The sequence below is a fragment of the Porites lutea genome, chromosome 1 (genome assembly GCF_958299795.1).
Source record: "Porites lutea chromosome 1, jaPorLute2.1, whole genome shotgun sequence".
NCBI classification, from domain to species: Eukaryota; Metazoa; Cnidaria; class Anthozoa; order Scleractinia; family Poritidae; genus Porites; species Porites lutea.
The window spans coordinates 31056771-31118897 of NC_133201.1; the positions used below are offsets into that span (position 1 = coordinate 31056771).

The 62127-nt window shown below is 38.9% G+C and overlaps 3 protein-coding genes across 3 annotated transcripts; all 3 read left to right on the plus strand.

Moving 5' to 3' along the window:
* Positions 1-3095: 3095 nt before the first annotated feature.
* LOC140927879 (beta-1,3-galactosyltransferase 6-like) lies at positions 3096-5131 on the plus strand. Its single transcript, XM_073377580.1, has 2 exons — positions 3096-3586; positions 4630-5131. The coding sequence occupies exons 1-2, from the start codon at positions 3096-3098 to the stop codon at positions 5129-5131; spliced, it is 993 nt and encodes a 330-aa protein (XP_073233681.1).
* A 3760-nt stretch (positions 5132-8891) lies between these two features.
* On the plus strand, positions 8892-20638 carry LOC140927889 (sushi, von Willebrand factor type A, EGF and pentraxin domain-containing protein 1-like). Its single transcript, XM_073377590.1, has 8 exons — positions 8892-9585; positions 10755-10910; positions 11512-11667; positions 13596-13787; positions 15231-15416; positions 17531-17734; positions 18699-18956; positions 20559-20638. The coding sequence occupies exons 1-8, from the start codon at positions 8892-8894 to the stop codon at positions 20636-20638; spliced, it is 1926 nt and encodes a 641-aa protein (XP_073233691.1).
* Positions 20639-33299: 12661 nt separating this feature from the next.
* LOC140948231 (sushi, von Willebrand factor type A, EGF and pentraxin domain-containing protein 1-like) lies at positions 33300-60735 on the plus strand. Its single transcript, XM_073397457.1, has 11 exons — positions 33300-34043; positions 34965-35120; positions 35752-35907; positions 38054-38245; positions 39906-40091; positions 42118-42321; positions 50803-51060; positions 52502-52747; positions 53781-53984; positions 55575-55763; positions 60604-60735. The coding sequence occupies exons 1-11, from the start codon at positions 33350-33352 to the stop codon at positions 60606-60608; spliced, it is 2490 nt and encodes an 829-aa protein (XP_073253558.1). The 5' UTR covers positions 33300-33349; the 3' UTR covers positions 60609-60735.
* Positions 60736-62127: the final 1392 nt, after the last annotated feature.

Sequence of the window (62127 nt, forward strand, 5' to 3'; positions counted from 1 at the left end):
TCCTCATTGTTGAATTCCCTCCTCCTCATTTTTTTAATGTTTTCTTTCAATTTTTTATTCCCTCCTCCACAATTTTATTATTTTCCTTCCTCATTCTTGAATTCCCTCCTCCTCCTCATTTTATTATTATATATATTTTACTATATATTTCCATACATAGGTGTATGATCAAATGTGCATACACAACAATGAGACTTACTTGTATTCTGGGTAGAACTTATTTCGTAGAGCGCTCAATTCATTTAATTGAAGAGCATTGACTGACCTTGACTATTAATAATCACAGGAGATCAGGCTTCAGGAGTAATCATTGATCGTTTATTGCGACAGTGCTGTTTCGTATGGTCCGAAATTGTAGGACCACACTCATTAGGCAACTTCAACGATTGACCGTTAAAATTAAAAGCTGGCAGTAAAATATAGCGATGCGTTAAGAGATAGTATCTAGGTAGCAGATGGTTTGTGCCTTAGTTACGTTACTCTAGAGTTCTGAAGTACATATCTGTTTCTGTGAGACTTATATAGAACAAAAGTTAATACTACCTTTTGTACGTTCTGATACTATTTAGAGTCATTTGCTACACCATTAACTTAGCATGGCTGAAAAAGAGCAGGAGATAAAAAAAAAGGAATTAAAAGGATAGAAAATAATAGAACCTCTGATAACTTACACTAACGACGGTAGGCTTCTATAAAATAGTAAACCCTAAGGAGTTTTCTAATTACCTTATCGAAATTCTCGTCTTTCTTGTGATAGTCCAGTAAGTCGTTCCATATCTTTGGAGCAGCTGCAGTAAATGATCTGATCTGTCTCCATGAAGAATACGTTTGAACTTAGCAGAAGGGTCTTGCAAAAAAATGTTATTTCCCGCAAGAACCATGATTTCTTGTTTGTTGTCTGTGGCAAGCAATAATCAGTATTTGAGCAAAAAAAAACAATTAGTGAACATCAACTGCAATGGACCGCAAAAGAATATGCTGTAGAACGGAGGATCTATAGAAGACCTGATCGGTAAACAAAGCCAAAACAAACCTCATTTTAAAGGTTTTTGGTCACTCTTTTATACATACAGAAGTGTATATTTAACAACCTTTCATATCAAGAGAAGATAATGGGGCACTGATGAACGAGTCTGTAGAATCCCTTATATCCTGCTGCACGGCGTCTTCGAATGCGTTTTGGTGACGTAACTCGAAACGCATGTGTAACGCATGTGCTTAGGCGCGCCGCGCGAAACAATGAGGTCTAGGGACTTAGCAAAGTAAAGCAAAAAAAGTTAAGAATTTCACATTAAGATTCTATCTCCTTTATGATGGTGAACTAATGAGGGTAAACTAATTCTTTGACTATTTCTTTCTATCTTTGAACGAACTTGTGAAAATTGTGTATCAGAGGGGTCTTTATTTTGGGGCCTTAAGTCATCATTTCTTGGCAAAAATGTTGCGGATCGGACAAACTAAAACCATGAAATTTTAGAGAATGAATTGAAGATTTCTGCACTTTTAAAAATCAATCCAGGGTTGTTGCATTTAAGCTCTACAAGTTAAGGTACTTAAATGAAAATTTCTCGCCAATTAACCTCTAGCCCTCTTACAAGTTTCGCACATCCGTTGATCAATGAACTAGTGATTTCATTCTACAAAATCAGCACAACTATGCATCTTTGTTGCCAACATTGTGCTCATAAAAAAGCTTAGTGCTAAGGGTCCGTTTGTCGAAAGTCCCGATAATTAACGGGCCTGTAAAGCTGTTGTTTTTCTTACATTCAAGATAGAGGTTTCAATAGTTTTAAACATAAATTAATAAAACTTAGAGTCTCTGAAAATCCTTTAATATACTTTTTTCTGGTTGGTTATGCTAATGAAGCTCGCCTCGACTTGAAATCTCGTATCCAGATCTCTTGCCGACGAAGTCGTCTTCGGCTTCGTCTGACAAGAAGTCCGGGTACGAGATTGGCCGATTTGAAGCAATTCTAGATAAAACTGTCTGTTAACAAAACAATATGAACGGGTTTGTCACCTAGAACCTGCGCTTCTATTCTGTAGATTTTGATGTGATTTGAAAAGTTTCCGAGGCTTTCGGAAACGGACCACAGGAATGGTATCTTCTCCTATTTTAAAAGACCTCTATTGCGGGGTTATTTCCTCGGCATTTTTCTTCAAAAACTCTAGGGAGGAGAGACTTGCCAACTCGGAAATGAAGCCGCTTCAAGCAAAAGATGCCCCCTTTAATTCGATCCGTTCATAGTGTATTTCACACAGTCCCACTTTGAATTTTGTTAAAGTTACTTAGATTTGCAATTTGTGATTCTTGCATGTAAATGTTAAAGTAAGGTAGGTTTTGTGTTTTGAATAACCTCTTGGTAATAAGACACCTTCACGTTGAACGGGTTGTGGCTACAAGAAAAACCGCGCCGTCAACGCTTGAGGAAATTACCATATAAACAATATTATAACCAGTTTTGGTTACCGTCTCATTTTAACTGAAATTTGATTTATATGATTAAAGCAAAATTTCAGCACAATGCAGTCAAATGTAGCTGGCCAACTCAGCAAATTATTTTTCAAATTCAGAATCCACTTACAGAAAACAATTTACTCATAGAGGAAGAAATCAACTGGATCGCCCACAAACACTTTCTAAACAACTGTAAATGTTTTTTTACAGGTAGGTAAGATCTGCTTGACCGTGCGAGTCGACAGTGAACATTGTGAATACATTCCCCGCTTGAAAATATGCGCGAAACGCTTGGGATCAGTATCGGAACAAACGGGCCGATAAGAACTTTGAACGGCGCTGACGAAAATCTGATGGAATTAGTCGACAGGCGACACCATGATTTGACGAGGGGATTTTTGATTCGACGATGCGTTGGAAAAATGCGCTTTTCCTAGCTGTTGTCTGTTCACAGTTCTTTCTTGTTACAGTTCTTATTTATTTAATCAGATCGTGCAACAGAACGCCGATGCTTGCTTCAGAATATGAACAGACAAGGAAGGTAAACAGTGACATGAAAGCGTCCAATCTGAGCAGAAGATCTTCATATCGGCACCCCGCGATTTTTTCAGCGTCAAAGCTCAAGTTATTTGTCACGATGAACCCTACTGATGAAGACAAGGAAAAATTTGATCATCTGAAAATCAAAGGAATGGAAAATAATACTCGTTATAACGAAAATATTACTTCTCTTGTGATCAACAATCTCAATCACAATCGAACAAAAAAGCGCCTGAAACTTATCGTCGCAATTTTAAGCGCTCCAATTCGATTTGATCGTCGCGAAGGGATACGCCGAACTTGGATGACCGAGTGCACTTCGGGGGAAGTCGTTTGTCGTTTCTTTACCGACAGTTTGTCGGACATGGAGCCGAAGGTTCAAACTGCGCTCACCAATGAAAACGCAAGATACGGTGATATAGAATTTATGCCGATTCCCAAGGGATACAACTTTGGTCTTCGGTTACTATGGTTAATGGAATGGTCTGTGGAGAGATATGAGTTTGACTTTTTTCTACGAATGGACGACGACTATTTTGTCTGCTTGAAGAGACTGTTATTTGAAATTCCATTTCGCCCTCAAAAAAGGTAAGGTTAAGTGACGCCTCAAAGTTATCGGCTTTACATATTCATTGCAAACGTAATATCCCCGGCAATGAAAAGAGTGAATTTTGAAGAAAAATATATGAAGTTCTTAGGTTCTTGGAAAGATGATTTCACTTGCATGGAAGATTAACTTCCATGATGACAAGTTACTATCTCAGCCGAAGTATTGAAGTTGCTTACAGTCGGTGATTAGTTAATTATATCAATATGAAGCTTTCACTTCATAATTACTTTTAATGTCCCTGGGAACTACAAAAAATATATGCAGGGTATGTTTTTATTCCCCTTCCTCGATCCGGGCTGGAGTTCGTGATCCCTCACAAGCCTGTATGAGAAGCTTATGAAAGTAACAATGGTGGTTACTGAAAACAAGGACTATTGGAATAAGGTAAAACGAACAACATTGTTCAAACAGGTTTATCGGGTAGCGCTAAAAGACGACTTTACTTTAAGGTGATGTTACCCGAGACGATTGGCACCCATGATTTTTAGGACAACACGGCGTTGCAACATTGTTGCGACATTGTTTTGAATAGTTACGACATTGTTCCAACATTGAAACGCTGTGTTGCGCTAAAAATCGTCGTTGCGAATCGTAACGTGTAACATCACCTTTAGATTTAAGAGTTTTCAATTTCTGAAGATGTCAAACTTATAATCCGTCGAAGCGTCCGCAAGTTTCATATTTTATTGTTTCTTAATTTGCCGAAACCTATCAAAAGCATATAATAACAAGTAAAAGCATTTCATTATGAAATCTAAAAGGAGGTGAAAAATTAAATTCATAGTATTCTTGATCTTGAATCTTGAACCGTCTTAAATGACCTTGACAGCGCCAATGAAGATAAATCATGGTGAATGGCAGGTACCCGTCAGAATTATAATTTAACCGCGCGAGATATGATCTCTTGAGCTTTTGATCCAAAATTAATATTGTTTTCTAAATAAAAGCTGGGGTTATTTAATGCGAAGCGTCTACCTGCCATCACTGTAAGAAGATAAAGTTAAATCTGATTTATTTCCAGACTCTACTGGGGTTACGTTCACTGCGAGGTTGAGGGACTGGTGCGAATTGACGAGGGCTTCATCATCTTATCAGGGGATCTGGTACGAGAGTTTATGAGTAAAAAGGCCAGCTTACTGTGCCATCCATTTGGTGATCAGACTATCGCAATTTGGATGAACGATGTTAAAAATGTTATTCATTTCCACGATCCGAGGATATATCACGACGTCACCGCTCATATACCTGAGTTCAAGTCTCTACAAGAGGTCTGTGGTACATATATCAGTCTTCACGGATCATATTTGCACGAGATGCTTGTGTACTGGAAAATAGCCACGCGGAACAATTATTCAACGTACTGGGTTCCCTCGATTCAACCAATCAGCAACTTGTGTCCACTGAGCACGCAATTTGATTGGAGGGCCATGGGAGGACCCCCATACGGATGGGAACCCAAACCGTGTGTGCTGAAACCGTTATGGAACATAGGGAATATGCACAGAGGAAGGAACATGATGTAAACCAAAAGATAGGAATTTTTAATTAAGCCCTCTGCAACGGAACAGATTCCTTTTAAACTGAAGTGTTCGGTGCATGTCATATTGAGATTTGGGGCGTTTTTTTTTAATTAAAAAAAAGAAACCGAGAGCATGGAGTTCAAAATCGTCGCTGTTAACTTTTTTTCAAAATCATCTAAATTTCGTTGCTCTGTCTGTCAAAAGTTTCGTGGATATTAACAGAAAGATAAAGCCTTGGGAAAAAAAAAAACAAAAAAAACAGAGAGTTGAAGCAAATACTACTTTGCTGCGTTGGTGGGGGTGACGAGAAATACACAGGTCCCCCCATGGATGCTAGCTGTAATGGGGGCTCTCTGTCACTCCATAAGATAAAGTTACTTATAATCCCTTTCCCACCGAAAGAAGGTACGGAACATGGTCAGAATGAAACTTACTACTGATCTGCGTCCACTGGGAGGAAATTCGGCAAGGGATACCCAAAACACAGTAAGGCATCATGAGAAGGGGATGCACCTATCACCTGGGATTTGGGTACGGGATATACCTACCACACCCGTAAACTTAACGGGTTCTGTGACTGCCTTTTAGATGAATTTATTAAACACTCCCGTCTATCTTCGCTGAGAGTTGTCGGTTGAGCTTAGAGTTAAATTCTGTCATCGTGAACCGAAAAGATCAGAAGGCTGATACTTTGAGATTTACCCATTAATCTAGTAAGGTTTTTTTGTCGTGAAGAACTACCGTCCTAGTCAAGGACAATTTACCTTATTACCTCAATTCGGATAAAAAAAGGTTACTCTGGGTCGGAAAACTAAATCATGGCACAGAAAGCGTTCTCTACTAACTTTGCTGAAAAGGGTGCATATTGTTACTAGATTACGAGTCAGTGCGTGTAATTCATACGCGTACTTTTCAGCATGGACTAGTTCACTGTATTTTAATTGTAAATAATACTTCGGTATTTTAATTACAAATACCGTAGAAATTTTACAATAACTTATGCATAAAAGACTTCTTACTGCAATGTAATAAGACTCTCCGAACAAAACCAATTACTCGTGGAGTTCATTGTCACGTTTTCGTCCATTGTTCGGAATTTAGCGAAGGTAAGCAAAACTTTTGAGGAATAAAGCAGGCAAGGAAAATAATAGGCCACTTGTACTAAGAGGTCACGTGACCAATGTTTCCTTTAAACAATGGGTTGGAATGTTGATGATGCCAAAAATTAACGGAGGGCATAAAAATTATCTTAGACCCGAAATTTGAGAGGAAACACATTTAAAGGAGATATTTCATGGAACTTTGATTTTTCGACAAAGTAGTATAATTTGTATTGGCCGCCATGTTGGAGGGCATACCCGTGCCCTCCAACATGGCGGACAAAACTACTTTTTACTTGTATCTCGGTAAACGTTTGATAGTTACGCTCGGATGTGCTGAAGACGTTACCACATCATCTTTTCAACAATTTCCTTGAAGTTTAAGTGCAAAATTTCTGTTTAGAAAGAAGTAATTCATAGTTTTAAAAATCATATTTTGGTCACGTGTCCAGCTATGAACTGACTCATTTTAAGAAAATGGTGCGGGTTTGAAAAACCAAATCACTATTATTTTGTTTAAGATATGACCCACCAATGTTTTTTTTGAAGGCAAAATTAACTTTCGTTTTCATAAAAATAATGTCACATGACCTCTTAGTGCAAATGGGCTATTAAGGATGGAAACCTTTTTCAGTCGGTGCTTCGATTCAAAGTATATCTTGCATTTTTAAATTCTTGCATTTTTAAATGTTTGACTTAAAAGTTAAACGTTTGTTGAATCAAAAACTCTGCTGTTTGTAAATTTCACAAAAATATGGCCATCTAACGATACGTTTCAGACGTTCATTTTTTAGAATGACTGGATAGAAGTCCGATGAAGTCTGATGTGTAAAACGCGCAGGATCTGAGGAGAGATCACACGCGTCTTATTTTCGCTCGTCGGCCCCGCACGTCTTGTTTGCGCATTGTTTACGAGACCTTCCGACTATCTGAGAGCCTGACACGGACTACCCAAATCGATTGTCGCTATCTTAAACCACGTAGATAAGGGCCGGCGCGAGATAAGGGCAAACCATACAGATCTAGTTCACAGAAAAAGTCTTGAGGGTCTGGTGTTCTTTTCGGCAAACAAAATTAATATTATAATTAGCTCTCAGGAAATTCGATCATTTGAAAATTATATTTCCCTCTGAATTTTCTAGTAGTCTCTATGTGAAATACCTTGATTTTTGCACGAAAAAAAAGTCAAGACCAGCTATCAAAACAAGTATCATGTTTTTTTGCTCATCTTTCCTGGCGTTCGGCATGATGCGTCACCTGCCAATATTTGACAATCCTATGAATTGTTACTCACAGGAAGATTGAAAAAGGTTATGGAATTAGCGAAGAAAATAGAGGAAGGACGATCAAAATTTGATTTTAATTTGCGTTTATGCCATTCCCTTTTTTTTCTCCGTTTAGCGTCGTCCGACCGACCCAAATTTTTGACATTTTCAAAAAAAAAAAAAAAAGGAACGGTGTACTTAAACCATGTCTTTCACCTGAAATAATTCTTTCAATCTGAAAAATGAGCATAGTAACAGCATAGAGAAAAACAGCAACAAAGACTTTTGTGCATTTTGTTGATCCAAATGTCAATAATAACTTTTAATGTCACAACTCATCTTGGGGTACCAGGGCCTCCAATTCCAAGACTTCTTGTGTTTTTTTTTTTTTAGTTTTTTTTTTCCAATCCGACCGACCGACCCAATATCAGGAAACACATTGGACGCTAAACAACAAAAAAAACAAACACAAAAAAAAAACAAGGCGGGGGGGGGGGGGGGGGGGGGTGGATGGCCTTAGCAAAGCTTAAAAAATAGTATCTTAATTTTGACTCTGTTGACCAGAAAATCAAAACTACACATTTTGTTATTTTTTTGTCGAACCAGGTAAAAAGCCAAAAGATGCCGTTCTTTCAAACTGAGTGGTATTCCATATAGGGTTTGTACAAAAAGGTATGATAATTATATTATCTTACAGTCAAACACAAAAAATACTTCAAAAATTGTCCACTGATTGTTTAATTTCTATGTGACAAATATAAAAATACCTCATGTCCAAAGACAGTTGTGAAAATACGGCTTTTTTAAATAAGATGTGTCGTGAAATGTTGTTCATGTACTTCACCTGTTTCAGGACTGACGGTTAATATATTGCTGTAAGTTAGCAAAAGTGAACAAATGATTTCCGTTGTTATTACCAATTGTCAGTGATCACGTCCTGAGTCCCTTTGAGTAAAAATTGTGGCTTTAGTGTATTATAATCATCAATGGCATTTGCATGCGAATTTAATAGATTTTGTATTGAGTTGCGACTTTTTTTGCCTTATTTATTTGCACACCTGATTAACTGGGAATAGTTATCTTTTCTTCATTTCATCTCGGATACACTGTGTTTAATGGAGCCTATTTTGGTGGGTGAAATTCAGTCGTTTAGAGCAACCAAAATAACAGACGATGGCCTCCCTTTTTAAAACGTGGATTTACTACTTGTAAAAAGTTTTAGTCATACGGCTTTCAATTACCCCATACTTGAACATTATTCTTGTCATTTATTCAGCTGCATTCTAAAAATCCATCAAGTCTCCTAATCACCAGCGAAACAATTCTGAGTTCATTATACTCTTAACAAATCAAAGGTCACTGTCTCTGTCCTAATTCGTGCCCCAAATCACCCTGAAGATGAAAGGTGTTTTTGCAGTTGTGGCATTCATTCTGGTAATGGGCCTCTTTACATTTGCGCAAAGTAACCTAGAACGTGCAAAAAGAGAACTCAAAAGGCTACGAGATGAGCTAGCCGGTGCTAATAAGAAGAGCGACATTTTGTTCCTGTTCGACACCTCCGGTAGGGTGTCGTCCAGTGAGTTTCAAACTCAAAAGGGATTCGTCATGAACATTTTGAACACTATAACTGTTAGCGTTGATTCTACCCGAATAGAAGTCATACCTTTTGCCGACACAGCAAGCCGATTCATAGGCGGAGTTTCCGTTCCCTCCTTGGACAAGCACAAGTGCCAGCTGGTTGAAAAATTCAATTCTATGCCTCAAAGCATCAATGGCTTCGGCAGGAATACGCATGGTGCCTTTAAACTGGCCTTTGATATCTGCCTTGGACAATTAAGCGCATTGAAAAGGGTCCCCCTCTATCGAGTGAAAACGGTGGTTATTCTCCTCACGGTTGGTCCTTGGCAAGGCCAGAGCCCTGTTTCCATTGCCAAGAATCTACAACAGGCCAATATTGAGGTATTTGTGATCGGCGTCGGAAACAGAATTCTGGAGAACAACTTACAAAAGATGGTTAATAATGCAGACAAACAAGCCTTTTACTTCAGAACCTTTCAGGAGTTTGCTGAACTGTCGGTTTATCTTAGAGGAGGTGAGTGAACGGAAGCTTTCATTTTTACTTTTTTTTTTTGCACATTTGGTTGTAGTAATACAACAACACGCTTTATTTGCAGGACCATACAAGTACATCGAGTATTTCTAAAGCTATTTATAATTATGTTGTAAGAATAAGAACCAAAACTTAATCACCGGACAATTTAACTTCTTTGTTAATAATTCGTCGCGAAATAATAGAAAATAAAATAATAAAATCAATAACGAGTGTCAGCGGTTCTTAAAGCATCTCGCAGACAAGATATCTCAGAAAGATACCGAGCCTTATCACGTTGTAATCACTTGGCTCAGGACACAGATCTCGTTTGAACTCTTAAGATCGGTACATGCATGCGTCAGAGGTTCGCGAACGCCGTTTCGTAGCAAGATAGAGCAATCATTAGACTGTAAAATAAATGTCGCTAGTGCGGATATCTGAAATACGTGTCTACATGCTTTTATACTTACGGCTTTTTATGGACACTGGTTTAGCCGTCATTAGTATAATTCGAATTGCAGGATCTTAATATCTCTGCATAATGGAATTCTTAATTTTAGAGAATTTTTGAACTTTTATTATTAATTATATCTATTTCCTCTTCTTTTATGTAAGGTTAAGTTACTTCTATTTTTTAGAATTTGTAAATGAATAGTTTTTTCTATCTTCACTTATAATATATAGGATTGTTTTTGTTCCCTAATGAAGGACGAGGGGTTTCTTTTGTAACGGATGGAATTGTAGATAGTGTTTTGATGAATTAATTAGATTTTTTTGTAAAAACAGGTTGATTGTAAATAGGATTTTAATTGAGGTTTTGTAATAAAGATTCTTTTTTATTATAAAAAATTTTTTTATAATAACGATAATAATAATAATAATAATAATAATAATAATAATAATAATAATAATAATAATAATAATAATAATAATCTGACACCCGAATTAAGTTAGTTCGACGGCGATTTAAAGTTACGAGCCTGATTACTCTGAATTTTACGACAAAAAGTCCTAGGCTATTACCATCGTTCATGCGATAATGATCATAGGACTGGAATATTTATCAAAGTACAAAGTTACGTTATCACCAAACGGCAATATATTACTGTACCACAGTAAGAGAGTGACTAGCTATAATCATTTATTATTTTTTTTTTATTTCTTTTAAGACCCGTTTGGTACAAGATCGCAAACCGTAGACCCTAATAAATGCATCCACTATTGCGACCAAAGAGCAAGCTGTGTTTGTCATTTAACGTACGCGATTTACCAGTGCTTGTGCGCAAAAGGATATGAAGGGTCAGGAACAGCGGGACGTTGTTATGGTAAGTCCAAAAGGAACAGTTTGCTATTAAACCAAGGACTTATTGACATGGAGCCTGGGGACCACAGGCAGGTCAAATAGCCTACTTTGGTTGGGTTATCTCTTATACAGTCACCCAACCTATCATGTAAACGTGATCAAACCAAAATGAAAGGTTATATGGACAGGTGGGCTACCCCATTTCAGCGAGTAACCTAACCCACCTGGGGTCCCACACCCCCACGTAAACAGGCCCTAATACAGGGCTATAGGTCATATTTTTCAACAGAAGAATCCCTTACCTCTCCGCTGAGTGAGTGTTTAAGAAAACAAAAAACAAACAAAACAGCTTAATTAAATTGGAGCAGTTCATCTGGCTCTTTACTTTAACAATAAAATAGATGGAAAACAGGTATGGAAAAGTCGTCTGACTGAGAATAACTGACAAGGATATTTTAGGCCGTTTTTATGTGGAATAATGGGTTTAAAAATTCAACGGTCAACAAAAGAAGAGACAAAGGATGCCCAAACTCTGAAGCTTGCCTCCCACGCAGACGTTCTTAGGGCTTGAGATGTCTCCTATCACTTTTTGTTATTTGCGTTCCTTTTCTGTGAAACTACAGCATGTCCCCATAACACATACAACGATGGCTCTTCAAGTACCTGTAAACCCTGCCCAGCAAACTCAGGCCATAGTCTCAGTGGAAGCAGGAGTATATCTGATTGTAAGTGCTTGAAAGGACATGTAGGCCGTCCAGAGAATGGTAACCCCTGTACAGGTGAGAAAGAACTTTTTTGGCCCTATCTACAAGTTATGTTTCGGATGTTTTTGCAAACAGAGGTTTTTTTATCCGTCTCAATTAGCCTTCCGTCAACACGTAAACGGCGTTTTCGGGCACCAGAAATTAACGCTGGTTTTCATTTACGATCCCCAGAGAGGAGATTTTTGAAAACGCCGGCTTCTCGGTTTTTCTCTAGTAGCTTTGGACGGACGAAAACCGTCATACATCATATACTACTAGCATTACGCATACTCTTAAAGGGATGCTATCGTAAATCCGTAATTTTGGCGTTTTCATGTGGACGGGCGATATATAGCCTACGCGTGGACGCGTTTTTGTTATTGAAGGCAGAGAAAAAAATATCCGTTTTAAAAAATATTCGGATCCCTGTGAAGCGAGCGGCTTAGTTTTCTATTTAAAGTTAACTGAGCAATTTTTGCCTTTACATGCACCAATTTAATTACGTAGTATTTTTTGGATGTTAACGTGATAAGAATAAATGATATGTTTAACGTAAATATTTGATTAAGAACTGTTTATTTTACGATAGTCGTTTACTTATATTGATTCCAATAACACGATCATAAAAAAACCTTATTCTTTGGTGTGATTTTCTGCACATTGTTCGTTCGGACTGGTCCCTATTACTGGGACGATTGTTGTAAGAGTAGCGGCACCTATAACGGAGTTCGCTGGATATGAACTTTAAAACTAGGCTACAGAATTATTATATTGGGGACTAAAGCGGAATACAATCAATACAGTCACGCGTGCTACTGCCTTGATCTGGGTAGTGTTTGTAATGTGTCTCATAGGGACAAAACACTTAACAAAATCCAAAACACGTCCCAGAATCCAAAAACACGTCTCAGAATCCAAAATACGTCCCAGAATCCAAAACACGTCCCAGAATCCAAAAGTCTTGTGAAAAAGTATTTGGATGTGTTTTTGGTTTTTGGGACGTGTTTTGGATTATTAGAAGGGTTTTTGGATTCTCGGATCGAAGTGTTTGGATTCTGGGAGTGTTTTTGGATTCTGGGACGTGTTTTGGATTCTGGGAAGTGTTTTTGGATTCTGGAAAGTGCTTTGGATTCTGGAAAGTGTTTTGGACCCTGGAAAGTGTTTTTCGCTTCTGGATAGTGTTTTGGATTCTGGGACGTGTTTTGGACCCTGGGAAGTGTTTTTGGATTCTAGAAAGTGTTTTTTGATTCTGGGGCGTGTTTTGGACCCTGGGAAGTGTTTTTGGATTCTGGATAGTGTTTTGGGTTCTGGGACGTGTTTTGGACCCTGGGAAGTGTTTTTGGATTCTGGATAGTGTTTTGGATTCTGGGACGTGTTTTGGACCCCGGGAAGTGTTTTTGGATTCTGGAAAGTATTTTTTGATTCTGGGGCGTGTTTTGGACCATGGGAAGTGTTTTTGGATTCTGGATAGTGTTTTGGATTCTGGGACGTGTTTTGGACCCTGGGAAGTGTTTTTGGATTCTGGATAGTGTTTTGGATTCTGGGACGTGTTTTGGACCTTGGGAAGTGTTTTTGGATTCTGGATAGTGTTTTGGATTCTGGGACGTGTTTTGGACCCTGGGAAGTGTTTTTGGATTCTGGATAGTGTTTCGGATTCTGGGACGTGTTTTGGACCCTGGGACGTGTTTTAGATTCTGGAAAGTGTTTTTGGATTCTGGGGCGTGTTTTGTCCCTACGAGCCACCGTATGTTTGTGATTGGTCGAAGAAAATATTTCTCGCGGCATGATCTGTCAGAAGTACTACCTAGATCTTGGTAGTGACAAGACATCAGTATTGAATTCCTGCGCTCGTTCCTCAGAGGTCATGCGCGGGGAAACCATGTGGTGGCGTCGGCTGCATTCTCAGGCTGGGAACGCCCACTGACTTAAGTTAATGGGTTTCTATTTTTTTTTCTTGACTATAGTTAGATCATGCGAAAAGTTGAACCCCCCAAGCAACGGCGCCTTTATTGGTGTCTGCAACTCGAAATACAACTCAGTTTGTCGAGTCAAATGCAATGAAGGCTATGAAGTATCAGGCAGTGCAGAGAGGAAGTGCATCGTGGCCGATGGACCTAACATCATGGTGTGGTCTGGACAACCATTCCAATGCCAAGGTGAGATAAAGACCTCGACCTAAATTTGTACATCACTGCCATTATTAGTGTAAAAGTGTTGGCAGTCGGTTTTTTTTTATCTTTTTATTAGCCTGAAAAGTTCTATTTACTCTGCAAGACTGCCATCCATTTTGAATAAGAGCCTAACCGCCTACAAGAGAGCGTAAAAGGACCAGAGGGTTAGTCTTCCAATCCCTCTCGTAACACCTCTTAAGTTATTTTTAGGCTGTGTCGATTTTCCCGCGGGTAATGTTATCTCGCTCGTTGAGTGAAATATTCTTTGGAAAAAATTCCAAAAATTTAAGCAATGCGAAATGAGGAAAGGATTTTTAGCGGAGCCTCCGCGCGCTCGAGCGTGGAACTCCATACTTCAGCGAAAATGGTAAACTATCCATCCGAGAAAACTTGGTTATCACGTCACCGTACGTCCGTAGGGTAAGTAAAAACGAATTCCTCCCTTCTCCCCTCGAGAGGTTTGTCCCCTATTGTTTCAAAAGGCTTTAGAAATGACTGACAAATCTGAGTCTATTTACTGAGCCAATGTATGGTGGATTTTAGCGGCCGATAATTTGACTTTTAAGGAGGTTATGGGTTACATTCTGTACTCCATTGTCAAAGAAAATGCGTTTTTGAAAGGGAATTTTTGTGTTTAGAAAGGTTCCATGGATGTTTTCTACATTTAGAAAACTCAGTTTAGAAAAAAGAAACAGCATGATCAGCATAGCCGAAAACGCGGAGTGAAGCTTGGTGATGCCGTGAGTGTCAGAAACTACTCCCGGGGATTGACGTGGGTCCCTGGAACTATCATCCAGGAAACCGGCCCTCTGTCTGCGCGAGTTGAACTAGAAGATGGAATGGTAGTTCGGAGACATCTTGACCAATTAATTTCTCGTACTACAGAGCCTCTTTGCCCCAGTCCAACAGCTCAAAGGGTAAGCCATAGCAACGAGGGAAGTGTTGTTCCGGAGGTTGCAGTACCCGATGTAAATAGCCCTGAAGTAACCTGTGGGGAGTTTGAGCCACCTACTACACCCGAAGACCCAAGCTCAGTCCCGTTACCCCGGAGCGACGATATCCAGTAAGGGATCGAAGACCACCACAGCGTTATTACTGATGGACCCCTCCTGCTCCCATGAACATTAAGTTCAAGGCGAGATGCCACATATTGTTTAGGGACTTGAGGGGGAGGAATGTGCGGTCCTGGGAACTTGTTAGGGGTCACGTGACCCCTGTCTTGTTGTTCTGTTAGTCCGAACCATGTGCTTGTTGACTCGTTGTGTTCCGTGAGAGTATTTAAGCTGTTTAGTCGCTCGATACACTACAGCTATGTTATGTTAATTAACCATGGCAGGAGCCCAAGGCCAATACGGATGATGATAATGATGAAGATGATGGTGATCATAATGACATTTAATATTGCAATGTTGACATTTTTGCTTCTAGTTATTAGATGTCCCCCGCTTTTCGTGCTTGACGCCGATCCACCTACTGGTATTTGCTCAAACCCTGAATTATCCTACCATTCCTACTGTTCCTTCAAATGCAGATTTGGATATCGGCAGAAAGGCTCCGAGGTACGTGTTTGTCAACTCAACAAGACATGGTCTGGGACTTCAACAACATGTGAAGGTACACAACGTATTACTCTGCCATAAATCGATAATTGTCAAAAACGCTCTAACTGTACGTTCATTGTAGCTATTAAAGGAGCTGTGGTACGAATCCCATCAAAATTCTAAGAGTTTGAACTGCCTCCAAATTGAGTGAAACATGAAAATAATCTCTTAAACATTAAATAAAAGACGGTATTAAGGGGGCATGACGGTTGTTTTGGGAGAAATCATGTTGATTTGAGAAGAAAATTAGGGCAAAAAAGGTATACACATAAACCAGTTAGTAATACACTCTTTTTTTTAATATTGGTTTTCCGGCCCGGGCTTAATATAGGCTGACTGAAACATTCTTGCATTATTCTTACATTATAGCTTATGACATTTCCTTTTTAGAATGTATTGGGGTATCAATTATTAATAGTTTTCTTAGTACAGGTTTTTTCGTTTTGTCGGCTAGTTTTGCCGTTTAGAAAAAGGAGGAATTCGAAAACAGATAATCAGCCTAATATTCTTAAAGTAATATACTGTACTGTAAATATGCTGCACCCTAACTGTAATTTTGAATGATATTTTGTTTCGGAAGCTATACAATTTACTGGAGAGAGTGTTTCTGAAAAAATTCAAAAAACTGGCCTCAAAGTTCGAGGCAAATTCATTCCAACAAACCGCATTTTCAATCAACTTTTCTGTGCTTGATATGTCATAAAACGCAACGTCGTTTTAATCTTTTCCCTAAACATAACTACCTGAAAATCTCAAACTAACTCAAATATGTGTGTAATTCAAACCATAAAACAATGATTTAAGCTCAATTATCCCCTTCGACCTTTCCAAGAGTCCGCTTAATAGAGGTTTGTAAAAACGGTCACTCTGTACTGTAAAAAAAGTTCCATGTTGTTATGGAAGCTAAGGATGCTGTGTTGTACTTTGTGAAGACTTTCAGGTGAACTTTTGAACAGTTAAATATATTTATCTTTTTTAATAGACTACAGTATGTATTTCAAGGACGTAATCCAATACTACTATTGTCAATGCAGTCCGGTGTCCGCTTAAGGGACTAAGCAATAATTATCAGGAGGGGGGGGCTGAAAAACTAGAGGGGGGGGGGCATTACATAAAATTGCTTCCAAGATAGGGGGGGGCTCAAAGTAAAATCAGTCATTTGACGGAGGAGGGCCTTAAGTTTTATTCGAAATGTAAATAAAATTAAACGCAATAAAAGATTCTCAATACAGGCATCATGATAGACTGTAACAAATATCAATACGAACAGCTGTTAAACGATTATTGAAAATATTCCATCAAAATGAAAAGCAAATTCACAACTGATCAATTTTAACCTGTCTTCTAATTAATTGAGCTGATCCTATGTAAAGCAAAAATCATGAACTTGTTTTTCAGCTTCCCCCATAAAACAATGGGAGTCAAAAAGATCTCGCAGACAAGCTTTGTCGGTTTTTGATGTGAATAAAAGTAATGTTTCTTCATCGACTGAATCGATTTGCTGAATTCCATATACATCTGGCTCATAACAAAGTTCATCAGGCTCTCCTCCCAAGGATCTAAATATAATGCAAGCTCTTTTTCGTCTGTTATTTGAAGCGTTCAATTTCCTGTTCTTTTATTTTGTTTTCTCTGCTCCTTTCTCTTTCTGGCTTCAGAAGTTTTAGATTTTGAGCCAATGTGGTAAGCACCCCGGTACTTAGCAAATGCTTTGTGTAAATCTTGGGTGGGTGGTGGTTGTGGTGGGGGTGGGGAAGCGACGTTATTTTTAACATAACAGAGGGGGGGCTAGAACTATTTTTTTTTTGTTTTGGATGGGGGGTACTGTCTAAGTTTTTGCTAGATAACTCTAGTTTTCAGCCCCCCTCCTGATAATTATTGCACAGTCCCTAATAGAGGCTTTTAACAATAGAAATCAGCCAAATCAATTTATTTTAGTGTCCGCGTCCGCTTAGTGGAGGTGTCCGCTGAATAGGAGCTCGTTATAAAGGGAAATAAATACAAGTCGTTAATTTCGGGACCCGGCTTAGTATTCGCCCTTATCGAGGGTGTCCGCTTAATAGAGGTTTCACTGCAATCGAGTTACATGCAAATTGTCCTTAATGTTTTATTTGTTTTCTTTCTCAGAAACTCGCTGCCTTAAACTTCCCACTGTCCGGTATGCCACTGTGACTCCTCCTGAATGTGTCACCCAGCCAATGAGATTTTACTCATCCTGCCGTTTTGACTGTCCTGACGGCTATTCTATGGACGTTACTGGACGCGAGGTTTCTAGAGTTTTAGAGTGTGATCTTAGTGGAAAATGGGATGTTGACGTTCCTCGATGTCATGGCAAGTAGCTTTTAATTTCACACATTCATTTTGCTTGAGGTTTTAGTTAACATTAGATCGGCAAATTTTTTGAAAAATGGTCTTCTAGAATACATAAAATATAATAAAAACCAGGCCCGATCTGGCGAATTCGAGAGCGACTGTAGAGATTTTGGTTCAGCGCAAGGGATCGGATGATCCCCTCAAAGCGTCGTTTGCCCCAACGCCTAACGTTCCCATGGTCCATTGATCGCTCCCAGTCGCTTTTTCTACCAAACACTTGAGACGCCTAGAAACGAGACATGTTTGAGGATTTTATCAACCGGGGTTTCACTAGTTGAAGTATATGAAAGGGTATATGTAGTCGTTTTGATCTGTTAAAGGCCCAAAAGGGCCTTTAACTGAAAAATGCCGAGCAAACTGTTTTTTTTTTCTGGTTTTGTGATTTATACATACTTAAAAGATATTGAATTTACAGCAGTTAAAAGCGATGCAAAGTTTTAATCTAGGTATATGAAAAAGGGGCCTATTTGTCAACAGAAGGTATAAAAAGGGCTACCGTTTCTATCAAAAATGGTATATAAAAAGGTGATAGGGTGGACCGCGGGGCGGAGCTTTCCCGTCATAAGACCTTTGTTGAGTAGCTCACCCCGGGACGTTTTCTAACAATGTTAATTTTACTTCAAAATACATTGGATACCAACATTGGATGTTGCAATTAAAATTAGCGCCTCGTAAAAGTAAAACTTTCGTATTTTTTGCTGACTTTAATCTTCCTTTCGTTTGCGTAAAGTGTTACGAATTAAAATTTTCTTAGTTTAATTCTGTTTCGGCCTTATACAGTCAAAACCCGCTTTACGTACACCCGCTTAATACCAACACCTTATTACGGACAGATTGCTTTGTCCTTTAACACGGACACTCCCTATGGCCCCCTCAGTTTCCTTATTAACTGGCCGGGTTTGTCTGTATTTCTAATCTATAGATTATCGGTCCCCAACATTGACGTGTCCTCAACCTCTCTTAAGAGCTGAAACAATCAAAGGGAAGGCGACTGGAAAGGTGTCGTGGAAAATCCATGTGACAGACAACTCTGTTATTGTGAATCCCAATGCAAAGATCAATGTGACCTCAAGTCATCATTCTTTACAAGAATTACCTATTGGTGGGACTACAGTTGTTGTTACTGCTAGAGATTGCGCCGGAAATGTTGCGTCTTGCAGTTTTACCGTTGAAATCAGAGGTTAGTATTTATATATAAAGATACCTATATTTACTTCAGGGTACAATATTCCGGGAATATTAAGTATTCAATACCCCACGTTCGATGTACAAAAATTCTAACATGACTCTGGAGCTTTAGGGTTAAAATTGCAAATTTTTCGCGACTCCATTTCCTCGCAATTCCCAGAAGAGAAAAGAAGAAAGAAAACCAAAACAGATATAGAAATATGACCAGAAAGCATCGGAGTCCTGTTAGAATTTTAATACATCGAACGTGGGTTATGAAGCCAAAATGTTCAATGTCCAAAGACGAATGAAGCCTTGGATATTTTAAAACTTTTAGCGTTGTTTTCCTCTGCTGACAGCCTATCACAAACACCAAATTTTTAAAATTTCATTTACACCAAAGCCAGGCTACTGTGATAACCTCGCTTATTGGCCTTTAATTTATTGTGCAACAAAATGCCCACAATCAAATCAATTTGTAATATCGTCAAAAGATCCTAACATAAGTCAAGCAGGATAATTAAGATTTCTCAGGTTATTTTCGGTTTATGATGTGTTAAAAATGAGGTGCCACGACGTTTGGTGTAGTCTCAAACGTTCGTGCTTTACAAGTGCAAATAGTGCTATTCTTATATAACAAAAATCATTTACATGTACAGTCAACTCTCTCCAAGACGGACACCTTTGGGACCGGCACTAAGTGTCCGTTTTAGAGAGATGTCCGTCTTATAAAGGAGTCAAATAAAGGGAATAAACAAAGGCAGGGACCAACTCTAGGTGTCCGTTTTATAGAGATGTCCGTCTTATAGAGGTGTCCGTTAAGAGAGAGTCGACTGTAAAACATGAAGAAAAAGAACAGTTAGGTTTGCAACAATACAAAGTCAACTCCAGATCCTGGTTTCGGAAAAGCCGCGATTACTGCTAATCAAGGCTCAAAATTTTGTTCCCCGTTTGGTATTTTTTGGCCTTCCTATATGCATTGCCTTGTGAGTCACATTTTGTGGTTTTATCACTGAATCTCCGAGTAAAGGCTGAACAGTATTTTGTAAGCTCGAGACAAGAAAACCTTGCATAATATTTGGCGTAATTCTGGCTTAAACTTAACTGTCGTTCGAGGAACCTGTTCCAGCCTCGCTCCTATTTCAAGGGCCCTGGACACTAACTACACAATTGAAAAATGGTCTCGATTATAAGAAGACAAAAGAACATTAAATCGGCACTATCCTGGATAAGGTATATGTTTCGGATTTGTTATCAATATTTATCCTTAGCAATTCTTTAGATCTTCTTTATTTACTTTCATTTTTCTGTATTTTTCCGATGGTGAAAAGACCTTCATGTCTACTTAATCGATAATCTAAAGAACGCCTTTAAAAAAAGGTCATTGCTGAGGGTCCCCATAGGGTGCTTCAATCCAGTAATCCCCTCCCAAAACTTTGTTCAATCCCGTAATCCCGAGGGTTATTTTTAGCATCCCAATTTCAGTGCATACTTTCGATCCCAAATCTCGTCCCGATTGTGCTTTAAAATCCCGACATCCCGAATTTCAAATCAGAGAAATCCCGGGGATCCTCACTCCTGTTATAGTTTGTTTTTCAATTGCATTTCACCGTAGATACTGAACCACCCACATTTAGCAAATGCCCGGGGGACATTGCGCGTGAAGAGGAAAAGATTGAAGCAGTAGTGAGCTGAGAGGAAGCAGTGTTCTCCGATAATTCGGGCCGGATTTTCTCTGCTGTTCCAAACTGGCAAAGTGGATCTCTCTTTGCTGTTCCTGGTGTCTATAACGTTGAATATACTGCACTGGATCCATCCGGCAACGAGAACAAAAACTGTACATTCAGAATAACATTGAAAAGTAAGTTACTATCAAATGAAGACATTTTCATCAATTACTAACCCTAAACCCTTTACCAACCCTAAGCAGAGATGGCGACTATGAACTTCTCGTGATTTTTAATCATTTGTTTTCATGTGGCTAATTCACGTAACAACACTGAGCGTTTATTGCTGATGAAGACTGTGCCATACGGTCGAAAGCTACAAGACTAAAATCTGAGACTTTGACATCAGAATTTATCTCTTCAAATACCAATATTGTTAAGAAATGATGAAATTGACGTGTCCTCATTGTTGTAAACTGTATCATTTCCAAAGAATCTGAAAGAACTTTTCTACGATTTTCTTAATTGAAAAAAATGGCAATAGCCAGGTCAATTGTTTCAACATCAGTGACCAGGGCATACGTTTATACAGTTATTCGTATCTCTACCTAAAATCCATTTTTTTGCAAACCATAATGTTAAACGTTCAGAGGGATACAAGTTCTGTTGTTCCTCTTGCCTTCACAGGAAAACAGTGTACTCCTTTCACTCCTCCTCGTAACGGTGCCCTGGTGTGTGCAACGCCGAAAAGTGATCTTTGTGCAGTCATGTGTCGTACTGGTACCGATTTTGAATCTAACCCACCGTTTCTGTATTACTGTTCGAGTGGAGTGTGGAAGTTATTTTCGCCTCTCCCTTCTTTTAAAGCAGGTACTCCCGGGCCAAACTGTGCTGGTAAGTCTCTAAATGTTCCTAATATTATTTATGGTTTTTCTCTTACATAAAGGGGCAGTGTCACGAGGATGGTGCTATTATTTTATGTCAATTTTGTGGTGAGGTCATTACTTGGTGTCTTCAACCATACATAATTCAAATACTCCTTCAGAGTTGTGGAGACGTTATGATACTTAACTCATCAGGGAACATTAACCATTATAAATGTTTTGGTGATTTTTAGGCCAAAAGTTTCTAGTCAATTTATGCCCGTCCTTACCGTCTGTTGCAACAGACGACAGGAAACAGTTCCCATGCCTGAATATAGTCTTAAGGTGGCCCGTTCCTATTTATATGCGTGTTGGTTATGTTTTTGATTCGCGTTTTTCAGAATGAAAGATTCAACCGATTTCTACGATTTTTTGCGTCCTTAATAAATAATGATGGAACTTTAATGATGGAACACAGTTAGCGCTTTAATACAACCAACTTTCTACTACATGCGCCTTGAAATTAAAAATATTCTATTTATCCAACTCACTCTGCATTTGTCCGTTCATTTTCGACAGAAATATTACGAAAACAAAACACAGCTTCTGCAGAAACCGCTTGGCAGCGCATGTAGCAGAAAGTTGGTTGTATTAAAGCGCTAACTGTGTTCGCCGTAGTTGTCCGATTACTCATCTTCTTCCAACAATGCTTTGGGTAAGAACAACGTTTCAGTTAAGAGGCAGTCTGTCAGCGCTCTTCCGCTATTTGTACGTTTACGTCAAGAAATGTGCCAGTCTATCATTTTAGCATTAAATTTGACCAACATTTTGTGGAGCGATTTCTACGGTCACGATTGCCTTCAAACTTGCAGAGATAAAACTAGAGAGCTCTGAGGCTTATTTGCTGAAGTTAGGGAAAAATCTGTCGTGGGATTTCGAAGTTATTTTCATTTTTCGTAAAAATGAGGTTTTAAATAAATGCCGATATCTCAAAAGTTTTTATACCTATAGAAAATAAATAACATTTTCTTAAAGTTCCATTTATTAAGGATGCAAAAAATCGTAGAAATCGGTTGAATCTTTCATTCTGAAAAACGCGAATCAAAAACATAACCAACACGCATATAAATAGGAACGGGCCACCTTAAATAACAAAACTGGACCATCATTTTCGAAATTAAATCGATGTGAAGACACTTTTTAGCTTTTTTAAAAAGATAGACAAAAAGCCTTCGAAGCTCGTTTATTGTTTCCAAAATATTTCTTTCGGCCCTTGGGACTTCAGTTTGGTCTAAAGATAAAAAGGGGGGGGGGGGGGGGGGGATGGCGGGCCCCCGGCCCCTCCCCTGGATCCGCCACTGTATTTATACTTAACAGCAAAACAGTGCAGAATACGTCTGGTTAGTTTCACAACTTACCAAGACACTCAAATTTTAAACCTCAAAAACTTGTGTGAAAATAAAAAAGAAATTAAACTTATCCACCTTATTCCAAAATGGTGTCAAATTTTGTTTTTCTTTTGTCTTTATGTAGAATTCGTTTTGAATTCTACAGATGCCGCCTTCTAAGCAAAAAGTACTAATTAACATGAGTATTAAAGAAAAGTAGTATTGCCGCCATTTTGGAGGAATGAAACACTCCTACTTGTTTAACAACGTTTATATAATACACTGTTTACACAATGTAACTAGGAGGAATCGGGGCTTAGGAGAGTGCGTTCGATATGTTTGTTAGGCGTACGCGTAGCAGTTACTTGGGTTAATTTTTGCTGGGTATGTGCCACTGACCTCTCAGAACCCCTACCCCATTATAGTCTAGTCTGTGGCCAATTATAGACCCCGTCTTAGTCACTTTTGGACAAATATGTAATTTTTGCGATCCCAGCTTAGTCCATTTCTATTTTTATGAATTGACCAATTTTTAAGATTGAATGAAGAACACTTTACTTTTCACCTGCAGTACAAACATTACGTTTGCTAAGGGACGGACCATTAGAAAAGTGATGGGGGGGGGGGGGGGGGGTGGGGAATTTTCAGCTTGCACGAATTTTTTTGTTTTCGCTCACTGCTTGTGCAGGAATTTTTTTTTTCAAGTGAACCCCTCTGCACGAATTCTTTTTTTTCAGACAAATATTGCTTTTTTTTGAACAGTGAAATCGTGATTCATTATCTATGTTTTTGTGCTTTATAAATTATTCTACACTCACAACAGATCAAAGGTTACACGCCACTTTAATGCAAAATCTTTTCGAAAATGTACACACAGTGAGAGAGGAGGAAGCCACTTGGAGTGGACGGCTTCCCTGTGCATTTTATGAGTCCTTGCCCTCTGGAATTCCTCTCCCACAGCCCATCATAATGATGCAATACTGCATTCACCAATGAAAACCATACTTTGTGGTTCTTAATTTTTGTTAAAAGTACCGGTGGCAGCGTTGCTGTTTATGTCGTTGACAGTTAAAGTTTTAACACTTAGGGACTGTGCAATAATTATCAGGAGGGGGGGGGGGGGGCTGAAAAACTAGAGTTATCTAGCAAAAACTTAGACAGTACCACCCTTCCAAAACAAAAAAAATTAGTTCTAACCCCCCTCTGTTATGTTAAATATAACGTTGCACCTCCCCTCCCACCACCCACCCACCCACACACACACACACCCACCCCTCACCGCCACCATTACCATAGATGCCTTTAAGTGAATACCTTTTATATTGTCATGCGACTGTAAGTGTACGCTTACTTGTTGGATGTCGTCGTCTGGAAACACTGGTAAACTCAAAACTGGACTGAGCTGCCATCACAGCTTCAATAATGACAAACGTTATTATGTAACATCTAGTATCGAGAAGGATGTTGATCGCTTAAGTGATTGAAGATTTAGACAAAGCATTTGCTAAGTACCGGGGTGCTTACCACATTGGCTCAAAATCTAAAACTTCTGAAGCCAGAAAGAGAAAGGAGCAGAGAAAAAAAATCAAATTACAGGAGGTTGAACGCTTCAAATAACAGACGAAAAAGAGCATGCATTATATTTGGATCCTTGGGAGGAGAGCCTGTTGAACTTTGTTATGAGCCAGATATATGTAGAATTCAGCAAATCGATTCAGTCGATGAAGAAACATTACTTTTATTCACATCAAAAACCGACAAAGCTTGTCTACGAGATCTGTTTGATTCCCATTGTTTTATGGGGGAAGCTGAAAAACAAGTTCATGATTTTTGCTTTACATAGGATCAGCTCAATTAATTAGAAGACGGGTTAAAATTGATCAGTTGTGAATTTGCTTTTCATTTTGATGGAATATTTTCAATAATCGTTTAACAGCTGTTCGTATTGATATTTGTTGCAGTCTATGACATGATGCCTGTATTGAGAATCTTTTATTGCGTTTAATTTTATTTACATTTCGAATAAAACTGAAGGCCCCCTCCGTCAAATGAGTGCTTTTACTTTGAGCCCCCCCTATCTTGCCGGCAAAATTTTATGTAATGCCCCCCTTCTAGTTTTTCAGCCCCCCCTCCTGATAATTATTGCACAGTCCCTTACTATTTCGTGTGAATGCACTTTTTCATTGTATTATAGAATTCTTACTCAAGACCTTAATTTTTATTGTGGGCAGAAATAATTTTATAGAATATTTACAAAGCTACCAAATTCTAATATTTATTTATTACAAATTTTATTTTATTATTTTTATTATAATACAGTATACAGTGTATGTTGTAGGTACACTAGCTGCAATTTAAAGCAAAAACAAGGCTCTAATTGTCTCCTTTCAATAAGAAGAGGGTGATTTTTGTTTATTCATATTGTGCCTGGTAATATTGTTGATTTCTGAAACTCAGACTTTCTGAAAGAAACTCAGACTTTCTGAAAAAGTCACAATTGGACCTTCCTTCTGCATGAAATTTTTTTCTTTACCTTCTTCTTTGCATGAATTTTTTTTCTTGGCATTTTCCCTTGCATGAATTTTATTTGGTTTTTTCCCCACTCCCCCCCCCATCACTTTTCTAATGGTCCGTCCCTAACCGTACATATGAAGAAGTGTCTTACTCCCAAAAATCCGAAAATGTGCGACCCCATTCTAGAAACTCTATTGAAAATACGACCCCATTATAGCCAACCCAGTCGTGAAAATGTGACCCCATCCAGCGGTACATCCCAATTAACCTTTTATAAGGAAGTAGCCCTCCTCCCCGGGGAAGGGTGGATGGTTCTTGCGATAGAAAATTATGATTATGGCATATTTTGAACGTAAGGATTGCGTACAGCGAAACCTCTATTTAAACTGTGTATCATTATGAAAAGGCTTTGAAGGCTAGTGATCAGAGTGATATCGTATGGTTCGTCTCAAGTGCTTGTAATTTGAGGAGACACTGGCCAGAGTGCGTCGGGCGTGCAAAAAGAGCTTTTTGTTTTACTGGTGCAACAGATGTTCTACAGGGCGCAGTTGTTCGAAGGCCGATTAGCGCTTAACCCGGGTTTCGTTTTCTTTTGTTTAAAAACATTTCTTTGGATAATTTTCTCTGTTATTTTTAAGAGCATCCAATCATAAACTTGCTAGCAAAATGAAGCTTTCACATCTGAATTCAAATTTCGCACTAACCCTCCTAGCCTGGGTTATGTTAGCCCACCTTTGAACAACCCGGCCCAGTTATTGTTAAAAAGAAAACAGTTGACAAAGCGTTAGATATAATCATTAATTTTATTTAATATTGGGAATTCCACACGTAGACAATTACTGAAATTTACTATAAAATGCCGGAAACCGTTACTGGCAAGTCTTCTTAACTTGTAATGACGTAAGGCCACATTTTTTGTGGTGAACGCCGGGGTACAATGAGTGTGTTTGAACACTGTTTCACTTACACTACCCCTCTCAATTTCACACGTTTCAAGGGAATCATCAAAGCCTTCAGTTGAATGTCAGTGGAATGTGTGTGCAGCTCACGTCAATAACGTTTCCAGTAATTTGGTCGAGTGTATTGAATTCAGTGACTTTAGTGGCGCTACTGTGGGCTGGTCACGTTTTTTTCGAATAAATAACATAAAGCTATAAAAACATTCGTTTTCCAGGTGCCGAAAGTATCACAAGTCATAATGAAATGGCTTCGCCGAGCTACACAACTCGGTGGATTTACCGTAAATCCTCTATTAAGCCCCCCCTCTCCCCCTCCCCCAATCCTTATTCTTTAACTTTTCAGTTTCACTTTCCGACGTTTTGTTTAGGCTATTTTTTTTACGAAATATCGGAGAATTATAGTATCATAAATTTCAAGGCTGTTTATATAAAACATTTAAATGTAAGAGATAAAAAATGTAAATATAAGAGTAGTTTTCCAGAGATTTTCGTTTGTGAGTTGTGTACGACAAATCAATACAAGTAACCATTCTCATAAAAACTCCCGAAGAACATGAGGCCGAAAGCACATTTTTGAAGAATAAGAATTTTGTTTTTGTTACTTTTAGGCCTAGATATGTGAATTAAATACTTTTGACAGTGACTTTCATTGTACAACGCGTAAGTCTACTCAGTCTCATACCACGGTATTTTTGCTACAGGTGATGCGTTTCGCTAAATTAAATAAGCACCCCCTCTCTATTAAGCACCCCTCAAAAGCGATTGAAAAAAATAAGCCCCCCGGGGGGCTTAATTAATAGAGGATTTAGGGTAGTTTTGTGGCACTACGGCGGACTAGCTACACAACTCGGTAGATTTACTTTGTCGCAAAACGGACGCCGAGCGTCACAACTCGCCTGTAAATTTACTTTGTGGCACAACTGCCGGCGAGCTAAACAACCCGGTTTGACGCATGCACCAGGAGTCGCAATCATTTTCCAAATAAAAATATGAAGGCTTAATCCATAGTAAAATTTTACTCAGGATGTAAACTTTCAGCAAACGTTTGAAAGATGAACGCTTTAAGAAGACATAGCAAACCTCAGCAAACGATGAACGCCGGGGACTCACGAATCACCACGTGAGTTAGCGCGTCAAAGTGAGGCAAATGTGTCGACACAAATGTAATCTCAAAAAAACCTCCCTTAATCGGAGCTTAGGAGAGTGCGTTCGATGGAAATTGAGGGAGAAGGGTGGATGGTTATTGCGATAGATTAATTCGATCATGGCGTATTTTAAACATAAGGATTTCTTATACAGCGAAAAAGTGATTTCGTAAGGTTCGTCTCTGTAATTTGGTCGAGTTTGTTGATTCCAGACACTTGAGTGGGGCTACTGTGGGCTGTTTATATATTTTTTGAATACATAACATAGACCTAAAATGTTCGTTTGTCCGGTGCCGAAAATATCACAAGTCATGACAGTGTAATGATGAAATAGCGCCGCCGAGCTACACAGCTCGATAGATTAACTTTGTGGCATAACGGCCGCCGAGCTACACAACGCGGTAGATTTTATACTTTGTGGCACAACGGCAACCGAGTTACGCAACTGGATAGATTCATTGTGGCACAACGGCCGCCGAGCTACACAACTCGGTAGATTTTCTTTGTGGCACAACGTCCGCCGAAACTGAACGCTTTGGAAGTTTCAGCAAACACAGATCAATAGTAGACCTTCAGCAAACTCTTAAAATATGTACGCTTTACGAAAACTCAGCAAACTTTTAAAAGATAAACGCTTCACGAAGACAGAATAGCAGACCTCAGCAAACGTTTGGAAGTTGAACGCCGAGGACAGACTAATCACCATGTGAGTGGGTGCGTCAAAGTGAGGCAAAACGTAAGCAAGCGCCTCAAAGCGAGGCAAATGTGTGTCGACACAAATGCAATCTCAAAAAACCTTGCTTATTAATTACACAGGACAACCAATAAAGCACAGGACACCCAACAGAATAAGGGGTTGCGTTCTCGTACCGTAAACGATCCAATAAACGCCCACTCTCAAATAAACGCCTCTTATGTAAAAAACGCCGCCCTTACGCTGTTAAGTTAGTATTAAACGCCCCTGTCTAATAAACGCGCCCCTTATAAAAAATTGTCTCCAAATACCAGGAAATGGCGAAATAGAGCGAAATCAATCAATTTATTAATTTCATTGCTTGATTAACATCAGTTTGTGTATTATGTCATGTTCAATTTCTAGATAAGTCGTCAGGCCCTCAGTCGAGATTCTGTTAACACAAAAACGTTTTTAGCCGAAAGCATACTGTATACAGTTATGTTGAGTTCGTTAAAATGAGTTACGAGAATAAACGCCTCTAGACTGTTCACAGTCCCCTATTTTTCGTGAGATCGTTTAGATATACCGCGTCTTACCGTCGCGGCTATCTTGATTTTCAAAGGTACCGAGGAGGCGGGCGTCGGGGATTATAGCTCTAGTGGGGGAGTGGGCGAAAAAAATAGAGGGACTGTAAAAACATCACTGCAGCTCGCGTTCACGGAGCGCGTTGTACCAGCAACCCAGGTGTTTGATTGGTTATTAGACAATAGATGTTAATTTGCGTTGACAACTGGCTTAGTTTAAGTTGCCGACACTGACAAGTCGTTGACAAGTCGACGTTTCCATAAAACGTACGCTTTCATACCATAAGGCACATTTTGCGCAAACACAAGAAGGATTTTTGGTATTTTGATTAGAAAAATGTTTTCTTGTGTATGTTTGCCGATTTTATTTCGAGGAATGGCCTAGAAACATTATAAAATCACTGTTTCGAAAGGAGATATTTGTAAACACGCGTAATCGATGCTAAATGTGTTTGGCATGTTTTTCATCACCAGCGGAGTTTCTTAATTAATGAATGGTAAAAGGCGTGAAATTAAAGCGCTCGATCTCGACGATCTTACGGGAAAATAGAGGACTGTGAACAGTTTAAAACGTCTCCCATCTATTAAACGCGCCCTCTTCGACCCCTAAAATTAAATAAACGCCCCGGGCGTTTATTAGATCATTTACGGTACCTCGAACGCAATTAATTGCACAGCACCCCCAATAATGCACAGAACACCAACAGAAACTAGGGGTTGCGTTCTCGTACCTCGAACGCAACTAGAAAACGCTATGGTTACCTGAAATAACGAGTTGACTGAAAAATATCGGTTGTTTACCATTTACAAAATTTTCCAGAAAATCCGATTGGAATGTAAATGGTACATTTGCCTCACTTTGAGGCGCTTCCTTAAGTTTTGCGTCACTTTGACGCGCTAACTCACGTAAATTGAGTGACTGCAAAACAGCTGGTTCGCAGTGTACAATTGCCAATCCTCAATGCAACCTTTATTGAATCAATTATATAAATGATAACGTTCTTTTCATGGGAATTTTTTCTTACCTTTGCTTTTTTCCTAAACCTTGTGCAGCTGGTGTGAGTTCTTCTGTGATAAAGAACTTAAACCTGCAATATTTCTACTTTGATGGAGATGCACCTAACGTCCAGGACACCATCAAGAACAACTTCTACCAGTTGTTAATGATACAGCCTATTGGGCTCTTTTCCTGCAAGTTTTTCCCCAATTTATGCGTGAAGAATGACATGTCTGTTTCTCTTGGAGTCAAAGGTAAATGTCAGAGCTTAAGTTTCCCATATAAAAAGGACCGCCTCGATTTTTTGAGACAGTACTGGAAAGTGCAATAGAAGGCCGACGATTATATTGAAACCGGCCTTAACAAAAGATTTCAGTTCTATTCAAGCAATTTCGATTGTCTTAGGGCAGATTTCCTCTGTTGAGTAATTTTGTACGCGCGTACGCACGTAAACTTTACTCGCGTAAATAAAACAGAGGTAGTGTATGGAAGGTCGAGTAAACGTTACAGTCGAACCTGGCGCAACTTTTACGTCTGCGTGCGGCTTTCTATACATCGCCTCCATTTTATTTACGCTAGTAAAATTACGCGACAGTGGAAATCCACCCTTATATTCTTCAGGATCGCCCTGCATTGTACCAGTAGAATCCAGATAATCCTCTCGAACAGTCGTATAGTCATCTTAGTAATTAAATCAATTTAAAAGATGAATTGGCACCGAAAAGAGACTCGTATTAGACGTTTGAAGAACCAGCCCTAGTCATTACAAATTGAGATAAATAGTTTAACTCACGACCCTCAGAGTTCTAGTTCGGGCGCTCTACCCACTGAGCTGCTGAAACTCTAATGGCGAGCAGGGCCGGAAATTACAAATACAAGTACACCAGACTTTTTTCACTTGTTCGAAATTCGGCCGTCCACAAGCGTACAAGCCCGACTGCATATTTTTATCAAAGAAGAAGAAGAACTGAAACACCAAAAAGCTCAGAAAAATTTTCCGAGCTCTAGGTGAGAATCGAACTCGCGACCCTCCGAGTTCTAGTTCGAACACTCTAACCACTTAGCTACTGGAACTCTAATGGCGAGCAGACTCGGAATTTAAATACAAGTAATGTCTACAAAACTTTGCCTTTAATTGCTTTTTTCTTATGTACAGGTTGATTTCAGAGGTTTCCACAGAATAAAACTAAAGAGAAGTAGGTGCCTAGGCCCTGGATGCCTATCAAAGTTCTCATTTTCAGTGAAGTGCTGCTGTATAATTTATCAGTGTTAAATTCACCAATAAATAAACAGTTTTACTCAGCTGCCTTTGACCATTGTGCACCTTTTATGTTTAAGGGGAGGAGAAGGATGAGTGCATCCAAAATAATGTGGCAGACGGTTGCTATATCAACGTAATATGATGTAATAAGCTACATTATTATAAGGCCATGTATCAAAAGGACTGGAAACTTAAAAAATTCAAGAATTTGATTGGATAAAATTAATCTTGACCGCGGTCTAGATTTTCCCATCTAGACCGGCATCTAGACCGATCTTGTTGTAACAGTTGTCCTCAAAACGTTACAAACAAAGAATATGAAAAAATTGGCTTGTTCTTGTTAATAATACTAAATGGAAGAATCAGTGGACCTTCACGAGGAAGCAGGTAAAGAAAACGAGCAAACGTTGGCAAATTTGAGTCCTGCCGAGGAAGCTACGAACAAAGATGAAGTCGAAATTGGCTTTGTTCCTTTGCTTTCTTGTTTGGCCATATGATAAACATCTTATTAACTCGGTCGCTGGTACAGACCTCACTGCGTTCGGTCTGTACTGCCGACCTCGGTCAAGTTAATAATGGTTAATAAGGGCTAATGGAGCCCCGCTATCAAAAATGCGAGTTTACGAGACTTAAACAGAATTTAAAACAGAATTATTATTATTATTATTATTATTATTATTATTATTAGAATTTTCACAAAACGATTGTGAAATTATTCCCTTATTTGTCGGATCGAGATGAAACGTTTAGAGCATAAATTTTGGCTTTGCAGTTTTCTAATTGTTCCTTTAGAATACCTGTTACAATCTTTCTTGACGTTCTTTTTCCCTAAATCGTCTTTTAATGCCCTGACACCCTTATTTATAACATTTTAAAACATTGACGCCACCTTGGCACTGAGACATACGGAACGTTCATAGCGATTTCAGTTTGTAATTTCACATGTGAAATCATAGATTAACGATTAGATAAGTTTCGCTCCAAATTTTGAGATTTAAGGCGTTTTTTTTTAATTAAAAAAAGAAACCGAGAAGATGGAGTTCAAAATAGTCGCTGTTCACTTCACTTTTTTTCAAAATCATCTAAGTTGTGTTGCTCTGTATGTCGGGAGCCTCGTGGATATCAACAGAAAGACAAAGTCTTAGAAAAAAGAGAGAGAGGTGAATTGAAAATTACCTTACTGCGTTGGTGGGGGTGACTAGAAATACACAGGTCCCTCCTTACATGTTAGCTGTAATGGGGGCTCTGTAACATCCCATAAGACGAAGTTACTTATAACCCCTTTCCCACCGAAAGAAGGTACGGAACATGGTGAGAATGAAACTTACTAATGATCTGTGTGCCCTAAGAGAAAACTCGGCAAGGGATACCCAAAACATAGTAAAGCATTTTGAGAAGGGGATGCACCTATCACCTGGGATTTGGTTACGGGAACGTACCTACACACCCTTAAAATTAAGGGGTTCTGTGACTGCCTTTTAGATGAATTTATTAAACTGGCTCTCATGCATCTTTCTTCGCTGAGAGGTCTTTGTTGAGCTTAGAGTTAGATGCCGTTCTTTCAACCTGAGTTGTGTTCCATATAGGGCTTGTACAAAGATGTATGATAATTATATTATCTTACAGTCAAACACAAAACACACTTCGAAAATTGTCCAAAATCCTTATTGCCGAAAATTTTCACTGATTGCTTAATTTTTATGTTACAAATACAAACAATAACTCACGTCCAAAGACAGTTGTGAAAATACGGCTTTTTTAATAAGATGTGTTGTGAAATGTTGTTCATGTACTTCACCTGTTTCAGGACTGACGGTTAATATATTGCTGTAAGTTAGCAAAAGTGAACAAATGATTTCCGTTGTCATTGCCAATTGTCAGAGATCACGTCGTGAGTCCCTTACAGTAAAAATTGTGACTTTAGTGTATTATAATCATCAATGGCATTTGCATGCGAATTTAATAGATTTTGTATTGAGTTGCGACTTTTTTTGCCTTATTTATTTGCACACCTGATTAACTGGGAATAGTTATCTTTTCTTCATTTCATCTAGGATACACCGTGTTTAATGGAGCCTATTTTAATGGGTGAACATTCAGTCGTTTAGAGCAACAAAAATAACTGATAACGGCCTCCCTCCTTAAAACCTTTTAACTACTAGTAAAAAGTTTTAGTCATACGGCTTTCAATCACCCCAAACCTGAACAATATTCTTGTCATTTATTCAGCTGCATTCTAAAAATCCATCAAGTCTCCTAATCATCAGCGAAACAATTCTGAGTTCATTATACTCTTAACAAATCACAAGGCCACTGTATCTGTCCTAATTCGTGCCCCAAATCACCTCGAAGATGAAAGGTGTTTTTGCAGTTGTAGTATTCATTCTGGTAATGGGCCACTTTACATTTGCGCAAAGTAACCTAGAACGCGCAAAAAGAGAACTCAAAACGCTACGAGATGAGCTGGCCGATGCTAACAAGGAGAGCGACATTCTGTTCCTGTTGGACACCTCCGGTAGTTTGTCGTCCTATGAGTTTCAAAATGAAAAGAGATTCGTCGAGAGCTTTTTGAACACTGTAACTGTCAGCTTGCATACTACCCGAATAGAAGTCATACCTTTTGCCGACACAGCAAGCCGATACATAGACGGAGTTTCCGTTCCCTCCTTGGACAAGCACAAGTGCTCGCTGGTTGAAAAGTTCAATTCTATGCCTCAAAGCATCAATGGCGTGGGGGGGAATACGTATGGTGCCTTTAAACTGGCCTTTGATATCTGCCTTGGACAATTAAGCGCAATGAAAAGGGTCCCCCTCTATCGAGTGAGAACGGTGGTTATTCTCCTCACGGTCGGACCTTGGCAAGGCCAGAGCCCTGTTTCCATTGCCAAGAATCTACAACAGGCCAATATTGAGGTATTAGTGATTGGCGTCGGAAACAGAGTTCTGGAGACCAACTTACAAAAGATGGTTAATAATGCAGACAAACAAGCCTTTTACCTCAGAACCTTTCAGGAGCTTGCCGAGCTGTCGCTTTTTCTTAGAGGAGGTTAGTGAACGGAAGCTTTCATTTTTACAATTTTTTTTGCATTTTTGGTTGTAGAAAGTAATACAACAGCAAGCTTTGTTTGCAGATCCATACAAGTACATACAGTATTTCTCAAGCTATTTAATTTATAACTATGTTGTAAGAATAAGAACCAAAAATTAATCACCGGACAATTTAACTTCTTTGTTAATAATTCGTCGCGAAATAATAGGAAATAAAATAATAAAATCAATAATAAATCAAGGAAATCAAGGTCAATATGTGGGGAAATATCAGCCACCAAAGATTCTGGGAGGAAATAAATAGTATCTATAACGAGGTTGTTCATTTCCGAATAAATATTTTTAATCTACCGTCGAGCGGAGCAGGTAAACACTTCATCGAGGAGCTGACATTTTGGCTGAAACAATGTTGTAAGAATAAGAACCAAAAATTAATCACCAGACAATTTAACTTCTTTGTTAATAATTCGTCGCGAAATAACAGAAAATAAGATGATAATATTAATAATAATGCTAATAATGCTAATAATAATAATAATAATAATAATAATTAAAATTTAAACAATGATACTACTACTACTACTACTAATAATAATAACAATAATCTGACATCCGAATTAAAGGTAAAAAAAAGTTACGAGCCTGATTACTCTGAATTTTACGACACAAAGTCCCAGGCTATTACCATCGCTCATTCGATGTTGATCATAGGAATGGAATAGTTATCAAAGTACAAAGTTACATTATCACCAGACGGCAATCAATTATTGTACCACATTAAGAGAGTGACTAGCAATTGTAGTTTTTTGGTGGGGAAGTAATGACTTCGGAGGTACAAGATCCTAGGTCCTAAGATTAAGAAAGCATTGCATCATAACAGCTATAATCATTTATTGTTATTTTTTTTATTTCTTTTAAGACCCGTTTGGTACAAGATCGCAAAAAGTCGACCCCAATAAATGCAACAGCATTTGCGACCCAACAGCAAGCTGTGTTTGTCATTTAACGTACGCGTCTTACCAGTGCTTGTGTGCAAAAGGATATGGAGGGTCAGGACTAGTGGGACGTTGTAACGGTGAGTCCAAAACGAACAGTTGCTATTAAACCAAGAACTTATTGACATGGAGCCTGGGAACCACAGGCAGGTGAGGTAACGTATTTAGGTTGGGTAACCCGCCTGGCCATATAATCTCTTAATATGCAGTCACCCCACCTATCATATAAACGTGATCAAATCAAAATGAAAGGTTATATGGACAGGTGGGTTACCCCACTTGAGCGGGTTACTTAACCCACCTGGGGTCCCCCACCCCATGTAAACAGGCCCATGTAAGCAGGCCCTAGTACAGGGTGATAGGTCAGATTTTTCACCAGAAGAATCTCTTACTCCGCTGAGAGAGTGTTGAAGAAAACAAAAAACAAACAAAACAGCTTAATTAAATTGGAGCAGTTGATCTGGCTCTTTACTTTAACAATAAAATGGATGAAAAACAGGTATGGAAAAGACGTGTGACTGAGAATATCTGACAAGGATATTTTAGGCCGTTTTCGTGTGGAATAATGGGTTTAAAAATTCAACAGCCAACAAAAGAAGAGACAAAGGATGCCCAAACTCTGAAGCTAGCGTCCCACACAGAGGTTCATAGGGCTTGACATCTCTCCTTTCAATCTTTATTATTTGCGTTCCTTTTTCTGTGAAACTGCAGCATGTCCCCATAATACATACAACGATGGCTCTACAATTTACTGTCAACCCTGTCCAGCAAACTCAGGCCATAGTCTCACCGGAAGCCTGAGTGTATCTGATTGTAAGTGTTTCAAAGGATATGAAGGCCGTCCAGAGAGTGGTAACCCCTGTACAGGTGAGAAAGACCTTTTTTCGCCCCATTCACACGTTATTTTTTGGGTTGTTTTTGAAAACGGAAGTTTTTTATCCGTCTCAATTATCCTTCTGTCCATACGTAAACGGCGTCTTCGGTCACCAGAAACGCTGGTTTTCGTTTACGATCCCCAGAGAGGAGACTTTTGAAAGCGCCGGCTTCTCGGTTTTTCTCTCTAGCTTCAGACAGACGAAAACCGTCATGCATCGTATACTATAAAGGGATGCTATCGTAAATCCGTAATTGTGGCGTTTTCATGTGGACGGGTGAAAAAGTTAGATATATAGCCTACGTGTGGACGCGTTTTTCTTATTGAAGACAGAGAAAAAAAATCGCCGTTTTAAAAAATATTCGGATCCATGTGGACCGAGCGGCTTAGTTTTCTATTTAAAGTTAACTAAGCAATTATTGTTTACTTGCGCCACTTTTTACGTAGTATTTTTTGGATGTAAACGTGATAAGAATAAATGATATGTTTAACATAAATATTTGATTAAGAACTGTGTATTTTACGATAGTAATATACTTAAGTTTATTAGAGTGAGGCATAAGCAAATGTTAATTTATCACTAATAATTGATTTATATTGATTCCAATAACACGATCATAAAGAAAACCTAAATCCTTAGTGTGATTTTCTGCACATTGTTCGTTAGACTGGTCCCTATTAGACACGCTGTAAATACTGGGACGATTGTTGTAAGAGTAGCCACCTATACCTTAGCTCGCTGGACATGTACTTTAAAACTAGGCTACAGAATTATTATATTGGGGACTAAAGTGGAATACAATCAATACAGTCACACGTGTTACTGCCTTGATCTGGATAGTGTTTGTACCGTGTCTCATAGGGACAAGACACTTCCCAGAATCCATAACTCGTCCCAGAATTAAAAAACACTTCCCAAAAGCCAAAACACGTCCCAGAATCCAAAAACACGTTCCAGAATCCAAAACACTACCCAGAATCCAAAAACACGTCCCCGAATCCAAGGCACTTCCCAGAAGTGTTTTCTTGGCTTGTGTATTCTTGGCTTGCACTGTCACGCAATGAAAAATAAAAATGCAAACCATTCAATACAGAAGGACTAGAATCTGGGAAATAAAAAAAGATAAATATACAAAAACCCTTGCCAAGAATCAGGTCTGTGAAATATTTCAAATGCGAGATATTGGGAAAAACGGTTTACCTAAATTTATAAAGCTTTGTATGGAAACGCCATGTTGGTGTGCCTCAGTCAGGAACACCAATATGGCCGCCGGATACCAACAGAAACATCTGTTTTCGAGTTTTCCTACTAATGCGTGAATTCTTCGCTTGAAGAACTCATACAGATTACAGTAATATTTATTCTGAGACAAGGAACGTTTAGATTGCAAAATCTCCCAAAATCGGTCATGTTTTTTAACCCACGTAAGAGCTTTCCCGGCCGCCAGCTAAATGCCGCGTCACGCAAAGCCTGGAAATTCAAGCGTCCTCTCTCGCAAAACGAAGAACCCTTTCGAACCAAAAATTATTTTATGTAAAGGTGTTTAGGTACTGTAATACCTCGTGAAAGTAGAAACTCAGAAGAATCGATAGTTTCTTAGTTTGATTTTTGGTGACGTCACGTGCAACCCAAGAATTAGGATTCTTGAATGTGTTTTTAGTTTTTGGGACGTGTTTTGGATTATTACAAGGAGTTTTGGATTTTCGGATCGAAGTGTTTTGGATTCTGGGAAGTGTTTCGGACTCTGTGACGTGTTTTGGATTCTGAGAAGTGTTTTTGGTTTCTGGACGTGTTTTTGGAATCTGGGAAGTGTTTCGGATTTTGTGAAGAGTTTTTGGATTCTCGGACGCGTTTTGGACTCTGGAAAGTGTTTTTGGATTCTGGGACGTGTTTTGTCCCTAAGAGCCACCGTATGTTTGTGATTGGTTGAAGAAAATATTTTTCGCGGCATGATCTGTCAGAAGTACTACCTAGATCTTGGTAGTGACAAGACATCGGTATGGAATTCCTGCGCTCGTTCCTCAGAGGTCATACGCGGGGAAACCATGTGGTGGCGTCGCGAAACGTCGGCTTCATTCTCAGTCTAGGAATGCCCACTGATTCAAGTTAATGGGTTTCTATTTTTTTCTTGAGTATAGTTAGATCATGTGTACCGTTGCTTCCCCCAAGCAACGGCGCTTTTATTGGTGTCTGCAACTCGAAATACAACTCAGTTTGTCGAATCCAATGCAACGAAGGCTATGAAGTATCAGGCAGTGCAGAGAGGAAGTGCATCGTGGCCGATGGACCTAACATCATGGTTTGGTCTGGACAACCATTCCAATGCCAAGGTGAAATAACGACTTCGAATTAAATTTTTACATCACGTACACTGTCATTATTGGTGTAAAAGTGTTGGCAGTCGGTCTTTTTTCATCTTTTTATCAGTATAGCAGTATAGAAGCCTGAAAAAATCTATTTAGTCTACAAGACTGCCATTCATTTTGAATAAGAGCCTAAAAGCTTACAAGAGAGCATAAAGGGACCAGAGGGTTAGTTTCCCAATCCCCATCGTAATCCCTCTTAATTTTTAGACGGTGTCGATTTTTCCGCGGGTAATGTTATCTCACACGTCGCGTGAAAGATTCGTGGGAAAAAATTCCAAACATTTAACCAATGCGAAATGACGATAGGATTTTTAAAAAGTTTTTTCATTGAGCAGTTGAATTTGATTCAACGTAAAAACGCACTGTTAAAGTGAAACAAGTTTAGAATTCTTTCGTGGGCTGGGGAGGAAGCGTTTCTGAGGGTGACAAAATTCAAGTGTCATGTGCGCATAACACCGTAAAGAAAGCCCCATTGTTTCCATCGCCTTTTGCTAGATCTTCTTGGCTGAGGAACTTTTCATGGCGTTGATTTTAAGGGGAAAGACCAAGCTATTTGAAAAGCTATGTGCCACAAAGAAACGTGAGATAGGTGACGACAAATGTTTATGACCATGTTGAGATTCCAGGTGACCAACAGCGCGCGCTCTCATTGGTTACTTCGACGTCACATGACAGCTGCCAGTGACTATGAAACTGTTTCCCGTCAAAATCTCTGAGTGGGCAACATTGCAAAATCCATGATGTCAGAGGGAAACAGTGCACTGTTAACGGCGAATGTTGACTGTTAGCGAGATTTGTTTTCATAAATTTGTACACGCAAAAGTTTTTCTTCCTGCGCCAGAGGCACCCAACGACAATTTTCGGAAGAATATCTGTTCGGAAGACGATTTCGGATCTAGAATTTTCGAAACATTTGTTGTAAAATTTCTTGCTTGCCTGCCTCTCCTAGGATTTTCGAACGTCTAAAAAATGGTATAATTGCCTATTTTTAACGGATTTTTACCCTAAAAAGATCACCTAGAATTTTCGGGAGCCTTTTTTCTGGCTGACATTTTCGAAAAGGTAAGTTTTGATCCCTATTATTTTCGGATCACTAGACTTTCAGCTAGGAAATCCGAACAGATGAAGAATTCTTAGGGGATAAAAATGTGTCATATCTACCGTTTAAATACTTAAATACGTTTAAAAATGCTATGTTTAAGTGGTTTTGAACTATTTTCTCGTTGGGTGCCCCTGCTGCGCTATATAACAAATCACTTAAGTTTTAAATGTGTAACTGTAGAGTGGTTTTCGTTTGAGTGTCGTAAAACCAAAACCAAAGTAATTACTCTGGCCAATCACATAGGACACAGACAATACATTGAACCAATCAAAACTCGAAGTAATTACATGCGGCTGACGCAAAGCGCGGGAAAATGCATGCGAGCGCGTCACAATTGGCTTTGGTTTTACTTCTGATTGGATGAAAAGGTGGCGCGAATCTTTTAAGCCAATCGCATCGAGTAGAAAGTGCAAAACCAATTACTTTTCGACACTCAAATGAAAACCGCTCTATTGTGAATATTTAACCATGGCCAACAAATGATGATGACGACATTCAATATTACAATGATTTTACTTCTAGTTATTAGATGTCCTTTGCTTTCCGTGCTTAATGCCGATCCACCTACTGGTATATGCTCAAACCCTGAATTATCGTACCACTCCTACTGTTCCTTCAAATGCCGTCTTGGATATCAGCTGATAGGCTCCGAGGTGCGTGTTTGTCAACTCGACAAGACATGGTCTGGGGCTTCAACAACCTGTGAAGGTACACGACGTATTACTCTGCTATAAATCGATAATTGTCAAAAACGCTCTAACTGCACGTTGTGGCCATTAAAGGAGCTGTGGTACGAAATTTATCAAAATTCTAACAGTTGGGACTGCCACCAAATTGAGTGAGACATAAACATAATGGCTTAAAACATTAAATAAAAGAAGGTGTTTTTTGGGGGAAATGATGTTGATTTGGGAAGGAAATAAATTAGGGTAGAAAAATTATACACATAAACCGGTTAGTCTGCTAACGGGATCAGAGGCACCTTGCTGTGGTGGTGGACTATCTGGTACGTGCCTACTAATTATTCACTTCATATTTTTATTTTTACTACCCCTGAATCCAATAATTTCCACTTTTTCAAACTTATAATCATCCCCTCCCTGATTTTTATACATTGAAAACAGTCGAAAACTCATCCAAAAATTGTCCAAAAATTATTGAACCAAGTACTCCAACCTAATTGAGTAATTTTTGGATTGAGTGAAATCTTCAATGGCTAGATTTTTAAGAAAGAGGGCAGAAACCTGATCGAAGACAATGCTTTAAACCATACAGCCCCCTTAATTAGTGGTGAACTCAGACCTTTAGATGGGGGGGGGGGGGGGGGGGGGGGGCGGTCATCCAGACCCTGAGATAATTTGGCGGGGGAGCTTGGTCTCCAAAAAAAAATTATCTACGGTCTCTTTCCTTCTAGAGCCACTTGGAAGCCGTTTTATCGACGTTTACGATTTTGAGTTGTACTAGGCTTCCAAGTGTCTCTAGAAGCAAAGAGACATTAAATAACAAAACAAAACCACAAGGTGTGTTATTTTTATTTCCAATTTTTTTTTTCAAAAAATGGAATTTAGGACGTATTTTGGTTATTTTCAGACATTCTCTTATAAATTCAAAGTCCAACGAACTCCCACAGAGTCTGGGCCGCAATTTATTTATTATGTGGCCCTTCTGCATCGTTTTTATGCCTACGTCGTAAGTGTGTATGACGACAAAAAGATTTTCAATTAAAAACGCTGAAATGCTTTTTTTCTAAGCTCATACTTAGTCTAATAGCCCAAACACAAATAAAATTACTCACCGAGACCTTCTTGATATCTGGTAAAACAAACAAACAAACACACAACAGTAAAGGAACACCTGCGTTTTTGGATGCCAGGTAAAAAAAATCAAACAATAAATAAAAACAACAACAATAAAAACCAAATAAACTGTACCTAAATATACTGCACCCTTACTGTAATTTTGAAAGGCATTTTGTTTTGAAAGTTATATCATGTAGAAGAGAGAGTGTTTCTGAAAAACTTTAAAAACCTAGCTCAAAGTTCGTGGCAAATATATTCTAACAAACCGTATTTTCAATCAACTTTTCAGTGCTTGATATGTGATAAAACGCAGTTTCATGTTAATTATTTTCTTAAAAATGACTTCCTGAAAATCTCAACTAGCTCAGATTTGTGTGTAATTCAAACCATAAAAAATGATTTAAGCTCAATTATCCCCCTCGAATACAGTGACACCTCCCGGACCTTCCCAAGAGTCCGCTTAATAGAGGTTTGTAAAAATTGCGCAGTGTTTGTAAATGATTAACATTCAACAATTACTCTGTACTGTAATAAAGTTCTGTATTGTTAAGGAAGCTAAAGGTGACGACTTTCAGGTGAACTTTTGACAGCCAAATGTATTGTTTATCTTTTTTAATCGACTACAGTACGTATATCAAGGACGTAATGCAATACTGCTATAGTTGTCAATTCAGTCCGGTGTCCGCTTAATAGAGGTTTTTAACAATAGAAATAAGCGAAATCAATTTATTTTAGTGTCCGCGTACGCTTAATGGAGGTGTCCGCTGAATAGGGGTTCCTTATAAAGAAAAATATAAGACGTTAATTTCGGGACCCGGCTTAGTGTCCGCTTAATAGAGGGTGTCCGCTTAATTGGGAGTCCGCTTAATAGAGGTTTTACTGCTATCGAGTTACATGCAAATTGTCTTGAATGTTTTATTTGTTTTCTTTCTCAGAAACTCGCTGCCCTAAACTTCCCATTGTTCGGTATGCCACTGTGACTCCTCCTTTATGTGTCACCCAGCCAATGAGATTTTACTCATCCTGCCGTTTTGTTTGTCCTGACGGCTATTTTACGGAAGTCACTGGACCCGTAGTTTCTAGAGTTTTAACGTGTCAGCTCAATGGTGCATGGGATGCTGGCGTTCCTCGATGTCATGGCAAGTGGCTTTTAATTTCACACAGAGAGGAGTTCACGCTCATAGTAGCATCATGGGTAATCAGGGCAAGATGGCGGAAAATTTAAAGCTTTGTATTGAAATTCTAAGCCAGCTATTTCTTCCTGAATTCATATATTTGATGCTTTCTCCTTGAAAAGAGTAACTTTCGAGTTGAAAAAACAATATACTAAATCTGCAGCGCAAAGACGTCAGTGATCAGTTTTCAGAAAACCTTGATTTTCCCATACATTCTCTGTAATTCGACAATATCAAAATTACAGAAAATGTATGGAAAAAAGTGAGGTTTTCTAAACACTGATCACAGACTTATTTGCACTCGAAATTTAGTGTATTGTTTCTTTCAACTCGTAAGTTACTCTTTTTTTAAGGAAAAGCATCAAATATATGAATTCAAGAAGAAGCAGCTGGCTTTGAATTCTAACACAAATCTTCTAATTTCCCGCCATCTTGCCCTGATTACCCATGATGCAACTATAAGCGTGAGCTCCTCTACTCATTTTGTCCAAGGTTTTAGTTAACATTAGATCGGTAATTTTTTAAAAAAAATGGTCTTCTAAAATACATAAAATATAATAAAAACCAGGCGCGATCTGGCGAATTCGTAATCGATCAACAGCAACTGTAGCGATTTTGGTTCCGCGCAAGGGATCGGAGGATCCCCTCACCGCGTCGTTTGTGCGAACGCTTAAGAGGGTCTCAATGGGGTTAACCGATAGGCGTAAAACCGCCAAAAATTTAGCCGACAGCCGTAAAAATTAAAAAAATTTAACCGTTAGGCGTAAATAGCGTAAAAAAGAGTTAACCGTAAAAGAAAGTGTTCCCTAGATTTGCTACTTTTAAGGAAGGTACTAAACTCACTTATGGTTGGGTTTTTTTATTTCCCGGCTAGTGTGACTCCGTACGCACGTTAGGCGAAGCACCTTTTAGGTGTTAACCAAGACCTAGGCTCCATTTCCGGCGCTTTCTTGGGGAACTAATTTTTTCCATAGCGAAAGTGAAACAACACGCAGAGATGTCACTGTTTGTAAAACACGTTGCCGATAAACAACATTTCCCTGTTTTTCTCGGACGCTACGGTAGACATCGCCATGCTTAGTCCCAGTTCGGCGTCTACCCACGCAATCTCGGTCAAGGCTTTTCAGTGGCGAACTCGCTCGGACCACATGACCCGAAAGGCATCAGCCGCGCGGAATAATACGGCCTACGGACAAGGCAACGGCAAGACAGTGGTTCCGTACAGTCCTTCGCTATCATTAAAAACACTGGACACGGGAATTTTGTTATTGGCCGTTTTCACACTAGACCTAGAAATGGATCATCCGTCTGAGACTAGCCTGTGTACAGTCGCGCCCTCCCCACAGACACCCCTTCTCCGATTTTTTTCTGAGAGGAGGGGGCGGCTGTACACAGGCTATCTGGAACGGATAATCCTGTCTTCAAAAGTTAGGCGGATTGTTTATTCAAAATTAAAACTATTCCATTGCCAAATTAAGACGTATCACCTATCTGACGCGAATCATCAAACGGATAACCCGTCTCACACGAATAATCCTTCTCTAATGTGAAAACGGCCATTTCTGTTATAATGAATGTCGCGCCCCGGCCTTGAGTTGGGCGTCCGCGTGTCTGCTTTTGCTTTTTCACAAAGATTATTTTTAAATTGACTATTGACATTTCTATGTGTAAAATAATATCAAAAGTGCAATACATTATAAAAAGTATGATCTATCAAATGTTAAAACTTTTCAAAAGGATAGCTTATTTCATCCCGAGATGATCCGAAGACCTTTATTTTGATTTAAGGATACAAAAAAATACAGGTTAATTAATATTTAACTTTTTGAAACAAAAAAAGTTAATTTTTAACTTTTTCGTTAACCGTAACTGAAAAAAATTAACCGATAGCCGTAAAAGAGCCAAAATTTTAGCCGATAACCGTAAAAGCCACCACCCCATTGAGACCCTCGCTTAACGTTCCCATGATCCATTGCGCGATTAACACCTTTATCACTCGCAGTCGTTTTTCCTACCAAACATTTGAGACGCCTAGAAGAGAGGCGGGTTTAACGCTTTTATCAACCTAGGTTGTCGGATTCCATCTTCATAACCTTTCGTATCGGGAAATTTATATAATTATCTTATTGGACGGTTTAGTGTGTAGTGTCGTGTGATATTTTTACGAGTCACGCCGCATTTAAGCGAGCCCATAGGGTGAGTCAAAGTATCCCACTATACTACACCAAGAGAGAATGATCTAAGAGAGCGAATCCCCCATACATGACCCTCTTCCCATGAAAATTATTTTCTATGTATTCTGGTTCTTGGTTCTGTGTCATACTTCGTGGTTATTTTGAGGACGCCACCTTATTGGTCGGTTAGAGTGGCGTCATATAATTTTACACTTGGCGGGTAATTCATTTCACTGCCGATCACGCACAGCAAGCGATGTGACATGCAAACTTGGTATTACTTTCGTCGACGAGTCAAAAGATTTATACGTGGAATAATCTGGCCAGAGTAGCTGAAGAGCAAAGCGGTCCTGGCTTTCGGGAGTTCGCCGGAGAAAGCGGTTCCGACTCGGCGAAAACTGCTTATTGAGGTCTTCGCTACATCATTTATAAACAACCAACATCCTATTGCAAAAAACGACAACTGTTTCTTCCAGCGACATCCACGCACACCCGCGAGCTGTGATACCGTCGTTTGGATCCAACCTTGGACACATAACGAGAAAATGGGTTCAAAGTGGGTTCAAACATGAATGTTTGGCCCCCAAACATTGGAATTTTGTGAGGACGCTAGACAAATGTGGGCACACCGCTCTCTATAAAAGAATTGACCGAAACCGGAAACCGCCCATCAAAACTCTCTGGTATCCAGGTTAGCGACTGTTTAACAGCTTGAAGCATCTGACCTGATTTGTGTTTGCACAGCGACATATTCACCGCAAGTATTAGACGTTAAGAAGAAACTCTCAAGAATAATTCTTAAAAGTAAACGTACTGTTTCTGAACAAAAAAATATTCCTGGAAAAAGAGAAAAATATCTTGCACATTTGCATAAACAATTGAAACCAGCCACTTATACTTAAAGGTTTCGTGTTTCGCGCGTGATAACCTTTGCCTCTGGCTTTCACAGTGTGTCAGAATTCAATATTCGTTACTTTAAATGAGGCTACTAGCCGTTAGAAAATCTCAATCTTTAATCTCAAAATGAAATTTTGACTCCAATACTGCAATCCCTTTGTAAATGAAATTCATTCCTAAATTATGAGCAGAAAGCCCTGATCAAAAACATGTCAACAACAGGAGCCGATTAGTATCAGCTTCCTGGCGCTAATTACTATAATGGCTGTCAAACTTCAAATGTTTGGGAGCGAAACATGTCACGTTCACGTGAAAGTAGACCGCACGGGTCACGGAAACAACAGACAAAAATAACCTTCGCAGCACGCGCGCGAACTTTAAATAGATTTTAAAAAAATTATCATGGGGCACAGGGATTCGCTCTCTTATCTCATTCTCTCTTGACTACACACTAAACCGTCCAATAAGAGATTTATTATTCAGCTCGAAATGTTTTAAAGTAGAACTCAATCAATACGTAAAACCGGAGAATGCGTGACTGGTTAACGTGACTCCTTTGTAAGTCCAGTTTAGCGCGCTTTATGCAACGTTGTTGCTGATTGGTCTAAAGTGAAAACTTGTCAAACTAGTTTACTCAGCGAATCAAATTTTGTGGGATTTCTCGGGTTTTCTTCGGCGATTCGGAGTGCTATCTTTCAAACATTTGCTAGGAAAACAGAGACAGAATGACAAATAATTGTGAGGCTAATTGGCTAGTCTTCCAGTTCTTATGTAAAACCGACTGCAAGAAGGTAAACGGAGCAGAGCAAATTGCGATGGAAAGACGAAAAATCTCTCACGAATTGAAGAGAGCCATTCATCTTCGCCGGGATCAGTACTAGCGTTAAGTCTTTAGAGAACTTCTAGAGTCTTCCTTATTTGTATCTTAATAATAAAAGTTGTTTATGTGTCACGGATTGTCTCCGTCACCATGCATCTCATGCACACGTTCAGGTCTGTTTTGATCTTCTCCGTTGTATTTTGAACTTATAATGTTTGTATGTTCTGACATTTCATTGTGAAGGAAACTTTATTCTAAAAACACGGTTTTATTCAACCTTACACTTTCGGGAAACGATGCATTTTCTACCTTGTGTGACGTTTGTAGAAAACCAGCCGGTCAAACCGGTCTTCTAGAGTACAAATACCGTGAGATATTTGTACTCGATAATTAACAATTATTCCACGAGGGCGCGTTGGATATGAGATGATAGATAGCCAACGAGGCGCGTAGCTATAATCTGGCTATAATCATCTCATATCCAACAAGTGCGAGTGGAATAATTGTTTTATTAAAAACGCCCACAAAATCTCGTTGAATCTCCCCGACTAGAACAAACCGGAAAAGACAAGGGACTTCCGCTATTCACATGTCACACGTCTATCAAAACTATCAATGCGCGAACGGACTCGCCTGGACTGCATGAATGAAAAATCAAAACATTGTAGCGATGAACATTAGTTTTTTACAAACTCATTGGGATTCTAGGATTTTACACAGCAGAACAGCTTAAAAGAACCTGGCAGATAATGTGAAGCAAAAGAATTTTTAAGTGACAGCCGTCGAAATTACTGTGAATTTGGATTTTCGGTGCAGTTGTAAAAGTAAGAACAACGGACTGAAAAACTATTACCTCGGTCGCTTGTTATGAAGTTGTTTGAAGCCACAAGCTGGTTTTGCTGAACGAGAAAAGAAGCTATACTGCCGCCTCGATTGCTCTAGTGAATGGCTGCATAGCCTGTATTTGTAGCTGGTTACTTGTGATTTATATTCTTGATGTCGGATAAACAAGCCGCAGTTATCTATCGGCGAGTGACTCGATCGGCGAATGGCTTCGCAATCCGTGAAGAAACAACACTTGTCTTCTTTCGTCGCTGGTCTAGGTACTTTAGTTCCATGTGTTTTCATGTGTTTTTCGACAAACTTTCAAACAAACTCTTGCGGCTTTTTTGTTTGTTTTTATCTTTTTTCTTTCGATGAAATTGCATTTCTAGTATTCTAAGAAATGAATTAAAACGATTTGCTTCGGGCGCCGTTCTATCCTTCGCGAAAAAAAAAACTCAGCTAGCTTCCAATTTTAAACTGACGCGTACACCGACCATATATGGAGAGCATGGTATAATTAACAGTTAATGAATGAGGCTGAGTATCTTATGAAGAATTGTGGAGATCGAGGAGGGTGTTATCCGTAGAGGCCGTAGGCCAAGGCGGATAACACCCTCCGAGATCTCCATAATTCTTCATATGATGCGAAAGCCGAATTCAATAACTGTTTTATTATTCATTCAAAATAATTCCTAGTTTAAAAAATAGCTAAAACATGCTTACCTCTATCGATCCATCGATGTTCAGTTCATCTTCGATAGTGTACGTTTAGGTTTGTCCAGCTCCACAAATATTCTCTAAATAGCAGATGTCGCCCTTCGAGTTGTCTTGTTGCTGTTCTTGCCATGTTTTTAGCTATTTTTTCGCCTTGTTATTACTCTTGAAACGAGTGAAATGTCCGCCATTTTTTCAAATTCACAACCAAAACAACTCAACTTCGTCCCCAGGTCTTCTCGGTTAACGGTGCCTTAACCTACGAAAACGCTGCATTTTGGACGTCATTTCCTCGTTAAAGTCAAATTTCTTCCAAATTTGGTCATCAGTAACTAGTTATGGTGAATTAAACATGTGCTTTTAGCCAATCAGAATCGGGGAAATATTTTGAACGAATAATAATAGCTCATTTACCATAACGGCTAAGCCAATCAAAATGCTAGAACTGCATTATCCAATGATTCAGTTTTTAATAAAAAAACATTATTATATGGCTGAGTCTGTTTTCGCCATGTGATTGGTAAATTTGCGGTCCGTAACTTGCTACACGGACCAAAATTTTTAAAGAAAATGCTCTTTTCGGAGGGCTAAATCTCCTTACCTCGGAAAAGATGTTTAAATAAAGTTATAAGACGCCTGTCAACCTTGAGGACTTGGATGTTGACTTTGGCCTTCAACATTTTAAACTGTGTTTATTTGTGAACGAAGGCGATGAAGAAACTAACTCGTAATCTTTCGGAAGAGGATTCTAGTCAGTGTTTGAAAATTTTATCGTACCACACAGCTAAGAAGACGAAAATCGACTGGCAGAGATTAGAGACGTTTTGCCTAAGAGAAAATGAGTAATTCCTTCAACAAATATGATAACAAACATACCTGCACCCGATCATCTTGACAAGTTTCTTTGCCATTTGCAGCGTTTTTTCAAAGACCAACGAAAGAAAGATAGAAGCGAGTTCGAGCCAGACACAATGTCCAGTTTTCAAAAGACTCCAGCGTCACATTAACGAGTGAATACTTACAGTGCTCTTAGTTTCCAGCGAATAAACTTTGAAATATGTATGTAAACCCTAAGGACTGGGATGTTGACTTTGAACCTAGCTTTGTTTTAATGAGAACGAAGCTGTTGTAGAAACTGAATCGTAACCTTACCGAGGAAGAGAATTGTAGTCAGTGTTTGAAAATTTTAACGCAGATCCTAATTGAAGACGAGAATGTACTGGCAGAAAGAGAGGTTTTCCCAAAAACAATTAACGAGAGAATCCTTCAACAATGATAACAAACTTACCTTGAAAAGCTTCTTTGCCTTTTGCAGAGTTTTTTTTCACGAGGACAAGCGGAGGAAAGATGGAAACGACTTCTAGACAAAGACAGTGTCCGGTTTCCGAAATACTCCAGTGTTACATTCAAAAGCTAAAACTTACAGTGCTCTTAGTTTTGACCAAATAAACTTTTTTAACATGCCGAATTTGTTTTTACTTTCTCGGAAAGCCTTAGTCATGTGCTTTTGTTTTCGTGCGCCAATAAAAACTTTCTTTTTTGACACCTGTCAAATGAATGTCAAATCGTGCGTCCTGCACTTTTTTCCGGTCCCCCAAACAGGAAGAGGCCATATAATAAACATCTTATTAGCTTCGTTTTTTCGGTACGTACTGTAAATTATGGATCCTCGTTTTTTTTCATCGACTTATGGCCCGCGCGCTTCGCGGTTGGGCCATAAATCGATGGAAAAAAACTCGGTCCGTAATTTACAGTACGGACCGAAACCTCGGCTAATAAGAGGTATGTATTCTGTCATCGGTCAAACGTGGATGTCTGAGCTAATTTTTTTAATATTTTGAATACCAATAAATTGAAAGGGGTGCCTTTTTCAGCCTTCAAATATATAAAAGGGTAGGGATTTCACTGGTTGAGGTATACGGAAGGGTAGTCATTTGATCTGTTACCTGACCAAGAGGGCTAACACTTTCTGCTTGTGAAAAAAACAGGGGCACCCAACGACCTTTGTTTCCTAAAATAAAATACATTAAAAACACTTTTTAGGCTAACCAGAGTACTTTTAGATGTCTAGAAATGCATTCTAAGAGACGCTACAAAATTTGTACCTGTACGATCATCCTAGAGGAACTTGAGTCTTTTCCAAATTACAAGGGCTAATTAAGTATTATTTTCCCGAAATTTAACGCGCTACGAAAGAAAGAATTTTTTTGGTTCCTCTCTCCATCACATTTTTTGAGCCCGAAAATTTTAGGTTTCCTTTTTTTCTGAAAAATAGCCTAACCTGGGCTGTAAAAAGGGAAAAATAGCTCTTCAGAAAGTCGCGGAGAAATCAGTACATAACCTTCGAATTGTACATGAATGAAACGGTCATCTAGAAATTTTTTGCCGTCCTCTAGTAATATAAAATTCTAGGCAATATTTGCTTCTCAGAAAAGATAATTTACAGAAAACTGTCGCTGGGTGCCCCTGAAAAATCTCGAGTAAACGTTTTGGTTTTGTCGTAGTTGTACATACGTAATAGACCGTGAATGTACAGCAGTTAAAAGCGTTGCAATATTTTAAGCTAGGTATGTGAAAGGGGTACCATCTGTCAATAGAAGGCATACGAAAGGGCTACCTTTTCTATCAAAAATTGTATATAAAAAGGTGATAGGGTGGACCTAGGGGCGGAGCTTTCCCGTCATAAGACTTTGTTGAGTAGCTCACCCCGGGACGTTTTCTAACAATCTTAACTTTACTTTAAAATACATGGGATGTTGTAATTTAAATTTGTGCCCCGCAAAAGTAATACTTTGGTTTTTGTTTTTCGTTGGCGTACAGTAGTACGAATTAAAATTTTCTTTGCTTAACATTGTTCTGGCATTATACAGTCAAAACCCGCTTTACGTACACCTGCTTAATACTAACACCTCCTTATGATGGACAGTTTGACTACCCGCTTAACACGGACACTTTCTATGACCCCCTCAGTTTCCGTATTAACTGGCCTGGTTTGACTGTATTTCTAATCTATAGATCGTCAGCCCCCAACGTTGACGTGTCCTCAAGCTCTCTTAACAGCTGAAACAACTAAAGGGAAGGCGACTGGAAAGGTGTCGTGGAAAATCCACGTGACAGACAATTCTGTTATTGTGAATCCCAATGCAAAGATCAATGTGACCTCAAGTCATCAACCTTCGCAAGAATTTCCTATTGGTGTGACTGAAGTTTTTGTTACTGCTAGTGATTGCACCGGAAATGTGGCGTCTTGCAGGTTTCGCGTTGACATCAGAGGTTAATATTTACATTTAAAGAGACTTATATTTACTTCAGCGTGTAATATTCAGTATTCAATAGCTCACGTTCGATATATCAAAATTCTAACACGACTCCGAGGCTTTTGGGTCAAAATTGCAAATTTTTCACGATTCCATTGTCTCGTAATTCCCAAAGGAGAGACTTGGGCACACCCAACAAACCAAATATAAAAATATGATTAGAAAGCCTTTGAGTGCAGTCATGTTAGAATTTTGAAATATGGAACGTGGGAAAATCGTGTTATTCTTATGTAAGAAGCATCATTTTTATGTGAAAAACAGAAAGGTATGTAACAGAACAAGCTCAACTTCAGGGCCTGGTTTCGGAAAGGCCGATTAGCACAAATCAAGGCTCAAATTTTTGTTCCCTTTTTGGTATTTTACCTTTTTATGTATTCCCTAATTGTGAGTCGCATTTTGTGCCTTCATTATTGAATTTCCGAGTAAAGGCTTAACAGTATTTTGAAAGCATTTTGCTTTATTCTGAGTCAGTGCAGGGGCGGATCTAGGGGGAGGGTGCAGGGGGTGCGCACCCCCCCCCCCCCCCCACTGAGATGACCTGCGGTTTTCTAATACAACTGGTATTCCAACGAGAGACCCTGGGAACGAGGTTGGATGAGAGACCCTGGGAACGAGGTTGCTGGTATTCTGCAAAAAAAAAAAAACTATGTGGTTTATTGGTGTTGAAGTAGAGCAAGAGACGAGTGCACCCCCTCCTTAAAAAAATCGTGGATCCGCCCCTGCAGTGTCACAATCGTAACTCGCTTCCATTCAACGGGCTAAGTACAAAACCGTAAATCGTCTATGACAAATGAGTACTATAATTGCCACCATCCTGGAAAAAGGTATATGTTTTGATTTATTATCAACATTTATCGGCCTTAGCAATTTTAGATCTTCTATATTCACGTTTGTCTTTTTAACTTTCGCATCACCTGGAAGATTTTGTAGCAGGCTATCGCCTATAACCCCTCTTCCAAACCGTGTAATTTATGTCTGTGGGAGAAATATTTTCTAATCTGTAAGCCCCATTGAGCACTCTGACATCAGTTCTGCATCAGCTGAAATCAAGTATTTTTATTTTTATGTACTTTCCTGAAGGTGAAGGGAACTTCATATCTACTTAATCGATAATTTGAAGAATGCTTTTAGGAAAAGGAAATAACCAATCCCCCATAGGATTCTTCAATCCCGTAATCCCGTCCCAGAACTTTGTGCGATCCCGTAATCCCGCGAGTTATTTTTGGCATTCCACTTTCCACGCATATACTTTCGATCCCGAATCTCGTTCCGATTATGCTTTAAAATCCAGAATCCCGAACCCCGAGTTTCAAATAGGGGAAATCCCGTGTCCCGAAAAACTTGTTAGGAACCTTCATTTCTGTTATAATTTGTTTTTCAATTGTATTTAATCGTAGATACTGAACCACCCACGTTTAGCCAATGCCCGGGGGACATTGTGCGTGAAGAGAAAACCATTCATGCAAGAGTGAACTGGGCGGAGCCAGTGTTCTCTGATAATTCGGGCCAGGTTGTCTCTGTTGTTTCAAACATACAAAATGGAACTAGCCTTTCTGTTCCTGGTGTCTATTATGTTGTATATACCGCATCGGATGGATCCAACAACAAGAACGAAAACTGCACTTTCAAAATAACATTGAACAGTAAGTTACTATCAAGTGAAACCATTTTTATCAATTACTAATTTTTGATTGAAAGCTTTTGACAGGTGCGGACATTTCTTGCTTGCTTAGTATTTTACACTAACGAGCTTGGGTCTTGCAAGCTGAAACAGAGGGATAATTTTGAAACTTAATAATTTTATATTGTTAACAAGACGTGTTTTGGCAGGCTTCGTCTATGTTTACCCTCTATCAGAAACGCCAATTTATTTACCCAAACAAAGTAAACACACAAACTTGCTAATTTCCTTCATTCTAAATTTTTGATCGCATGAAATGTCACGTGACCACAATTAAATGTTAAAGCATGAAGAATACATCAAGGTTTACTTTTGGTGGAAAAAAAACTCTGGTCTCAAAGTGTCAGATTTTAGTCTTGTAGCTTTCCACTGTATCGCACAGTCTTCATCAGCATAAGGGAGACAGCTAGGGCTCTACGGAAGAGATTGGGCAAACATTAAAAACAAACAACCTCCGCAGATCCGCAGAACCCTGAAATCAGCTGGGGGGGAGGGCAGGGGGTAAGATCCTTGACCAAAAGACGTTGGACATTAAAAGAAAAATCAAGGAGGTCATCCATATCAGACGGAAGCGCCCAGTCCTAAACAGAGATGGGGGCTAAGAAATTCCCGCGATTTTAACCTTTTGTTGTCACGTGACTAATTCACGTGACAACACTGAGCGTTTATCACTGAAAAGCTACACGAAGATACAAGACTAAAATCTGAGACTTTATTCTTTCAAATATCAGTCATCTGACCAGTACTGTTAGGAAATGATGAAATTGACGTATCCTTATTGTTGTAGACTGCATCATTTCCAAGGAATCTGAAAGGAGACAGAAAACGGTTTTCTACGATTTTCTTAATAAAAAACAGTTGTTTCAAAATCAGTGACGAGGTCAAAAGTTTATACGACTATTCGTATATCTACCTAAAATCCATTTCATTTTTGCCAACCATAATGTTAAACGTTCAGAGGGATACAAGTTCTGTTGTGCCTCTTGCCTTCACAGAAAAGCAGTGTACTCCTTTTACTCCTCCTCGTAACGGTGCCCTGGTGTGTGCAACGAAAAGTAACACTTGCGCAGTCATGTGTCGAACTGGTACCGATTTTGAATCTAACCCACCGTTTCTGTATTACTGTTCGAGTGGAGTGTGGAAGTTATTTTCGCTTTTCCCTTCTTTTAAAGCAGGTACTCCCGGGCCAAACTGTGCTGGTAAGTCTCTAAATGTTCGCGATACATTATTTTATTTGTATTTCCCTTGAATGAAGTGGCAATGTCACGAAAATATATTTTGTGGTGAGGTAAAAACTTGGTGTCTTCAATCATACACAAAATGCTCCTTTAGAGTTATGGACAGGATATGAAACAACGTTCATCACGAAGCCCTAACCATTATAAATGGTTTGGGGATTTTTAGGTCAGTTTTTGCAAGTTTCAATTTATGTCCATCCTTGTCACCCTTTGCAACAGAGGACAGGAAACAGTTCCAATACCTGAATATAGTCTTAAACAACAAAACTAGACCATTATTTTTGGAATTAAATTCATGTGAAGACAGTTCTTAGCTTTTTTAAAAAGATAGCGAATAGCCTTTAACGCTCATTTATTATTTACAAGGCTATTTATTAAGCCAATCGGAATGTCCCGTTTTGGTCGGCCTCATACAGCTATTTCGAGAAAGGTTGTCGGAAAAAATGTGCACGCAACAATCCCGAATGGTAATATGGGATATGATCAATACACTGTTCCTGACGACTGTAGCTGTCTAACCTGTTGTAGCCTGCGAGCAAGCTCTCCTATTTGGGCGAGCGAAGCAAGCCTCGCGAGAACGCGCGAGCGAGGGGCCGAAGAAAGGAGAGCTTGCAATGATCTTTCTTAAATTTTCATTTCCACCCCTGAAAGGGGACTCCTCAAAAGCGTGAAACCGGTCACCGCGTGCCTCAGATTAGAAAAGTGACAACCGCCTGTCAAGTTGAGACAGCCAAGGGAGCGTAGAATTATTTATTTATAAATCGCTTTCGCAACAGCATCAAAGCAATGTTTTTAATCACTGATATGCTTTATTTTCCACGGAGACATCGAACTTCAACGTGTCCGCTCGGATGAAAACTCAATGCTTTGATTTTCGTTTCGTGTACTTTTGAAAAGTCATTCGTACTGCAGTGCAGCAGACGACTCCCCGTAGCAATCACCAACAAAAACATTATACATTTGTCCGTTCCAGAAATGGAGAACAGCGTTTTCCCGGATTGGTTCTCTTAAGTTGTACTCCAGCTGCTACCAACTCTTTGTCTTGTCCTTCTTTACGGTCAAGCTACACAGCTACACTGTCAAGTACATGTTTCTGAATTTTTCTACCCAGTGGAATTCAATCGGGTGAAGAAACTGACGTTGGAAAGCAGCGCTTGAACCGGGCTCTTAAATCTCTCTCATCACTTTCACTCTTCTCGTTTTCAGAACTAAACAAGGCGCTTGACACAAACGAATACAACTGATGAAGAGTTTTCGTTTTCCTTCCACAAGAACTACAAATTCGGTGCGACTTATCCTCGGCTAGCAATATTCTCTTTGCGAGAACTAAATCTAACAAGCTCCCTCGTCTGCTTTGAGGGCTGAAACAAGTTCTCGGTACCAATCTGATCCCCCTGAGAACCAAACTTGTCAAACAGACGAAGCGGGTGCCAGCTTGGCCTGTTATCAATCAACTTTGTTTTCCGTTTATTGAATCACTTAAATAAAGGATAAAGTTCTTTTTATGGGGATTTTTCCTTACTTTTGCCTTTTTCTAAAACCTTGTTGCAGTTGGTGTAAATTCTCAGATGAAGGTCTTTCCACATTTCTACTTTGATGGAGATGCGCCTAACGTTCAGGACACAATAAAGGATAACTTCTACCAGTTGTTAATGTCACCGTATGTTCCGCCTTTATTCTGCAAGTTTTCCCCCCATTTATGCTTGAAGAATGACATGTCTGTTTCTCTTGGAGTCAAAGGTAAATGTTAGAGCCTAGCTTGGCATATAAAAAGAACCAGCTCGATTTTTTGAGACAGTATTGGAAAGTTAAATAGAAGGCTGACAACTCTATTGAAACCGCCCTAAACAAAAGATTTCAGTTCTATTCAAGTAGTCTCGATGGTCTTAGGTTGGATTTCCCCTGTCGCGTAATTCTTACATTCGTAGGCACGTAAATTTTACTCGCGTAAATAAAATAGAAGAAATGTTTGGAAGGTCGCTCAACCGTGGCTGAACACAGTTTTGCGGGCAATCAGCGGTAACTCGCGGGACGGCGCGTGTTTTAAATTAGACAAACAAACATGGCGACGAAAAAAGCAATGGTACACAACAGCAAGTGGTAACGTTGCGAGTATGCGCGAGCCGCTGGACGGAAGTTTGTGGTGGTATTGGATCACAGCGAATGCAGCAAAGAAAAATGGCGCCTCTTTTAAAAATTACCATCGTCTTAGTCATCTGTTCTATCTTTGTGGAGTGCAGATAAGGCAAAGTCTTCTTTGTAATATGGGAGATTGGTCTCAAGGCTAATAAGTCGCAGATCATTCACAATTTTGCGCGGTTTGTGGTCCATGAGTGATTATTGTTTCGTGTTTTGGCTTGTGCGCCGACACGTCGATGGGGTTCTGTGTAACAGCTGCAAAAACTCCTCTATTAAACACTGGATAACTGGGAAAAAATCTCTTCATGTAAGTTGTGACCGAGTAAAAAACGTCCGACGCTTACGATTTGAATAAAACGCTGTGAAAAAAAATTCGAAATGCTAGTCTATTTATATAGTCATAACTGCAGTTCTTGCGACAATCCCCTTGCAATAATACGATTTCACGTCAGTTATGGTTCAGGAACGCCCTGTTTTTCAGAGATGTACAACCTTAGTGCAGTGATTCTGCCAGTGATTACTTTTCAGCGATACCCCATCCTAACTACCAGTGGCCAAAGCAGGTGCAGTGCCCTAATTCTGCGACTGATAAAATTTCAAAGATATCCCACCCAGGGCTATGAAATTGTAAGTTTCCTTTTTTGACTAGATGATATAAAACTGAAGACCCAAACTCAAGAAATGACATGTATTAAATCTATGTGATGCCTTAACTTATTCAGGGGTGTAGGTAGAATTTTGTAATATGGGGGCTCTTGACTCCAAGATGCCCCTTATACTTCTAAAATAAAGAATTAGATGAGCCAAAACAGGAGTGTGGTACAAGATGTTTCATATTACAGATGTGTTTTATTGAAGTAACCCTAACCATGAAAATTCCTTCCCTTTACTCCCCACACTTCTACATACTAGAAAATTGGAAATATGCACACAACAGTGAAAATACTTAAAATAGTGAAGATCATAGTCATATCTAAAACTGCATTTTCTCTCTGAGACATTGAAGTGAATTTTCTGCTTCTGATACTTCCATGCTTGCACTCATTTTTGCTTTTCATAAATTTTGTTGTTGGTATTTTCTACCGCACATGTGTTAATTATTTAAGATATAACTAATAAGGCCTAGCTCCCTTGACTAGGCCATATCTGGGTTAAGATTAAAAAATTGAAAATGAGAGAAAATTAGCTCTAACTTTTCCTTTTCATTCAATTTCAACATAAGGAGAACTTAAGGATCTTAAAGCCTGATATTTATAATAAAAAACGGATAGTCGCCATTTTGTACCAGCTCTGCTATGGCTTGAGTGAAAAGTGCGACTGGTTTAAATGTGACGATGCAGTCGTCCTCAATGACTATCACCTGAATCAACAAGGTTTAGTGCTGAGCATCTCATAGGGAGCTCCTGCAACAGGAAAAAGGCAAATGAAATTTTTCATAACTTGTCATCTTGCGACACCAGGAGCATCAATGAGCTTGTTTCAGGAGCAATTTTACATAAATTGCAACTTGTGCAGCCTATGATATATGACTATATACACTACTACAGTGTATACACAGCCAAACCGACATTGGCAAGCCAAGTGCTCCTAAATTCATTTGCACAAACACTGAATATATGAGACCCAGAGTATCAAAAGATCTATTTCTATCGGAGAGTGAAAAGTTAAACCTATGGCATTTAGTCGTTGCCCACAACTACCGATACCCCTTTAGATATTTCAGGATTTCTAAAGTGTCATGGATACGAATTTATATTCAAAAGGAAAGAAATCTTTTGGATAGAAAAGGAATAATAACATTTATGATTTTTGTAAGCATACAAATACATTGTATGTGATGAAGCTAATTCTTATGTGGATGCCAATGTAAGGAATCAAATACAGGGATTTCATGTCCAGTGTTGTCTGTACTTCAAACAGGAATGACAGTCCAGCAAGTGCAAAGGTGAACAAGGGCAAGAATTGTTTTGCGCTTGAACTTGTGCTAGTGTCAAAGTGGGAGTAATATTGTAATAGTCATATGAAAATGCATTTAAATCACACTTATTAAATCACTTTTATAGTAGGGCAGGGAAAAGAATGCACATATGTGTATTTTCATATTTTATATTGATTTCAGTTATGTTTCAAGACATTATGCAAACATTTTAAGCATAACATTACAATTCTTTTAGGTGCCAATTTTGTATGTATAAACAAATCATCATTGAATAATTATCAGAATAAAATCATCTTCTTAATGGTGAGGGTTCTTGTCAGTGAATCTGAGAGCTTACAGTGCATGATTATTAAAACGCAAATTCATCCGTGTTCCCCCCCTTGGATGCAAAATCAAACATTCAATAATGAAAGAGTGTTCCGAAACAATGCTCTTACAAATAAGTTTGTTGGGATATACTTTCACATGTTAACGAAAAATCTAAAAACAAGGTTGAAAAGGACAAGAAAAATTTGTCCATCTTTAACGAAGTTTTAGCAAATAATATTTCACAATCCACCGCCTCGATCTCTTAATCTCTGAGAATAAGTAATCGCCATAGAGCACCAATGTAAACCAGAAAAGCAAATTTTTGAAAATGGAAGGAAACATCCGACTATGGCCTTACTTGTAAGAGTAGGAAATTTGCTTGTTGATTTCATGCCGCTAAATAGTATCAAAATACTCCAACTTCCCCCCTTTGAATTAACCATTAAAAGTGAAAATACGGAGTGGCCGAAAGAGAAGTTTAACCTGTTTAGTCGCTTGTGTGGGATATGTAACTGGATCTCGCTGTACGGTCAGGGTCAAATACTACAAAAATACCAGGGTCACATAAATTACGTTGAATTCAGGCTGCTATAATTTTAACACATAACATTCGATGATGTTGCTCCACATTTCACAAAGTAAATCAAGGGGTATATCTTACCTAAATGTTAGGCAGCTCCGCAGATCGTGGACGATAACCCAGAAATCCGTGACCGCTTGAATGTCAACGAATCAACATATCACAACAAACGACCTCGTGAACGCTTTATCTGCTTCATCAGAGGAGCCAAATGGACGAAAATTAACCACCTTAAATGGTCCTTTTCCCATACATGACACTTCAATATGGCTTAGCCAAAGTATCCAATCTATAAGACATGTCTGTTGTCGATTGGGTATGCAAAAAAATCTCCCTTGAAAGTGCTTCAGAACGGCTTTCGGCCATTACGATTTCCCGACAAGAAGTGCTTAACAAGAAGTGCTTCCCAGCAAGCTTGACGCATGCGCAAACGTTACCACTTGCTGTTATGGTACACAGAAGACGATTTCTCAAAAACTGCTCATTAAAATTTTGTGATATTTGGCACAATTTTGACTTTTATCGTATTTTAAATCATGAGAACTTTAAAACGGAAGTTGAACAAACGAAACAACGAAAACGTCACATTTTACCTGTCGATCAAAATCTTTCATCAGTATGTTTTTTACTTGCCAAGTTTCAGCTTGTGAGCTGCAACCTTTCTCTTGCCATGATTTGACAAACGACATATACTCACAAACTTCTAAAACTGTGTCCAGCCACCTTAAACGTTTCAGTTGAACCTCGCGCAACTTTTACGTCTGCGCGCGGCTTTCGATACATCGCCTCTAATTTATTTACGCAAGAAAAAATTACGCGACAGTGGAAGTCAACCCTTAGTCGTCAGGATCGCACTGCATTGGACCAGAAGAATCCATATAATCCTCTCGAACAGTCGTAAAGTCATGTTAGTAAATTAATTTAAACGATTAATTGGCACCGAAAATAGACTCGTATTAGACGTGTGAAGCACTAGCCCTGGTCACAACGAATTGAGATAAATAGTGTAACTCACGGCCATCCGAGTTCCAGTTCGGGCGCTCTACTCACCGAGTTACTGGAACTCTAATGGCGAGCAGGCTCGGAATTTAAATACAAACCTCTAAAGTGGACCCCCAATTAAATAGACACCCTTTATCGAGCGGACACCAAGTCGGGTCCCGAAATTAACGTCTTATCTCTCCCTTTATAAAGAGCCCCTATTCAGCGGACACCTCTATTAAGCGGACGCGGACACCAAATAATTAAGCGGGCACCGAACTTAATTGACAATAGTAGTATCGGATTACGTCCTTAAAATACGTACTGTAGTCGATTAATAAAGATATATCAATACATGTACATTTAGCTGTCAACAAACTGTAGATTAGACCGAAAGTCTTGCACAAGGTACAGCAAAGCATCCTTAGTTTCTTCAACAACACGGAACTTTATCATAGTACAGAGTAACCGTAACTTTTAATCGTTGACAAACTTTGCGCTATTAATAAGCGGACACCCTCTATTAAACGGACACTTGGGAAGGCCCCGAAGGTGTCCGCTTAATAGAGCTTCCACTGTACAAGTACTGTCTACACAACTTGTGCCTTTAATTGTTTTTTTGTTATGTACAGGTTGATTCCAGAAGTTTCCACAGAATAAAACTAAAGAGACGTAGGTGCCTAGGCCCCGGCTGCTTATCAAAGTCTTCATTATTAAGTGCTGCTGTATAATTTATCAGTTTTAAATTCAACAATAAATATACAGTTTTAATCAGCTGTTTTTGACCATTGTGCACCTCTTATGTCAAAGGGGAGAGGGGATGGGTGCTTACAAAATAAGGTGGCAGACGGTTGCTATATCAACGTAATATGATGTGAAAACCTACATGAAGCCCCGCTCTCAAAAATGCGAGTTTACGAGCCTAAAAAAAAATTGAAAATAGAATTATTATTAGAATTTTGACAAAAGCCAATTTAAATTATTCCCTAATTTCATGAGTTTACTATTTATCATGTGATAGATAACTTTTGATTTTGATTGTTTCTCGTATCGAGGATTTCACACATAAATTTTGGCTTAAATTTCCAATTTCTGAAATTTTCTTCAGAACACCTGTTGTAATCTTTCTTGACGTTCTTTTTCGCGTGTTTTTTTTTTTCGAAAGCGTCTTTTAAATGCCCTGACATCTTTATTCATAACATTTCAAACCTTGACGCCTTCTTGGCTCTGAGACATACGGAACGTTAATAGCAATCTCAGTTTGTAATTTCACTTGTAAAATCATAAATTAACGCTTAAATTTCGCTGCAAAATTAACGAGTAATTTGTTAACCATGTCATTATCCAAATTATTATTCACTCAAAATATTTCCCCTTTTCTTAATGGCTCCAATTCCTCGGCTAATTCTTCATAACCAACTGGCGCTTACCATATTTTTTAGACGCGATTCGTTTTCAGAAAAATATGCCATCGATCAACCTCTTTTCCAGGCGCGACATCTTGGCTGTTTATTTTCAGCCTCCTAACAATTATTGAATGAGGCTGAGTAGGATGTAAGGAGCTGTACAGATCATGGTGGATAATATCCTCTGAGATCTGCATAATTCTTCACATCGTACAATAGCCGAATTCAATAATTATTTTATTATTCATTCAAAATATTTCTAAATTCTTAACATATGCTTACCTTCTTGTAGACTTTCTTCACGGCACATTTTTAGGATAAAAACAGATGATTTATCTTGTAAATAGTCCACAAAAATTAGATAAAATCCATCAAGCAATATGTTTAGCGTATTTTTACATTAAGTCAGAAATTCAGCCATTTTGTCCTAAAATAGCTGTGAACGCCATTTTTCAGTTCACAGTTGTACAAGCAGTCTCTTTTTCAATAAAAATCAAATTACCATAGAATCGATGGTATATTGCTCGCATCTTCCCAATGTGGTAAGCGCCAGCTGGTTGTGAACAATTAGCCGGGAAATTGGAGCCAATCAGAAACGGAATGAATAATAATAACTGTCAAAAAAGGTATACCTTTCTTCCTTTTAATGTTCTGATTTATCAAATTTAAAGATTTATTTTTTAACAATAAAATAGTTTTTGCCCTAGCTTTAAGCACCAAAAATCCAGCTCTCTAGGGCTCATTTTTAAA

What these genes read in the sequence shown, in the direction of transcription:
- LOC140927889 (XM_073377590.1), top strand. Translation starts at nt 8,892, where the DNA reads ATGAAAGGTGTTTTTGCAGTTGTGGCATTCATTCTGGTAATGGGCCTC. An exon ending in AACAGCGGGACGTTGTTATG is followed by an intron (nt 10,911 to 11,511) that starts GTAAGTCCAAAA and finishes GTGAAACTACAG; the next exon opens with CATGTCCCCATAACACATAC. An exon ending in TGACGTTCCTCGATGTCATG is followed by an intron (nt 17,735 to 18,698) that starts GCAAGTAGCTTT and finishes TCTAATCTATAG; the next exon opens with ATTATCGGTCCCCAACATTG.
- LOC140948231 (XM_073397457.1), top strand. Translation starts at nt 33,350, where the DNA reads ATGAAAGGTGTTTTTGCAGTTGTAGTATTCATTCTGGTAATGGGCCAC. An exon ending in GGCTTCAACAACCTGTGAAG is followed by an intron (nt 40,092 to 42,117) that starts GTACACGACGTA and finishes TTTCTTTCTCAG; the next exon opens with AAACTCGCTGCCCTAAACTT. An exon ending in TTTCAAAATAACATTGAACA is followed by an intron (nt 52,748 to 53,780) that starts GTAAGTTACTAT and finishes TTGCCTTCACAG; the next exon opens with AAAAGCAGTGTACTCCTTTT.
- LOC140927879 (XM_073377580.1), top strand. Translation starts at nt 3,096, where the DNA reads ATGAACCCTACTGATGAAGACAAGGAAAAATTTGATCATCTGAAAATC. An exon ending in CCATTTCGCCCTCAAAAAAG is followed by an intron (nt 3,587 to 4,629) that starts GTAAGGTTAAGT and finishes ATTTATTTCCAG; the next exon opens with ACTCTACTGGGGTTACGTTC.